Source organism: Neolamprologus multifasciatus, chromosome 1 (assembly GCF_963576455.1).
Source record: "Neolamprologus multifasciatus chromosome 1, fNeoMul1.2, whole genome shotgun sequence".
Taxonomy (NCBI): domain Eukaryota; kingdom Metazoa; phylum Chordata; class Actinopteri; order Cichliformes; family Cichlidae; genus Neolamprologus; species Neolamprologus multifasciatus.
In genome coordinates this window covers 6604073-6676161 of record NC_140439.1, presented here as the reverse complement: position 1 = coordinate 6676161, position 72089 = coordinate 6604073, and the positions used below count along the sequence as shown (strand labels likewise).

At 41.5% G+C, this 72089-nt stretch overlaps 3 protein-coding genes and 1 pseudogene across 5 annotated transcripts in view; 1 reads left to right on the top strand and 3 right to left on the bottom strand.

The window, feature by feature from the left end:
- Nucleotides 1-11093, top strand: part of LOC146525232 (anoctamin-9-like) — an 18004-nt gene extending 6911 nt beyond the window's left edge. Inside the window, 17 exon segments of the mRNA XM_085165243.1 lie at nt 789-923; nt 1065-1158; nt 1439-1499; nt 1578-1660; nt 1984-2088; nt 3000-3164; nt 4641-4677; nt 5159-5270; nt 6670-6724; nt 6791-6888; nt 6988-7184; nt 7883-8035; nt 8358-8505; nt 8585-8698; nt 8845-8938; nt 9020-9132; nt 10139-11093. Coding sequence (XP_085021369.1) covers nt 789-923; nt 1065-1158; nt 1439-1499; nt 1578-1660; nt 1984-2088; nt 3000-3164; nt 4641-4677; nt 5159-5270; nt 6670-6724; nt 6791-6888; nt 6988-7184; nt 7883-8035; nt 8358-8505; nt 8585-8698; nt 8845-8938; nt 9020-9132; nt 10139-10172 — 1798 coding nt within the window. The 3' untranslated portion in view covers nt 10173-11093.
- A 9483-nt stretch (nt 11094-20576) lies between these two features.
- On the bottom strand, nt 20577-37243 carry c1h16orf87 (chromosome 1 C16orf87 homolog). The gene is made up of 4 exons (XM_085165678.1): nt 36140-37243; nt 28821-28920; nt 25159-25338; nt 20577-21281 (listed from the first exon to the last, which is right to left on the bottom strand). Exons 1-4 carry the CDS (start codon nt 36203-36205, stop codon nt 21163-21165), a joined length of 465 nt encoding a protein of 154 aa, XP_085021804.1. The 5' UTR covers nt 36206-37243; the 3' UTR covers nt 20577-21162.
- Nucleotides 25345-28188, bottom strand: LOC146525231 (uncharacterized; annotated as a pseudogene).
- A 119-nt stretch (nt 37244-37362) lies between the features above and the next one.
- Nucleotides 37363-63028, bottom strand: vps35 (VPS35 retromer complex component). 3 transcript variants are annotated; one of them, XM_085165229.1, is made up of 18 exons: nt 62887-63028; nt 61916-62014; nt 61411-61507; nt 60577-60700; nt 59041-59223; nt 55222-55441; nt 54197-54280; nt 53718-53827; nt 53127-53223; nt 51675-51823; nt 49823-50030; nt 48127-48282; nt 46438-46560; nt 46169-46348; nt 45114-45353; nt 44691-44834; nt 38823-39009; nt 37363-37548 (listed from the first exon to the last, which is right to left on the bottom strand). In XM_085165229.1, the coding sequence occupies exons 1-17, from the start codon at nt 62887-62889 to the stop codon at nt 38830-38832; spliced, it is 2397 nt and encodes a 798-aa protein (XP_085021355.1). In that variant the 5' UTR covers nt 62890-63028; the 3' UTR covers nt 37363-37548; nt 38823-38829. The 3 variants fall into 3 exon arrangements, with proteins under 3 accessions (XP_085021355.1, XP_085021345.1, XP_085021338.1); XM_085165219.1 differs by lacking the exon at nt 37363-37548 and adding an exon at nt 37754-38342; XM_085165212.1 differs by lacking the exon at nt 37363-37548 and having other exon boundaries at nt 37754-39009.
- Between the last annotated feature and the right edge of the window lie 9061 nt (nt 63029-72089).

Here is a 72089-nt window from a genome sequence, read left to right as displayed (position 1 = left end):
AACTCCTGTGGGGAGCTTTGTTTCCGGTGTCCTATTCGCGCCTTGTTTACGGTCCAAAACAAGTTAAGCAAATGAATGAATCAAGCGGCGATTTTACATTTCTATAGATGTCTCGGGCACTTACCCAATATATCTGTAAATGATGTTCATCGACTTGTCGATATTTTCCCCCACGCCTCAGAGCAAAAGAGAAAAGGATTCAAATGTTATATTTCTCAGCGGTGCCCTGTTTATCGCGGGTGTTATGTTCTAAAAATAACCAGTGATAGGTGGAATCAAGTAGCCAATTTTATTTTTTGACGGTGCAAAATGTTTCGTGGACATACAGCACTGCACTTCAGAGTCACACTGCTGCATCGATGCAGCGATTCTGTACAGGAGAGACGGAGGAGATCGTCTGCAGGGATCAGGACACAATGTGATGTAAAAAAAAAAAGCCTGCAAACTTGCACTAAAAAATCCGTGAAACAGCGAGGTGAAAGGTGAACCGCGTTATTTTAGTTTAATTAGTAATAGAAACATTAATTAAAAATAAAAAACCCTTTGAACGTGGAGATTTGTTTCTTTTACCAGTTTTACTGCTTTGTCTCCTTTTCCACACTTGTTACTGTTGCACACCTGCTCGACCTTTTAGCAGAACGTAACAACTTCTGTTGTGACGGCTTTATAAAGCAATGACAGATTTTACGTTGGATAAGTTGGAAAGGGAAACTTACGACCTGGTTCATTATTTTAAAGGGTAAATGGTTACATAGTGTACCAACATGTTTGTTTGTTCCTCCGTGCAGGTCGTACTTCGGGGAGAAGGTGGCTCTGTACTACCTCTGGCTTGCCTGGTACACTAAACTGCTGGTGCCAGCTGCTGTTCTGGGTGTTATAGTGTTTCTCTATGGCCTCGCCTTTTTCAACACCAACCCTCTAATGTAATAACATCATGTGCTTCATTGTTTCTATACAAAACGATGAATCTGACAATCTTAGAGATAAAAATGTAAAATACATGGCTGAGCCACACCAGTGTTATAACGTCTAATATTGCATCATGTATAACTTTGTGTCCCCAGTAAGGAAGTGTGTGAGTCCAACATCACTATGTGTCCTCGCTGTGAAAAGAGGTGTGAGACATGGCAACTGTCAGACAGCTGCACCTACGCTAAGGTGACCTTCGTTCTGCTGTTAGTCTTGTTTTTGTTTGTTGTCTCAGGCGTTTGCATAAACAGCTCAAATAACTTAACATTCAAAAATACAGCTACCAGCTGTACGTCTCCTTCCTACAGTGTTTCTTCTGTTTGGCTGCTAAAACCCTTTAAAGTCTCCCCCCCCCCCCCCCCCCCCCCCCCCCCCCCAATGATGCAGAGCTAAGTGAAGAGCTAACCGTCCTGCTCTTGATGTGATTGTTATTATTTTGCTCTTCATCACACGTGTTGTGTCTGCACAGGTCACACACTTGTTTGACAATGAAGGCACTGTGGCTTTTGCCATGTTCATGGCAATCTGGGGTGAGTGTTTGATTGTCTGTGACGTGTAATTAAACTGGATCTGATTCTTTTGTACTGAATTAAAATGTGTCGTTTTAGCCACTCTGTTCTTGGAGCTGTGGAAGAGACACCGAGCGAAACATGTTTCTAAATGGAAGGTCTACGACTGGTGTGAGGAGGAGGTGAGACCTTCAGCCTAACTGACCAACATCTGCTGTGTCTGCTTACAATAACATGTTATATGGTGTCGTTTGGGGTCTGCTCTCATATAATGAGACTTAGCTTAACCATGAACGTTCATGAACACACAGTTCAAGACTTTCACGTCTGCATAAAGAACTCAGCTGATAATCATCACCAGTCTGCAGAGATCAGACATTTAATTTGTACAAAGTTATTTCTGTCATCTGCTTTAGTGCTCTTGTTAAAACCCTTATATTAACACAAATTTCTACTTTATATATGTTTAATGTGTGAATATCGGTGCGTGTGCGTATCTCATCAGGAGGAACTGATCATGGAGCTAGTGAATGATCCAAACTGCAAAGCTAAACAGTTCAGACACTCCTATCTGCGGAGTACCCTGGTCCTCATCCTGGTCACACTCATGGTAAGAGACCCGGACCATGACTCACACATCTAAACCTCTAAATAATAGGGGTGGGGAAAAATGGATACTGTGTAGCATGGTGATACTTTGTTTGCTAATAATGTATGGATACAGGGACAGCAGAAATCGATATTTTGTTACAAAAAGGTTTTTGTGCTCTGACTTCAGAGCATGTTGATCCTTTTTCTGAGCAAGAATCCTGACATTCCTTCACTGTCCAAATGTGTTTAACTTGTTTATGGCAGCAATAAACATGACAGTTTACTTATTTTAATTTAAGACATGTTTTATTTTAATTAAGTTTAAAACTTTTTTATTTAATGTAAAATTATATTTTGTTTTCATTTACTTTCAAATTCTTCAGTTGCTGAAGGGGCTGCATAGTTTTCATAAACTGCATAGTTCAGAATAGCTATAATTGTACCAGATGGTTGATTCAGTTAAGTTGGACTAGACTGTAATACAAACCGTTCAGTTTGTCAACAATAAAACTGAAATGAGAGAAAGACTGAGTGTGAGACTTTGATATTAGAGAAAATGAATATTGATAAAGTTTACCTTTATGTACAGAATCTGAATATCGCAAAAGATTTTAAAAAATTGCAATAATATCGTATCGTGGGTTGTATGGTGATTCCCACCTCTACTAAATATGTAATGTGATATGTAAAACTGAACACGTGCTGTGGATGGAGTTTGGGATGGACACATCGCTGACTAAAACCAGCTCACAACCACTTTAAAGCCCTGAAACAAGAACTGTAAGACTAAATAACTATCAGGTGCAGAATCTGGATTGATCTTGAAGAACATGAACCTGATTTATGGAAAATAAAAATCTTTTAAAATGAAACCCAATGAAAGTGTGGCCCATTGAATAAAAGTAACCTGTCGATGTGATTGTTTTGCAGTTGATGCTGATTATCGGCCTCGCTCATGCTCTGGTGGTGTTTCGAGTTGTTGCTGCCCCCCTGATGTCTGAGAGTGAATGGGAGTTTTTGAAAGACAACGCCAACCTTGTATCTGTTTTTCTTGGAGCTGTGCTGCACTACATCACCATTCAGATCATGACCCGCGTACGTATACCTTCATCACTCAGTGTTGGCAGAATGAACAGGAAGAGCACGTTCCATTTAACCAGCTTAAATACGATCCAGGGTACCAGGGAGCCTTTGATTGGTCATTGCTGCACAGTGCAACATGTTACGTTTAAAAGCCAACCTGCACATCCTGCTTAAACAGAGCCAAAAACATGCTCTGCAGTTTGAACAAGTTTCTTCTGTAAATCTTGCCGTGGGCTGCAGCCAGTGAAGCTGGGGAGCACACAGTGCTCTCACTTTGTTGTCTACTATAGCAGCTCTCTAGTCTGTGGCTCAGGAGTCCTCGTTTCCAAATGGCCTTTGGCGAGACACTGACACTGTCAGAGTGTGATATTTAGAAAGCACTTGAAAGCATAGGAAATGCATTGTATATATTTGTACGTACATTTTCACTCAGTCGGCCTCAGCCTCTGTCCGTCTGTCTCATGTCTACGCTGACAGACGGCATCTTTTGTCCTGTAATGAGTCTGGGGACCAGCTGCTGGTGAACCTCTAAAACAGAGAGGCTGTCGTTCTCTAAAGCATGCAAAGAAAACCAAAGGATGGTGTATTTGAAACTAGTTTGGCCAAACTTGCTATCAAAACTGCTCCACATTGTCTGGCAACAAACATACAGGAGATTTGCTCCTTAGTGTCTGTGCAGGTTTGGAAAGAAAGTCGCTTCTTTAAGTTTTGTTCTCTCCCTCCTTATTTTTAGGTTCACCATTACCCATGAAGTTGCATTTCAGTTGAAATCTCCCGACTATTACGTAGGCGTTTGGCCAACGAGGTCTTATGGTCTCTGCTGTCTCGACACGTCATCCTTGACTTTTGTTGTCCTGCAGTCTCAGCAGCCAGTAAACTGAGTAAAATAATTTTGTTGTGCCGGAGCGTCTCACAGCTATCGGAGCATTCAACCTGCCCACTGATCTAACAGGTCAATATACAAGATGTGATCAAAACACCTGATGTAGTTTATCCACCAATGCTTTCGTTGTCTGGACCAAAACCCTCCCCCTCTGGGTCAAGCTGATTCAGTTCAAGGGTCATCACTAGTCACGAGAGCTCTGTTTGTCACTGTATAATCATACCTACATATTACTTTTAGACTTTATTTCAGCATTTCAACCAAACCAACATAATCCTGGTTGAGCATGCCAGGATTATGGCACCTTATAAAGGTGCCAGCCTTTATAAGCTCTATGCATATTCAGTCGAGGAGATCAGATACAACAGTCCAAAAAGACTTCAGGGGGATTAAAGTAAAAACAGACTAATTTAAAACAGGTATGTTTTTTTGCCTTTAATAGAACTCAGCTGATAATGCTGTTTAGACAAAAACCTTTACATATAAAGTCTTAAACTGAAAGACACAGAGGACAGTTTGACTGGAGTCTCCTGAAAAGGTGCTGCTGGATGGATTCAACCAACGCGATGCCTCTAATTAACTTCTGTCTTTAACTTCACCTGTAGGTCAACAGTTGGGTCTCCCTGAAGCTGTGTGATATCGGTGAGAAGCAATTTATTTCACTGCAAATAATAACGATATTAATATATTCACAGTTGAGCCAGACTCTTTTGACCAATCAGAAAAGGGGGAAACAGATCATGTGATTCTGCTCCTGAAGGCCTTCTGGCATGAGAGGGAGAAGCAGAACGTGTCGGTAAATGTTTACTGACAGGAAAGGGAAAGCTTGTGGGTGCTCTTACAGAGTGCTGATCAAAGTGGGGACTGATCATTGGGCTGGCTGATGGTGGGGGGTGGGGGGTGGGGGGGTTTGGAAGAGGTGTGTTCAGCTGAAGCTCCGAAGCATAAACTGAAAGCTTTAAATGTTGTCTTGGTGCGAGCAACCACAGCACAGTCTGTGGCAGTAATAAGCAGGCCATTATGTTTGAGCTCATTCATGTGTAAACAAACTAATTCTGACATGTTTTCCTGAGAAAACGAAATATAAAACATTTTGTTTGTCTGTGCGTGTGTTTGTATTCAGAGAAGCTGAACTCACTCGCTGCTACAGAGAGGAGCTTCACCGTCAAGATGTTCACCTTCCAGTTCTTCACCCTCTTCTCCTCGCTCTTTTATGTGGCCTTTTTTCTGGGCAGGTACTCTGTCTTATTATTACTATTACTATTATTACTATTATTACTATTACTATTATTACTATTATTATTATTACTATTATTATTATTATTATTACTATTATTACTATTACTATTATTATTATTACTATTACTATTATTATTATTACTATTACTATTATTACTATTATTATTACTATTATTATTATTATTATTATTATTACTATTATTATTATTATTATTATTATTATTACTATTACTATTATTATTATTATTACTATTACTATTATTATTATATTACTATTATTATTATTATTATTACTATTACTATTATTATTATTATTATTATTACTATTATTATTATTATTATTATTATTATTATTACTATTACTATTACTATTATTATTATTATTATTACTTTTATTATTATTACTATTATTATTATTATTATTATTATTACTATTATTATTATTATTATTATTACTTTTATTATTATTACTATTATTATTATTACTATTACTATTATTATTATTACTATTATTATTACTATTATTATTATTACTATTACTATTATTATTATTATTATTATTATTACTATTATTACTATTACTATTACTATTATTATTATTATTATTATTATTATTATTATTATTTATTTTAAACATTAAGATGACAGACAAAGTAGAGCTTAAATGATTGGCTGACTAATGATCTTGGGTTTTGACAGCAAACCAAGTTAGATTTTTACTTTTTATTATGTGTTTTAGTCATTGTTATGTATAGAAATATCCAACCTGTCATTGTTCAGACTCCTCAAATGCATTTGTAAAATATATAAAATATATATAAAAAAAATATTAAATATATAAAAAATGAACATCTTGGAAACTCGGAAGGTAAAATAAAATTCTCTAATGCAAACGGTCAGCTAGAAAATCATCAGCGGATCTTTTATTGTAAGATCTTCCTCACAGAGTGACACTCGGAATATACTATAGACCAGCGGTCCCCAACCGGTACCGGTCCGTGAGTCGTTTGGTACCGGGCCGCGAGAGTTGAGGCTCAGGTGTGAAATGTATAGTTTTCAGGGTTTTTATCGGTTTTCAGCGTTATTTTGTTATCGTTTTTATCGTTTACTCGGTTTTCCTGGGTCTTTTCACGTCTGTTATGAATAAATCTTCTTTTTTTCGGTACCGGTACTAGTTTTATTTTGTTGTGTTTATCCGCGACACCTTAAAGGCCGGTCCATGAAAATATTGTCGGGCATAAACCGGTCCGTGGTTGGGGACCGCTGGTGTAGAGCACGTTACTGTACACTTACCCTACTGTCACTACTCTGATATACTGAGAGCGTTATAACCGTAGCAGACACACGTTCAGATGTTCACCAGCTGATTGCTTCTGTGATGTTGTTTCGTCACAGGATAAACGGCCATCCAGGAAACTACGTGCGTCTCGCTGGGTATCGACTGGAAGAGGTATGGAGATGATCAAACATCATGTATATGTTTAGTGCTGACACTCATCACTGCCGTGTGTTCTAGTGCCATCCCAGCGGCTGTCTGACAGACCTCTTTATCCAGATGGCTGTAATCATGCTGCTCAAACAGACTCTCAACAACATCGTTGAGTTCACCGTACCGTAAGTGTTGTCATTACAGCTCTCCTCTAAGGAAATCAGCTGCAGGACCTCGTGGAAAATGGTGTTATCAATGTGTTTCTTCATGTGTTTGGTTTCCAGCTGGTGCAAAAGACTTGTGAGTGAAAAAGCTGCAAAGAAGCTGGAGAGGAAATGCGGTTACTGCTACAGGAAGGCTTGTCGAGAGGAAAATGGATGTATTGAACCATGTGACATTTGCAAACATCGCGAGTGGCTGCGTAACTACCACCTGGCCAGCACTGATGCCTTCAGCCTGTTCAACGAATTTTTGGAAATGGGTAGGTGCTCTTAGTCTCCTGACCACATCTTCAGAAAACAACTCACTGATTACAGGGTCGGTTGTTTCTCACACAAATAGCACCGAGTGAGAAGTGCCTGACATGTTTGTGCAAAGGTTGAATGCTGCAGGACAGTCATGAGCAGTTTAAAGACAAACTGAGTCAGTGGCAGCTTTCGCTCCAGTGGACATCACTGGGCACCAGCATGTCCTTCATGATCGCCAGCGTTCTGGCACCAGGGACGTTTTTCAGATCTCTACCTTAACCTCCTGAGACCCGAACTCTTCCACGACATTTTTAATTTCTCTGTGATATTTGGGCTGATTGGGGCCCAATGAATGTAAAAACAAAGAATTACCAGATTTTTTTTTTTTAACTTATTTTTGTTTTTATGAAAAATCAGAGCCACATACGAGGATATTCGTTTAAAATTTTGATAGAACAGTAGCAGGATAACGTCCTCATAAGTGGATATCAGTGGATATCTTGTAGAGCAAAATTTAGTATTTTGGTCTAAATAACCCAAAAAGTGACGTCCACATATGTGGACGCAGGTCCTAGGAGGTTAAATCATAAAGTGTCCTGAGTTGACTGTTGAACTGGTGAAAATAACTTTTCTACGTTTCATCCTGAAACAAATACGAATGCTTTCTGAAATGACTTCAAATCTATGAAATTCTTCTCTCTGTGTTGTCCAGTGATCCAGTTTAGTTTCACCACCATATTCGTGGCAGCATTTCCCCTCGCACCCCTTCTAGCACTCATCAACAACATCTTTGAGATCCGTCTGGATGCTATCAAAATGGTCCGTCTGGAGCAACGGCTGGTACCCAAGAAGACGAATGACATCGGTGAGCTGTGTGGCATTTCGTATGGAGTTATGTGCTTGACACGGTACAGCACTACAGTGAAGTGCAGACTAACTGCACTAACCCTTAGAGACTTACAGCCAGTTTTATATTGTGTTATAAGTGCAGCTGTGCCTGAAACAAGCTCGTCTGGTTAGAATCCAATAAAGCCAGTCGGTCAGTTTCCAAATACTCATAAACTGATCTATAATTCAAAGTTTCATGTTTTTTTTATAGCAATGATATCAAAAGAGCTGGATTAAACTCACTGATGTCCATTATAAGTCATTAAATGTTATATAATGTGTGTTTAATATGTCTGCAGGTGTGTGGACCAAGCTGCTGGAGGCCATCGGTGTGCTGGCAGTGATCGCTAATGGCCTGGTTATTGGAATCACGTCGGACTTTATTCCTCGGCTTGTGTATCGTTACCACTATGGCCCGTGCGCTAAGGGAAAGCTCGACTACACAGAGTCAGTCAGACTTCACCTGGTACGTGTGAAGATGTGAGATGGTTTCTGTGGTCTCATGTGTTTCGTGCTCTTGTTGCAGCTGCATGGAGGGCTACATTAATGACACGCTGTCAACAGCGTATATGAATAGTTCAAACTTCGATGCATTCATAAATCCCTGGGAAAGGCACAACTTCAGCGTCACAGAGTGCAGGTGAGAACACAACTTTATTTATATGGCACATTTAAAACCAAAGTGCTTCACACGAGGTTAAACATAACAGATATATTATGTTTTAACATAAGCTGGGTGTAAATATACGAGTCACAGACGTGATTAACAGGACTGTTAATGTGCAGCTACAGAGACTACAGGAACGAGAACGACTACTCGCTGAAGTCTCAGTTCTGGATGGTCTTGGCTGTGCGCTTTGCCTTCATCATCCTCTTTGAGGTTTGTTCCTCACACGTGGCTCACACTGGGTTGTTTGTAACACTGAAATATCCAGCTGAATATTCTCTTGTGTTTCTCCAGCATGTTTTAGTGATGTGTAAGTTTATAGCAGCCTGGTTCATCCCAGATAATCCTACGCAAGTGAAAAATGAACGTCTGCAGGACAAACTGACTCGTCTGAAACACGAGCTACAGTAAGAGTAAAGTTATGTTTTACAACTGTCAGAATGCCTCTTAAATATTTCCACATGTTACAGGGATATCCAAACACTTGAGATGAAGCCAGTTTCCTGCTAACTATATAAAATGTTCCTTAAAAACACCTTTACTCTGGTGTAACGAGTTGAAGGGGAATGTCTGTGTACAACCTGAAAAAGGAGACAAAGTTTATTATGAAGTTTATTAAACCTGAGTAACACACGCCACAATAAGTATTTTTAAATGTACACCATTTACATACGATGTAGGTTTGAGTAGAATCACAGCTAAATGTGCAAAGTCAATTTTATTTATACACCAAATCACAACAAGAGTCACCTCCTTTATATTGTACAGTAGACCATACAGTAATGCATATGAAGAAAAACCCAACAATCACATGACCCCCTATGAGCAGCACTTTGGTGACAGTGGGAAGGAAAAACTCCCTTTTAACAGGAAGAAACCTCCAGCAGAACCAGGCTCAGGGAGGGGCGGGGCCATCTGCTGTGATTGGTTGGGGTGAGAGAAGGAAGACAGGATAAAGACATGCTGTGGAAGAGAGACAGAGGTTAATAACAGATACGATTCAATACAGAGAGGTCTGTTAACACATAGTGAGTGAGAAAGGTGACTGGAAAGGAAAAACTCAATGCATCATGGGAATCCCCCGGCAGCCTACATCTATTGCAGCATAACTAAGGGAGGATTCAGGGTCACCTGGTCCAGCCCTAACTATATGCTTTAGACTTGAAACTTTATTTTTTGCTAATCTTAAAAGTAGCGTAGTAGTAGTCAAGAGGAGAGAGCAAACATTTTGAACTGAGATGGAATCAGGAACTGGAAGTGCTGGTTTGAGTCTTCCCTGACAACAGTCAGTGTGAATCCATAGAAGTGTCTTGTACTTTAGCTGTTCTGACATCTTTCAGCATGTGAGCAGGTTACTGTGGACTTTCTTCTGATCTTATTCTATAAATCGTGTTTGTGTGCTTTGTTTTCCAGTGAAAAGAAACTGAGCAGATCAACAGATGTCTGACTTCCCCACTCTGACCTCTGACCTCAGGTCTGTGCCCACTGGCACATGTGGCCTTGGTGAAATATGAAATGGAAAGATGGATATGGCTGCTGCATTTCAGCTGCAGCATTCTTAGATTCATGTATCAGGGTGTTAACACACTACACATGAGGTCTTCTGATGTTCTGATATTAAAATATATATTTTTGCCCTTCAGAGTTATTGATACCCTGGTGTTGCAGGTCTTGGTTGGACACAGTTTAACTGTTCGTCCAGCAAGAGTTCAAAGTTTGTCTTAATTAGCCTTTGAACGTTTCAGTCAGATAACTGTCTGTTCCTGCAAACAGGGCTGTGTGTTCATGCATAGATAACAAGTGTCCCACTGCCAGCTTCTATACACACTAATCTGCATATCAGACACTGTGTGCGCTAACATCGAGATTAAATGTGTATATTTATTAAAGGATTACACAAATACTAGATACATTTTCCATTAAGCAGTCCTGAGAAAAGAACTCATTTAAATAATGTTTTACAGCCTCTAGATAAGCTCATCGCCTGTGACTGTGTGATTGGCTTGCTGAATGCGTCATGTGATCCTTAAGTGTTTTATCAGGTTAAACTGAGTAAAGAAGCTGTTGGAGACGAATCCTACAAATGTGAGTGGTTAGAAACAGGAATTCATTTTGGTTCTTAAAATATGCTTTTTACTGGCAGCGTTGCAATGTTTGAATGTTTTACTTTAAAATGTTTTAAAATGTAACTGTTCATAATTCCAGTGTCGCAGTATAACATGTGTAGTTGTTGAGCCAGAATCATCAGGGAGCTTAGCTTAAGCACCAGCACCGTGTAAGTAAGCAGTTCTCTCCTTCAGCAGCAATAAACTATGAACACATGCACACTGGCTCGTGGATGTTAATGCTTCAGGGTGCACAGAATCTGTACTCGTACACATTCATGTTTTCTTTTGGATGAGTCAGCAGCGTCTCTTCAAAGTTCCAAGTCCAGCATTTTATTATTGCTGCATTATTTGAATATACACTTGTATCTATATGGGATTATTTCAGATGATTGTTTTCTTAGTAATGTGTGTAGAAACACACAAACATTATTTTGTCTGCACGTCATTCATATCCTGAATGTTTGTTTCCAAACCTTCTGTGATGCTGTGCACAGGCAAAATGACAAAACTGGCCAAATACTTACTGACCTGAGACTTTGTTCCATCTGTGGACCAGGATGACACACAACCAGTGTCAATGGAAGTTGAAATGCAGTAGAACAAGGACATAGTTGGAAGAAGCCATCATGACATCTTGTTGATTTCACAGGTTTTCTGCAGTCACTGCATGATAGTTTACTCCAGCACATAACACTGGTACTACCTGCTTACGATAAGTGAAAAAGCAAAGATTACGTATAGGCACTCTAATCCTACAATACTCAGTCATAACATGCAAACATGTTATTGTCAGAGCTTTGAAGTGTGTTGTTTCTCCATCTTTTAAGGGACATAATGAAACAAAAGTAACGATGTTGTTTTAAATGTAACTGGATACAAATCCTTGGCATTGTATGAAAATGCTTGAAGTCAGGAAGTTCCCTAAATGCTGGTTTTCATTTGTTTTTCTGCTGTTTGTTAATCTCAGTCCTCTGTTTTCGTGAAAATTCAGTTTTATTTACACAGCGCCAAATCACAACAACAGTCGCCTTAAGGCGCTTTATATTGTAAGGTAGACGCTACAATAACACATACAGAGAAAAACCCAACAATCATATGACCCCCTATGAGCACTTTGACAGTGGGAAGGAAAAACTCCCTTTTAACAGGAAGAAACCTCCAGCAGAACCAGGCTCAGGGAGGGGCGGGGCCATCTGCTGCCCTAACTAACCCTGCCCTGACTGGTCGTTAGAGCAGGGGTCGGCAACCTGCGTCCTTATACTGCGGCTCCGGGTGGTTTGGGAAAATTATTTATCTGAAGTGTATTTTATTTGTGTTTAGTTCTTTTTTTTAACTTGTAGTTCTACATTGGAAGATTATTGTGACTTTGAAATGTAAAAATAAAATTATATTCTATTATTTTTTTCACCGCTCAAAATCAGCATCACACTCACGGAAGCCGGTGTACGAAACGCCGTGCATTTATCGAGACTTTCAACCCCAGGTAGGCCAGTTATGGATCTTCAGATCCACATTATGTCAGCAGCTCCACCGTGAACTATGTTAAAACAAACACGCTCACGCCTCACAGACGACAGCTCACAGTCCTGTAAAGATGGAAGTAACTTCGTACAGCCTGATCTGCAGACGCTGTGTGCAGAGGTTCAGGACCATAAGTCTCATTGTAAACATATCACGGCAGATCCGACGATGTTTGCATGAACACGCTTTTCAGCATCTCTTTATTGACCACTTTTCACACACGGTTGCTGTTCGCACACAGCTGCTGTAGCTTTGCAGCTCACAGCCCGACAACACAACAGCATAGATAGCACAGACGTTAAGGTGGCGAGGTGTGATTGCAGGTTCCGCTCAGGTGCGTCCTCCTCCCCTGCAGCGGCGCTGCAGACCACGCCCCCCCACACACATTAACCAGGTAAAACACATATTTAGGCAGAATTTTGCAAATATCTATTTTTTAGCAGCATAGTGCTTTTTTCCAGTTACTTGTTAAAAGTCAGGTCAAGGCTCCAAAAGCACAAAGGAGATATCAGGGTGGCTCACAACAGTTTTTGTTTGCTGGATCATTTTAGTTCAGCTTTCCTTTTGATATATTTCTTTAAGAGTTCAAAATGTGTAAATTACATGAATAAAATGTAATTTTCTCTGTAACTTCATGGAGTTCATAAACAGCACATTTTAGTTGTTCTGTGGATTCTTTTAAAAAGCAGTTAAAAACTTTTCTGTTCAAACAAGCCTTTTGTTGATCTACGTATTTTATATTCTTTACATTATTTACATTTGATCTTTTACATTGTGTATAATTGATTGTATTGTTTATTTTAATATTTGTGTACAGCGCTTTGTGACTGCCTGTCTGTGAAAAGCGCTTAATAAATAAACTTTACTTACTTTAGTTGTTCACACAAAGCATAAAGGTAAAAACAATAACAGTGTTATCTTCATGTTGTCAAACAGCTAACAGATCATCTGCAGAGGAATGGTTTATTTGAAGAGTTTCAGTCAGGTTTCAGAGTTCATCACAGCACAGAAACAGCTTTAGTGAAGGTTACAAATGATCTTCTTATGGCCTCTGACAGTGGACTCATCTCTGTGCTTGTCCTTCTTGACCTTAGTGCAGCGTTCGATACTGTCGACCATAATATTCTATTAGAGCGATTAGAACATGCTGTAGGTATTACAGGTATTGCACTGCAGTGGTTTGTATCATATCTATCTAATAGACTCCAGTTTGTGCATGTAAATGGAGAGTCCTCTTCACACACTGAGGTTAATTATGGAGTTCCACAGGGTTCAGTGCTAGGACCAATTCTGTTTACATTATTCAATTCAATTTCAATTCAATTTTATTTATATAGCGCCAAATCACAACAAATGTCGCCTCAAGGCGCTTCATAGATACAGAGAAAAGCCCAACAATCATATGACCCCCTATGAGCAAGCACTTTGGCGACAGTGGGAAGGAAAAAACTCCCTTTTAACAGGAAGAAACCTCCGGCAGAACCAGGCTCAGGGAGGGGCGGCCATCTGCTGCGACCGGTTGGGGTGAGAGAAGGAAGACAGGATAAAGACATGCTGTGGAAGAGAGACAGAGATTAATAACAGATACGATTCAATACAGAGAGGTCTGTTAACACATAGTGAGTGAGAAAGGTGACTGGAAAGGAAAAACTCAATGCATCATGGGAATCCCCCGGCAGCCTACATCTATTGCAGCATAACTAAGGGAGGTTTCAGGGTCACCTGGTCCAGCCCTAACTATATGCTTTAGCAAAAAGGAAGGTTTTAAGCCTAATCTTAAAAGTAGAGATAGTGTCTGTCTCCTGAATCCAAACTGGAAGCTGGTTCCACAGAAGAGGGGCCTGAAAACTGAAGGCTCTCCCTCCCATTCTACTTTTAAATACTCTAGGAACAACAAGTAGGCCTGCAGAGCGAGAGCGAAGTGCTCTAATAGGGTGATATGGTACTACAAGGTCATTAAGATAAGATGGGGCCTGATTATTTAAGACCTTGTATGTGAGGAGCAGGATTTTGAATTCAATTCTGGATTTAACAGGAAGCCAATGAAGGGAAGCCAAAACAGGAGAAATATGCTCTCTCTTTCTAGTCCCTGTCAGTACTCTTGCTGCAGCATTTTGGATTAACTGAAGGCTTTTCAGGGAGTTTTTTGGACATCCTGATAATAATGAATTGCAGTAGTCTAGCCTGGAAGTAATAAATGCATGAACTAGTTTTTCAGCGTCACTCTGAGACAGGATATTTCTAATTTTAGAGATGTTGCGCAAATGGAAGAACGCAGTCTTACATATTTGTTTAATATGTGCGTTGAAGGACATATCCTGGTCAAAAATGACTCCAAGGTTCCTCACAGTGTTACTGGAGGCCAAGGTAATGCCATCCAGAGTAAGAATCTGGTTAGATACCATATTTCTAAGCTTTTCAGCGCCGAGTACAATGACCTCAGTTTTATCTGAGTTAAGAAGCAGAAAGTTAGTGGCCATCCAAGTCTTTATGTCTTTAAGACATTCCTGCAGTTTAACTAATTGGTGTGTGTTATCTGGCTTCATGGACAGATAGAGCTGGGTGTCATCTGCATAGCAGTGAAAATGTATGCTATGTCTTCTAATGATGCTGCCTAGGGGAAGCATGTATAATGTAAACAGAATTGGTCCTAGCACTGAACCCTGTGGAACTCCATAATTAACCTCAGTGTGTGAAGACGACTCTCCATTTACATGCACAAATTGGAGTCTATTAGATAGATATGATACAAACCACTGCAGTGCAATACCTGTAATACCTACAGCATGTTCTAATCGCTCTAATAGAATATTATGGTCAACAGTATCGAATGCTGCACTAAGGTCAAGAAGGACAAGCACAGAGATGAGTCCACTGTCAGAGGCCATAAGAAGATCATTTGTAACCTTCACTAAAGCTGTTTCTGTGCTGTGATGAACTCTGAAACCTGACTGAAACTCTTCAAATAAACCATTCCTCTGCAGATGATCTGTTAGCTGTTTGACAGCTACTCTTTCAAGGATTTTTGATATGAAAGGAAGGTTGGAGATTGGCCTATAATTAGCTAAGACTGCTGGGTCTAGAGATGGCTTTTTGAGTAAAGGTTTAACTGCAGCCACCTTGAAGGCCTGTGGTACATAGCCGATTATTAGAGATAGGTTGATCATATATAAGATCGAAGAATTAATCAATGGCAGGACTTCTTTGAGCAGTTTTGTAGGAATGGGGTCTAAAAGACACGTTGATGGTTTGGAGGAAGTAATTATTGAAGTTAACTCAGAAAGATCGATTGGAGAAAAAGAGTCTAACTTAACATCAATGGAACTAAGAGTAGCTGTAGATAATATTACATCTGTGGGATGATTATTGGTAATTTTTTCTCTAATGATAAAAATTTTATTTGTGAAGAAGTTCATGAAGTCATCACTAGTTAACGTTAAAGGGATGGTTGGCTCAACAGAGCTCTGACTTTTTGTCAGCCTGGCTACAGTGCTGAAGAGAAACCTGGGGTTGTTCTTATTTTCTTCAATCAGTGATGAGTAGTAAGCTGTTCTGGCTTTGCGGAGGGCTTTCTTATAAAGCAACAAACTATTTCTCCAGGCTAAATGATGATCCTCTAAATTTGTGACACGCCATTTCCTCTCCAGATTACGAGTCATCTGCTTTAGGCTACGTGTTTGAGAATTATACCACGGGGTCAGGTACTTCTGATTAGAGACCTTAGTTTTCACTGGAGCTACAGTATCCAGAGTCGTACGTAGTGAGGAGGTGAAATTATTAACAAGATAATCGACCTCTGTTGGGGTAGCGTTCAGATAGCTGCTCTGCTCTGTGTTGGTACAGGGCATTGACGATGATAACAGTGGCTGGATTATATTCTTAAACTTAGTTACAGCGCTTTCAGAAAGACATCTACTTTGATAAAGTCCACTCTCCACTGCTGCGTAATCAATTATTGTAAATGTAAATGTTATCAAGAAATGATCAGACAGGAGAGGGTTTTCAGGAAACACTGTTAAATGTTCAGTTTCTATGCCATATGTTAAAACAAGATCTAGAGTGTGATTAAAGTGGTGGGTGGGTTCTTTTACATTTTGAGAGAAACCAATTGAGTCTAACAACAGATTAAATGCCATGTTGAGGCTGTCATTTTTAGCATCAACATGGATGTTAAAATCACCCACAATAATTATTTTATCTGAGCTCAGAACTAAATTAATTCAATTCAATTCAATTCAATTCAATTCAATTCAATTCAATTTTATTTATATAGCGCCAAATCACAACAAATGTCGCCTCAAGGCGCTTCATAGATACAGAGAAAAGCCCAACAATCATATGACCCCCTATGAGCAAGCACTTTGGCGACAGTGGGAAGGAAAAACTCCCTTTTAACAGGAAGAAACCTCCGGTAGAACCAGGCTCAGGGAGGGGCGGCCATCTGCTGCGACCGGTTGGGGTGAGAGAAGGAAGACAGGATAAAAGACATGCTGTGGAAGAGAGACAGAGATTAATAACAGATACGATTCAATACAGAGAGGTCTGTTAACACATAGTGAGTGAGAAAGGTGACTGGAAAGGAAAAACTCAATGCATCATGGGAATCCCCCGGCAGCCTACATCTATTGCAGCATAACTAAGGGAGGATTCAGGGTCACCTGGTCCAGCCCTAACTATATGCTTTAGCAAAAAGGAAAGTTTTAAGCCTAATCTTAAAAGTAGAGATAGTGTCTGTCTCCCGAATCCAAACTGGAAGCTGGTTCCACAGAAGAGGGGCCTGAAAACTGAAGGCTCTCCCTCCCATTCTACTTTTAAATACTCTAGGAACAACAAGTAGGCCTGCAGAGCGAGAGCGAAGTGCTCTAATAGGGTGATATGGTACTACAAGGTCATTAAGATAAGATGGGGCCTGATTATTTAAGACCTTGTATGTGAGGAGCAGGATTTTGAATTCAATTCTGGATTTAACAGGAAGCCAATGAAGGGAAGCCAAAACAGGAGAAATATGCTCTCTCTTTCTAGTCCCTGTCAGTACTCTTGCTGCAGCATTTTGGATTAACTGAAGGCTTTTCAGTGAGTTTTTTGGACATCCTGATAATAATGAATTGCAGTAGTCCAGCCTGGAAGTAATAAATGCATGAACTAGTTTTTCAGCGTCACTCTGAGACAGGATATTTCTAATTTTAGAGATGTTGCGCAAATGGAAGAACGCAGTCTTACATATTTGTTTAATATGTGCGTTGAAGGACATATCCTGGTCAAAAATGACTCCAAGGTTCCTCACAGTGTTACTGGAGGCCAAGGTAATGCCATCCAGAGTAAGAATCTGGTTAGATACCATATTTCTAAGCTTTTCAGCGCCGAGTACAATGACCTCAGTTTTATCCGAGTTAAGAAGCAGAAAGTTAGTGGCCATCCAAGTCTTTATGTCTTTAAGACATTCCTGCAGTTTAACTAATTGGTGTGTGTTATCTGGCTTCATGGACAGATAGAGCTGGGTGTCATCTGCATAGCAGTGAAAATGTATGCTATGTCTTCTAATGATGCTGCCTAGGGGAAGCATGTATAATGTAAACAGAATTGGTCCTAGCACTGAACCCTGTGGAACTCCATAATTAACCTCAGTGTGTGAACTAAATTAGATATAAAGTCTGAGAAATCAGACAGAAACTCTGTGTAAGGCCCAGGTGGACGATAGATGATAACAAGTAAGACTGGTTTCTGAGTTTCACAGCTAGGGTGGACAATGTTAAGCATCAGGCTTTCAAATGAATTAAAAGTCTGTCTTGGTCTTTCATTAATTAATAGACTGGTGTTAAAAATTGCTGCCACACCGCCCCCTCGACCTGTGCTTCGAGATTTCTGGTAGTTAGAATGACTCGGGGGTGTTGATTCATTTAAACTAACATAATCATCCTGCTGCAACCAGGTTTCTGTAAGGCAGAGTAAATCAATTTGTTGATCAATTATTAAGTCATGTACTAACAGAGACTTGGAGGAGAGAGACCTAATATTTAATAATCCACATTTCACTGTTTTACTCTTTGGTTCAGATGTGGATACTGTATTGTTCTTTCTTTGTAAATGTTTAAGTTGTTTGTTGCTGGTTTTTAGTTTGTTTTTTGTCTTTTTGGAAGCAGACACAGACACATTATACATGCTTCCCCTAGGCAGCATCATTAGAAGACATAGCATACATTTTCACTGCTATGCAGATGACACCCAGCTCTATCTGTCCATGAAGCCAGATAACACACACCAATTAGTTAAACTGCAGGAATGTCTTAAAGACATAAAGACTTGGATGGCCACTAACTTTCTGCTTCTTAACTCAGATAAAACTGAGGTCATTGTACTCGGCGCTGAAAAGCTTAGAAATATGGTATCTAACCAGATTCTTACTCTGGATGGCATTACCTTGGCCTCCAGTAACACTGTGAGGAACCTTGGAGTCATTTTTGACCAGGATATGTCCTTCAACGCACATATTAAACAAATATGTAAGACTGCGTTCTTCCATTTGCGCAACATCTCTAAAATTAGAAATATCCTGTCTCAGAGTGACGCTGAAAAACTAGTTCATGCATTTATTACTTCCAGGCTGGACTACTGCAATTCATTATTATCAGGATGTCCAAAAAACTCACTGAAAAGCCTTCAGTTAATCCAAAATGCTGCAGCAAGAGTACTGACAGGGACTAGAAAGAGAGAGCATATTTCTCCTGTTTTGGCTTCCCTTCATTGGCTTCCTGTTAAATCCAGAATTAAATTCAAAATCCTGCTCCTCACATACAAGGTCTTAAATAATCAGGCCCCATCTTATCTTAATGACCTTGTAGTACCATATCACCCTATTAGAGCACTTCGCTCCCGCTCTGCAGGCCTACTTGTTGTTCCTAGAGTATTTAAAAGTAGAATGGGAGGGAGAGCCTTCAGTTTTCAGGCCCCTCTTCTGTGGAACCAGCTTCCAGTTTGGATTCGGGAGACAGACACTATCTCTACTTTTAAGATTAGGCTTCAAACTTTCCTTTTTGCTAAAGCATATAGTTAGGGCTGGACCAGGTGACCCTGAATCCTCCCTTAGTTATGCTGCAATAGATGTAGGCTGCCGGGGGATTCCCATGATGCATTGAGTTTTTCCTTTCCAGTCACCTTTCTCACTCACTATGTGTTAACAGACCTCTCTGTATTGAATCGTATCTGTTATTAATCTCTGTCTCTCTTCCACAGCATGTCTTTATCCTGTCTTCCTTCTCTCACCAACCAATCACAGCAGATGGCCCCGCCCCTCCCTGAGCCTGGTTCTGCCGGAGGTTTCTTCCTGTTAAAAGGGAGTTTTTCCTTCCCACTGTCGCCAAAGTGCTTGCTCATAGGGGGTCATATGATTGTTGGGCTTTTCTCTGTATCTATGAAGCGCCTTGAGGCGACATTTGTTGTGATTTGGCGCTATATAAATAAAATTGAATTGAATTGAATTCATGTTAGATTTCAAAAAGTATTTGCGGCTCCCAGAGTTTTCTTTTGCGTGGAAACCGGGTCCAAGTGGCTCTTTGGGTGTTAAAGGTTGCAGACCCCTGGGTCAGGGTGAGAAAAGGAGGACAGGATAAAGACAGCTGTGGAAGAGAGCCAGAGGTTAATAAAAGCATCGTTAACTGGGTTATGGTCACCTGATGAACTCTGACTGGCTGAACAAACCCTACGGACGCTGTTGTGATTCATAGCTCTGCACGGTGCTGTCCACTTGATTTTGGTGTTTGAATCAATCTCCTCAATTTGTTACAAAATCTTGTTTCTATTTTCTTATTTAATCCTTGAATAAAAGCTGACAGTTTCATTTCTACTCTCCTACTGTACACACAACACTCCTAAAATGAAACATTTGGACCTTAAGAGCTCTCCCTCAGCCAATTCAGTTCAATTGAACTGCTTTGCTTCAGTATTTCCTCAAAGTAACTCATGTATACAGCAACTGTTTGTAATCCATGTTAAGAAATGCCTTTGGACACTTATTAGGCCACTTAGGTTTAGGTATTATCTAAAGTCACTTGACCTAGAGCCAAAATAAGGTTTAAAGAACATTTTGGAAGTTCTCCTTCTACAACCATCTTTGCTGTTCTACCAAATACAGATATAAGCAACTGCGCTGCATATGAAATGGGATCAGCAGTTATAACCAAAAGTTAGAAAAGATAAACATTTGAGTCCCGACTACACGTCAAATGTTTGTGTTGACTGTCTTTAATACATTTTTATAAAGTAATCAGATTCATGCTTCACTGTGGACAAAGCCATTGCACCAATAGCAATCAGAAACAACAGAAGGTCAAAGTTGGACAAATTTAAAAAGCAACATTAGTGCTCCGCCTCAGAAACATCCACCCTCCTCCAGCAGAGCTGAACACTGAGCTGCAGTTTTTAGTCCATCCACATCGTAGGCATTGTGAAACTCATGTGAAGCACGGCTGCAGAAGGTTCCTAACATTATATAAAATATGGTGAGCACTGTGCAAAGCACTAATTACTGACAGTTTTAAATCTCGTATGCAAATGTCTTTCATGGTCATTCCAGTAAAGATCATAACAGTCCGTTTACTTTGAATACGATAACATATAAGCTCGTCCTCTCTGTGATTTCATGGAAAAGTCTTCTGATCCATGGTTGATAACTGATATTCCAACACTAATCCTTCTCGCCACGACGAGATAAGACTCGTTTCATGAATCGTGTCTCGTAATCCAAGTGAAATACAGCCAGCTCCAGAGAGGTCTCGTGTCTTTGGTCGTCTTCTGAGTTATTCTGGGTTTGATTCACAGGATCAGTCTCTGCGCCAGGATCTTGCGGTTGATCTCAGCCAATGCCACAGAAAACACAAAGGCCTTCTCATCAGAGAGACTCGCGTATATATCCACCTCCTTCTCCTGTTTCTCTGTGAACACACACACACACACACACACACACACACACACACACACACACACACACACACACACACACACACACACACACACACACACACACACACACACACGGCAATAAGTACTTAACTCTCTGTAAAACTTAAAAGTCCTACCCTTTCGTGGTCCTCGTGACCAAAAATGGTCCCGCCCCAAAAAGTGCTCTAAAAATGTTATATATCAATATTTTTTTCCACTTTAAATGAGTCAGTCTTTTAAAACTACTTCTGCTTAAAATATCCACATCAAGTTTTAATTATATTTTCATTGTTTTAACCCTTTAAATCCCAGTTTGGGTACATGAGCGCCCTGTTTTTTAACAGAAAAAAAAAATATTTTCCATAAAATACATTTAAAGTAATATTTGATTGTTATTATAATTAGGCCTTTAGATGGTCCAAAGATTGGCACCAACATTCATTTTAATCCATTATTATTTTTTGTGCAGGAGCACATTTTAAAAAATCCATCCTTTCGTGGTCCTCGGGACCAAAAATGGTCCCGCCCCAAAAAGTGCTCTAAAAGGTTATATATCAATATTTTTTTCCACTTTAACAACACTGGCTGTAGTTTCAGGTATCTGCAGTCTCAGACTCACAGTACCATAACAGTATCTGTACTGTAAGGCCATATTCAGTAAACACCTATTACTTCAGAAATTGTTAGTAAATAAATACATGTGCACATAATAAAAGCTCCACATACAGATTCAAAAGCATTTTGCTCTAAAGATAATAAAGTTTTTCATTAATCACATTAGTTATAGTAATATGACTTTACCACAGTAAGAGCTCTCCTGTCACCAGTTTACATGCATGTGGAACATTAACACAGTGAGGTTGTTGTAATGGGAGACGTTAAACAGAGAGTGAGACTCCTATCAGGGATGTAAATCTTTAGGTGACGGCCGAGCAGAACATGAGGTCAGAGGAGGCGCTTGTTCCTACACAGGAAGCTGAGCTCAGCAACACGGCCACTGGAGCCGTGGTCGGCGTTCCTCCACCTGGTCTGGTTGAAAACTCCAAGTGTGTGAAGATGGTTGTGTGATAGAAAGAGATGCTGACAGGGATAAGAGTTTTTTATTTGTAGTTTATTTTTTGTTTTGGATGGACCACTGGGAGGGAAACCTCAGGAATACGACGCCTGACCTCAGGACTGTTGTGGGAAGGACTCTGTCCTTAGCTTATGGTGGTTAACACTGTTGGACCAGAAAGATGCTGTTAAAAGGGAGTTTTTCCTTCCCACTGTCGCCAAAGTGCTGCTCATAGGGGGTCATATGATTGTTGGGTTTTTCTCTGTATCTATGAAGCGCCTTGAGGCGACTTTTGTTGTGATTTGGCGCTTTATAAATAAAATTGAATTGAATTGAAGAAAAGGCTGGACGGTGAACACGCTTGTCCACAACGCTGAGCCCAGCAGTGCGACCAGTGAGGCCGTAGGAGGCATCCCCTCGGGTGGTCCAGGCAAATCCAGGTTTTGATTGTATGATTTATTTTCTTTCAGAAATATGGGAAAGAATACATGCAGCATGAAGTGTGTCGACACTGAGGAATGCAGTGAAGTGTGTAACAGAGAGTGATGGAGGGAAAGTGTTATTGAGCAGTGATGACAGTGATATTAATGTCGTAGTGTGTTTGTACAGGTGGAGCTGGATCAACGTCCTCCACAAGCACAGCGGCCGGAGCAAAATGATAGATGAACATAACTGGAACAACACCAGCCGTGTGTTGGAATATTTCACAGCTTCACCTTCATGTAGATCTCACACTGAAGAACAAGAACGAGCTTCGAGGACAATCAATCTCTCCCTGAAGACAAAATGCAGTTCGAGAGCAACGGCGTCGACTTCAAGAGTCAACAAGCTGAACAGACAGACTGCCCTAAACCCTGAAGGGTTCAGCAGCATGTGGCAGTACGTACGGATGCCATCATGCAAGCATGCGCTCCTCATCACGAGCTGAGAGGCTCACCAGCGACATCACTGTGTGTGAAGACCGAGTTTCACATTTGCCATACTGGGAGTTGAAATGGCAAAGACAGAGTGAAAGAGTGAACGACAAAAGGCAAAGCTGAAGAAGAACAGCTCACTGGCCTCTGACACGCCACAACCATGAACTGCTGCAGATGCAGGAGAGACAGCAGCTGTGAGAAGTGGAGAGAAGAGAGCAGGGATCAGCGAGTGGATGCAGAGGACAGCTGATTAAAGTCAGGCAGTTTTACCTGAAAACATTCTGTGTTTCTGGGTTAAGGAGGTCGTCGGTGTGACGTTTCTAATCATTTTATAAATGATATGCATTTACATGACTCTCTGAACATCACAAACGCTGTTAGAGTCCTGAGCATGAGTGACTGGAGTATTTATAGCATGCAGGTTTTACAGCAGGTTTGTAGGGTAGGCAGGCTGATTTTCCAGCATGTCAGTTCCTGATGCGTAAGTGCATTAAGTCCTCATTGTCTGAGGAAACATAGAAATAACAGCAGTTGTGGTTTCTTTTGACGTGTGTACAGAACTTCAAACATTGTGTGACACAGTAAAGATGGGATTTGGGTTCATCACATTTCATTGAGGGATTTTGGCCTCAAACATGCTGGAAGCACCTAAAGAACGAGGTTGTTCTTCCAGAGTTAATGTGGTTGTTTTAGTTTCCCCAATCACTGATGTGGGGTCAGTAAAGATGTTTTACCCCTTTGAAATGGGCTGATGGGCCACAACAGTGAAGAGTGCAGTACACTGCATAGAGTGGCAGGATCTACAGTGGCCTGCAAAAGTATTCATTACAGCCACAAACATGAATCAATGTTATTGGACTTCCAGGTGAAAGACCAACACAAAGTGGTGAACACGTGAGAAGTGGAACGACAATCAGACATGACTCCAAACATTTGTTAGAAATAAATAATGTGATGTTTGTCTGTGTCTGTATGTAAGATGTACGGCCACAACTCAGAGATGGGGCTTCACTGGGATGCTCTCTCCACAGTGCAATGTGTTCATTAAACACACTTCAAGCTCACTGGGTGTGTTGCAGGTTATTGTTGAATTTTCCACAACACAACGGCAATTTATTTCATTGTGCTTTTGCAGATTTGCATAGTCGACCCAGAATCAGTGCAAGATGTGCAAACAAGTCCATACTAATCCACAGTAACGAGTCTTGATCCACCCCTCCTTATTTCACTTTCTGATCACGATATTTCTTTGTCTGCTGCTTAACATGGACATAAATCATTTGAATATAATAAGTGGTGTGCAGTGCTGTGTACCAGACAACGTAACAAAGAACCAGTTTGAAATTGTATCTTTACTTATAGGAAGCCTGGAGAGCTTCCACTTCCTGAAGATTACTTAAAGAAATGACAGAAACTGCCTCAGAGTGTTCAGGATGTGCTGAGGAATAAAGGTGCTCACACCAAATGTTCAGTTGTAAATACCATCGTAAGCATGTATTTCCATGTATGTTTATTTCAGGAAAGTGTTGCACCATTTCTCAAGCCAATTATAAAAAGATGAGGGTTTTTAATGTGTGTATAAGTTTGTGGCGATGCTGGTTTTCCTGTCACGGGCAGACTGAGCTCTAGAAGGCAATATCAAAGCGCCAGGTAGTCTAGATCTAACCTGACTTTTCCATCGCCGTTTCCCCCATTTTCATTGGATGCATTTGTAATTTGATATTATTCCATAGTTTGTATAGCCACTTTATTTAGTGAGTTCCTGCTCATTTCTTTTGTCCTCCTGTCTATTTGCACTGTGACAACACGACAAAGCCAAACTAAAAAAGGTTCCTAAAACGAGCAAACAAAAAAAGCATCAGTGCCACAAAACGTATCTGTGAACATGACTTATTTTACCTTTCTCCTCTTCCTGTTTCTTCAGCCCCACTGTCTTTGGTCTGCCTCGTCCTCTTCGTATGGGATCTGATTGGCTGTTAGCCCGGGGTCTCCTCCTGTTCTCCATGTCATTGGTTAGAGGGCACTCGATTCTCTCTCTGCGGATGCGCTCAGTCCTCCTCCGCCTAAAGTCCAGCTTGTCTAAAGCAAGGATTACAAACACCACATGCTGTTTAGCCATCTGCTCAGTGGGGTGTTGTTCAGACTTGTTACCAAAACCAGCTTTGTTTTTTTGTTGTTTCCTCTCTTTAGTTTTTTGAGCAAGGTCTCCAATTTTTAACATTTCATTCATGTTTTCACAATCACACGGTTTCTGTGTGGGCAGTACAAGGGGCTAAATATTTTGTATTTCTGGGCTTCCAAGGTCTTTCCCACAAACCAGGAGGCCAATCAGATAGTAGACAGAAAGTTAAAAATGTCTGCTATGTCTTCTAATGATGCTGCCTAGGGGAAGCATGTATAATGTAAACAGAATTGGTCCTAGCACTGAACCCTGTGGAACTCCATAATTAACCTCAGTGTGTGAAGAGGACTCTCCATTTACATGCACAAACTGGAGTCTATTAGATAGATATGATACAAACCACTGCAGCACAGTACCTGTAATACCTACAGCATGTTCTAATCGCTCTAATAGGATATTATGGTCAACAGTATCGAATGCTGCACTAAGGTGTAGCAGGACAAGCACAGAGATGAGTCCACTGTCAGAGGCCATAAGAAGATCATTTGTAACCTTCACTAAAGCTGTTTCTGTGCTGTGATGAGCTCTGAAACCTGACTGAAACTCTTCAAATAAACCATTCCTCTGCAGATGATCTGTTAGCTGTTTGACAACTACTCTTTCAAGGATTTTTGATATAAAGGAAGGTTGGAGATTGGCCTATAATTAGCTAAGACTGCTGGGTCTAGAGATGCTTTTTGAGTAAAGGTTTAACTGCAGCCACCTTGAAGGCCTGTGGTACATAGCTGATTATTAGAGATAGTTGATCATATCTGAACCAGTAATTGGTAGGACTTCTTGTAAAAATGGGGTTGATGATTTAGAGGAAGTAATTACTGAAGTTATTCTCCAATTGATCTTTTTGAGTTAAGAGCATATATATATATATATATATATATATATCTTCCTTTATCCAAGATGGCGCTGCGTATGGATGCCCTGGTGCTTCAGTGCGTTACTTCTGTTTTGTTTTTGTGCATAACTTGTGTGTCTGGCCACTCCTCTGGATATTCTTACACCAGAGAAGAGCTTCTTAACTACAGGACTACAACACCTGTGGATTTACTTCCAATATTTGTCGCATCTGCGGCAGATTTACTGCAGACTCTGATCAGGAAAGAGAGATGCCGAAGGAGAGGAAAGCGAGCCGACGCACTCGTGCGTCTGAGGAGACGCGGACTGCGAACTGCTCTTCCTGGGATCTTCCTTTCCAACGTACGCTCACTCAGGAATACGATGGACGAGCTGGCCCTGATGAGAAGCATGAACAGAGACTTTGCCTCCTCCTGTGTCTTATGTTTTACGGAGTCGTGGCTCTGTGAGGACATCCCGGACTGCTCAAGCTGGAGGGTTTTCATCTGCTGTGTGGACCGGCAGGCCTCTCTCTCTGGTAAGACCACAGGTGGAGGTGTCTGCTTCTACATTAGTAGTGGCTGGTGCACAGATGTAACAGTTGCTCAGCACTGCTCTTCCTCTCTGGAATACCTTTTTATTCACTGCAAACCGTTTTATTCTCCGCTGGAGTTTGCTTCATTCATCATGGCCGCTGTTTACATCCCGTCAGATGTGGATGTGCAGGCAGCTCAGTGTGCCCTCGCGGAGCAGATACTGCATGTCATGTGCCTGCCTGCTTCAAGTCCTCCACCATAATCCCTGTCCCCAAGAAACCTAGGATCACTGGACTAAATGACTACAGACCTGTGGCTCTGACATCTGTGGTCATGAAGTCATTTGAGCGCCTGGTTCTCCTACCTCAAGACCCTCACGGCCCCCCTCCTGGACCCCCTGCAGTTTGCATACAGAGCCAACAGGTCTGTAGACGATGCTATCAACATGGCTCTACACTTCATCCTGCAGCATCTGGACTCCCCAGGAACCTACGCCAGGATCCTGTTTGTGGACTCCAGCTCTGCCTTCAACACCATCCTTCCAGACCATCTCCAAGGCAAGCTTTCCCAGATCAATGTGCCTGATCCCATCTGCTGGTGGATCACTGACTTCCTCACGGACAGGAAGCAGCACGTGAGGCTGGGAAAGAACGTCTCGGACTCCCGGACCATCAGCACCGGCTCCCCTCAGGGCTGTGTTCTTTCTCCTCTGCTCTTCTCCCTGTACACCAACTGCTGCTCCTCCACCCACCAGTCTGTCAAGTTAATCAAGTTTGCAGATGACTCCACCGTCATTGGACTCATCTCGGACGGTGATGAGTCTGCCTACAGGAGGGAGGTTGAACGTCTGGTGTCCTGGTGCAGCCACAACAACCTGGTGCTGAACGCCCAGAAGACAGTGGAGATTATTGTGGACGTCAGGAAGCACACAGCCCCACTCCCCCCCATCATCCTGACTCACACCCTCATCACCTCTGTGGACTCCTTCCTTCCTGGGTACCACCATCACCCAGGACCTGAAGTGGGAGCCCACCATCACCTCAGTCATTAAGAAAGCCCAGCAGAGGATGTACTTCCTGAGGCAGCTGAAGAAATTCAACCTGCCAACACGGACGATGATGCAATTCTACACTGCAATCATCGAGTCCATCCTCACCTCCTCCATCACCGTGTGGTACGCTGGAGCCACTATCAGGGACAAACAGAGACTGCAGCGTGTTGTGCGCTCTGCTGAGAAGGTGATTGGCTGCAGACTCCCGTCTCTGCAGGACCTGTACACCTCCAGGACACTGGGGCGTGCAGCTGGGATCTCAGCTGACCTTCTCACCCTGGACACAGTCTGTTTGACCTGCTCCCCTCAGGCAGGAGGCTTCGGTCCATTCGCACCAGCACCTCTCGCCATGAGAACAGTTTCTTCCCTCTGCTGTTGGACTCATGAACAATAACCGTATGACTGTTCCCACCACTAACACATGACCCTACGCTGTGTTCACTGCATCATGCCATGTTTGCACTGATCACCACCTGCACTCATGTATATATATCTATCTACTTAGCACTTTTAGTTCTTATTTTTATTTTTATGTCTATTTAAGCGTTATATGACTGTATGTTTGCACTAAGTACCGCAGCAATTTCTTAATGTTGTAAACCTGCTCAACATTTGTCAATAAAACCCTTTCTGATTCTGATAAATATATATATATATATATAAATATACAAATGCAGTTTGGGTCAGACTGGTCTTTAAATCAAAGACCAGCAAAAATCCAGCACCATGCAAATCATGCCACTTTATTTTTTCACATTTTTCTTTAACCTGCAGCACTACTTGTTCTTTAGCTTCTTTGTGCAATCCAAAAACATGCATGTTGGAATAACTGGTGGTTCCAAATTGGCTGTAGGTTTTTATCTTTGGTTTACACACAAAACTTTTGGAAACAGGCGGTAATAACACTGGAAATTAAACAAAAGTGTTCTAACAGCAGAGGCACTTCCACTCACCAACTTACCTGCTATGGCTGGGGAAGAGCGCTCATTTAACTTTGCATTAAGGAGTTTCCTGCTAATAAACACATAACCACATGGGCAGGACTTGCACGCCACTGGAATCTAGAAAGAGTGAGAAATAAGAAACAGTATATTACTGTTAAAACATTTCCACAAGGTGGATTCCTGTTTGAGCTGCAAAAAGCCTGCAGCACAATCTGACACACTCTTAAAATTCTCCATGTCTGACACACAAGGATCAACGCTAACACAGGGCAGATTTATTCCAAATAAATGACATGATAAACTTCAATGGAGTGAATTAAGATATCCACTAAATCAGGCCATTTTTAGCACTAAATGGATCATAACCATTGCGCACTATGACTCATTACTTGCAGAAGACTTTAGCCAAAGGTTTGATTGTATTTCCTATATCTGCAAGCCCACTAGGGTCCACTTAAGTTTCACTGATGTCAGTGTTTTTCACTGGACAGTGTAGATCTCACTCAGCATGTTAAAGGTTCATGACAGTACAGTTAGAAACAGACTGAACAAGTATGACTTGTTTGGAAGGGTTACCAAAAGATAAGACTCTTCTCTCTCAAAGGATTACGGCATGACAGCTTAGGCGCATGAATAGATGTGAATGATGCAAGTTGTATGTTTGAGTGCTCAGTGGATAAAGGCTATATTTTATTGTGTAAGAACCAGTACAGTATAAACATTTTATACAGCAGCAGCTAGAGTGATTTATCAATATTTTTAGCCATGAACTGGTTTGTGCTCTACAAACAAGTGTAGAAGTCCCCCTGACCAATGTGTCCGAACAAAGGAAGCACTGATCTTTAAGGAATTTAAACAAGTCTTTAAAATGAATACTAATAATAATAATAATAACAATAATAATAATAATCAAATGACAAACTACTACTACAACAATAATAAAAATAAATTATTATATTACTATAATATAAATGGATGGATTATTGTTATTGTTGCCTTTTAACCAACAAACTGTTCACAATTACAATTTAAAGAAAAAAAAAAACTGCAGGCAATTTGTCAAAATTTGAATTATTTCCAGGCTGAGTTTCTTTGTTTATTAAATATCATTTAGATGAACAGCACGGTGCCGCACAGATTCCTATTGCTTCACAGTGAGAAGCAACAGTAACATCGAGAAGGACTTCTCCATCTGATCGGGGCCTTTCTGTGTGGCGTTTGCATGTCCATGTTTGTGTGGGTTCTCTCAGCTTCCCCCCACAGTCCAAAGACATGCAGTTAGTGGGGTTAAGTCAGCGGTTCCCAAACTTTTTTGCTAGGCCCCCCTTTGTTTTACAAGAAAAATGTTCATGCTCCATATTAATATGAGTAGAAAAAGTACAGTTTGAATGAGTATGTGGAAACATTGTTTTGCATTTTCTTAGTTTGGACTACAGTGACCAAATTTTGATATAATAGACTTTAAGGCTGGGTGATATTTTTCTAAAATCCATATCGCGATATAATTTGAAGCACGTGCGGTAACGATATATATCACGATATATTCTTTTCTTCTGTATAACGTATTTTCCACACTATTAGGCACACTTAAAATCCTTTAATTTTCTCAAAAATCGAGAGAGTGCCTTATGTATGAATTCTGGCTGTGCTTACTGACCTCGAACCGATTTGGGCAGAAATCTGTTAAAAAATGTTTTAGTACAACTTTGGTAAGCTGCACTGCTTGATGGATCAGAGCATTACGGCTACTGCAGTGAGGAGCACTTCCCCTAGGCAGCATCATTAGAAGACATAGCATACATTTTCACTGCTATGCAGATGACACCCAGCTCTATCTGTCCATGAAGCCAGATAACACACACCAATTAGTTAAACTGCAGGAATGTCTTAAAGACATAAAGACTTGGATGGCCACTAACTTTCTGCTTCTTAACTCAGATAAAACTGAGGTTATTGTACTCGGCGCTGAAAAGCTTAGAAATATGGTATCTAACCAGATTCTTACTCTGGATGGCATTACCTTGGCCTCCAGTAACACTGTGAGGAACCTTGGAGTCATTTTGATATGTTCTTCAACGCACATATTAAACAAATATGTAAGACTGCGTTCTTCCATTTGCGCAACATCTCTAAAATTAGAAATATCCTGTCTCAGAGTGACGCTGACAAACTAGTTCATGCATTTATTACTTCCAGGCTAGACGACTGCAATTCATTATTATCAGGATGTCCAAAAAACTCCCTGAAAAGCCTTCAGTTAATCCAAAATGCTGCAGCAAGAGTACTGACAGGGACTAGAAAGAGAGAGCATATTTCTCCTGTTTTGGCTTCCCTTCATTGGCTTCCTGTTAAATCCAGAATTGAATTCAAAATCCTGCTCCTCACATACAAGGTCTTAAATAATCAGGCCCCATCTTATCTTAATGACCTTGTAGTACCATATTACCCTATTAGAGCACTTCGCTCCCGCTCTGCAGGCCTACTTGTTGTTCCTAGAGTATTTAAAAGTAGAATGGGAGGCAGAGCCTTCAGTTTTCAGGCCCCTCTTCTGTGGAACCAGCTTCCAGTTTGGATTCAGGAGACAGACACTATCTCTACTTTTAAGATTAGGCTTCAAACTTTCCTTTTTGCTAAAGCATATAGTTAGGGCTGGACCAGGTGACCCTGAGTCCTCCCTTAGTTATGCTGCAATAGATGTAGGCTGCCGGGGGATTCCCATGATGCATTGAGTTTTTCCTTTCCAGTCACCTTTCTCACTCACTATGTGTTAACAGACCTCTCTGCATTGAATCATATCTGTTATTAATCTCTGTCTCTCTTCCACAGCATGTCTTTATCCTGTCTTCCTTCTCTCACCCCAACCAATCACAGCAGATGGCCCCGCCCCTCCCTGAGCCTGGTTCTGCCGGAGGTTTCTTCCTGTTAAAAGGGAGTTTTTCCTTCCCACTGTCGCCAAAGTGCTTGCTCATAGGGGGTCATATGATTGTTGGGCTTTTCTCTGTATCTATGAAGCGCCTTGAGGCGACTTTTGTTGTGATTTGGTGCTATATAAATAAAATTGAATTGAATTGAACTGAATTGAATTGAATTGAATTGAATTGAATTGAGGAGCTTCACGGAATAATCTGGGTCCAAAACTCCATCAGCTTCAGGTCCCAAAGTCAAACGAACACTGAGAGTTAAAAACTGTCTAAATTATTTCATCTTTAATAAAATGATCAGCGTTGCTGCTTTACCAGGTGTAACAATTAAGTTTTACATCCAGGCATCCATGAAAACAGAATTTATTAAATTTAACGGAGTGAGAAGTTAACAGGAAGTTAGCTCGCTAGTTTCCACCTAAACATTTCATAGCATGTTCTGACTGAGAGATTTCTGAAACTAATTAAAATGTACAGCTCTGCTACCACTTCCAACATAAATGAAGACAGAAACTAAACAGCAGTGGTGTTTGCAGGGTTACTGAAGTTGGACTACCTGGTTTATAATGTTGTGCTACGTGATTGCTAGCGACACAGCTATGTTAGCATAGCATTAGCACAGTGAAGCTGGAGGATGAACGCCAACTTTTTTTCCACTCGATAAAAGTTAACGTGAGGGATTCTGGTGGTCAGGGACAAATGCAATCATAGCAGGATGCTGTACACGGGCCAAACTTCAGTCAGGAGAACAACTGAGATCATTCATCCACAATACGAGGTTAGTTATTAATATACTGCAACAACATGGGAACAGAGCAGCTGCAGAGAATTCAACATTAATGAATCAATGTTACGGAAGTGGAGGAAGCGCAGTTTTTGGCTTTCCCCATATTTCAAAAGTGCTTCATCTCTTTGCTTTGACTGTCGCCATAATTTGCAGATGATAATGGTTGTAGCCGCCGTGATGCTTTCGACCAAAACAGATGCAGCTTGATGACATCATCAACATGCGCTATCACGATAGAGCGATATAGTCAAAATCTCTATTGTTGGCCAAATTTATATCGTTTCTATCGTATATCGTTTATATCGCCCACCCCTAATAGACTTACATCTCTGACTACCCAAATTATTTAAAAAGGTGAAACAGCCTTCAGTGTTTATTTGAAAGGAAGTAGTCGTGTGCCGCAAACAACCCCATCCCGATTGAAAGGTGCAACAGGTCAAATAGCTGATTTTTCAATTTCACTTCTTAGCTTTCGCTTTTAGTCTCAGTAAACACAGTATTCTGAAATAACCTTTTATTCAGTATCACCTAAAACCTGTGACTGAGTCCATGAACTGAGCAGTGTTTACAGAGGAAAAGTCAAAAAGTAATTTCCCATACAATCTCATGGGACCGAAAGTCCTTTTGCAACCATCTGATGGCGTTAGAGGAGAAGGCAGGTTTCAGACTCGCATGTTTTGACACTGTCTGCAGAGAACGCTGTTGTTAAATTGAGGCCGACAGACTAACTTTGTGTTATCTACCATAGCAACAGCCCTATGACATGCAACTACAACATGTGAATGCGTTATAATTCTAACCTCCCAGTAAGATGATGCTCACACCAACATATTTACCAAAATGTTGTTGAAGGTGATGTTTTTCCTTCTTCTAGCAGACACCAAAAGCCTGTGAGCTCAGCCCCTTTTGCTGCTTCCATCCCAGTCACATGGGCCGTTGCGTCTTTTACAATACAGCAGCTCACCAACATGAGTTTTTAATGTCGACAACTTTGCTTTTGGTTTGGGCCATCTCTTCATATTCCATCATCAGCTCGCATTTGCATGAACGACAGTCCCTTAATGCACTGTGCTGGTGAAGCTCTATTTGCACATTAAATGTACAGTCTGGCAAGAGTTTTCATGAGAAAGTTGTAGTTTCTTTCAGCACAACTGGAGAGCCAACATCTCTACACCAACAGTAGAGATGTTGGCTCTCTTTGGATCTGCCTTCAAATTCTACTAGTCAAAGTTTTTGGACATACCTTTTAATTTAATGGTTTTTCTCCAGTTTCATGACTATTTACATTTTACAATCTCACTGAAGGCATGAAAACTATGAATGAACACATATGGAATTATGTAGTAAACAAATGTGTGTGAAATGACACAAAACATGTTTTACATTTTAGATTTTTAATAGCCTCCCTTTGCTTTGATTATTGCTTTGTACACTATTGGCCTTCTCTCAATGAGCTTCACAATGTAGTCACCTGGAATGATTTCCACATTACAGGTGTGTCTTGTCAGTGTTCATGTAATGGCAAAAAACCAATCAGCTAAGTAAAGAGAAAAAACAGTCAATCATTACTTTATGAACTGAAGGTCAGTCAGTCTGGAAAATTGATAAAACTTTGAATGTGTCAACGAGTGCAGTCGCAAAAACCATCAAGTGCTATGATGAAACTGGCTCACATGAGGACCGCCCCAGGAAGGGAAGAACATAAGTCACCTCTGCTGCTGAGTAGGGCTGCCACGATGAGTCGACTATCAAAATCGTCGACGACTGATTTAATAGTCGACGTGTCGTTTGAAGCTTTGTAAGATCACAAAAGACGCAGGAATAAGTAGTAGGATTTAAGAGTGTAATAACGGACTGAAACAGAAGATGGCAGCACTGCATGTACAAGGATGCCAGCTGCCATTAAACCCCGAAGAAGAAGAAGCTGTGTCCCAGAATTCATAGCGCAGCCCAGTTCAGTTTCCAACAATGGCGGCAGCTAGTTAGTTTTAATATTACTCTTATTATTCTTTCTGGGTCACAAAATAAACGTTTAACATATTTTCAGGCGAGAATGTAGCTGTGTAAACCTCAAATATCTGCTCAGTTTATCAAGACACCACATATTTTCAAAAGCGCTCCGACGTTTTCGGAGACGTCTGTTACCCACTAGCTCGATAGTTAGCCGGGGGCTAGGCTAACTAGAGCCGTGAGAACACCGGACTCCCGGCACATCGTTTTCAAACCCACCGCGTCTTTCGCTACTCAGGTTAAACATGATATATAAGTCACTTAGATAACTTAAAAATGTTATTGTTTGGCTAAATAATCGTTTGTGGCAGCCCTACTGCTGAGGATAAATTCATCTGAGTCACCAGTATCAGAAATCACAACAGCACCTCAGATTGGAGCCCAGATAAATGCTACACAGAATTCCAGTAGCAGACACATCTCTATATAAACTGTTCAGCAGAGGCTGTGCAAATCAGGCCTTTGTGGTCAAATAGCTGCTAAGAAACCACTACTAAGGAAAAGCAACAAGCAAAATAGATTTGTTTGAGCCAATAAACATTAGACCAGTGGAAATCTGTGCTTTGGTCTGATCAGTCCAAATTTGAGATCTTTGATTCCACCCGCCATGTCTTTGTGGGAAGCAGAAAAGGTGAATGGATGGTATCTACAGGTATGGTTCCTATGAACCATCGAGGAGGAGTTTCAGACACTGAAGCTGACTATAATGCACTTTTTCCCAGCACAAAACGGACAGATTTCTTTCAGTGAACAAGAAAGAAAAACTAACGACTCATCTACAGTTTTTCAAACTACAAATAGCAACAGCATTTGGTATAAAGCTAAAATTTTGCAAAACCATGCACATGTTGTTTACAACTGCTTTTAGGAATATTTAATTAAACAGTGATAAAATGCTGGCATTTGTACTACACCCACTTCATATTTTATAGCCTAAGTGTAACATCTACATCTTCCCAGCAGCAGTTTCACTGCTGAGCAGAACTATTTTCAGCGGATTTATTCACAGGGTCAGAAGAGTAAGCCAGACGCACAACTAATGAAAAGAAAGAAACAGTAACACATGCTTGTGTGTGGTGGTAGTGTGAGGACAGGGTCGACTGTAACTAACCATTACTGATGCAGACTTGTTGCAGTCTGTTGGCTTTAATTTGAAGAGTCCATTGTGATCCAGCACCATTAACGTAGTTCCAGGAAGAGATGCTCACAAAGCCAAAGGGCTGATTTTTTCATTTTTATCTTTAACCAATCGAAATACTCAGTGAAGATCACACGTAGCTGAGGTACGGTAATGAAAATGCGCTACTATAGCCCAACTCATTTACTGAACTTTTGAACCAGTCCCTTACATTACTAACGCAAACATGTGATCACATGTCCGTCTGTTTTATACACACAAAGTCACAAAGCCATAACCGTGAAGACGGACATAGATACCGACAGAAAATCAGCATCTACCAGCTGAGCCCTTTGAGAAACATCGTGATCACCGGGGCTCGCGCTGAACCCCGTTTCCGTCTCTAGAGCTGGAAACTACCGTAGGCTGCCATGATCGGTATCAATAAAACGAAACGCAATCAGTAACACACCCCTAAAAATTAAAGATGTATTTTCTTACCTGTTGGTCGCATTCAGGACAAGATTTAGTAGCCATTTTGACCTTCTTTGTTTTATTTGCCGACATCGTCCCTTCTTCCAGCGACACGCAAACAGCTTTACGGTAACTTAAATATCTGTCAGTACATGAATGCCGCCGGTCGTTATCCAGCAAACGCGGACACAGACGTGCCACAAAACCACTTCGATATCTACCTAACTAGATGACGACTCCCCATTAACGAATAGGTACACGCTTCTGTATAGGCTTCTAATAATGTAAAACCTGCGAGCATGCGCACAGCTCGCCCTTCTGTTGTAGCGGTGCGTTCACGTTCCTTGGGGAAAAGGATAGTTGGAACATAAGCCTGAAGTTAGGTTTGGGAGCAGAATGGAAAAGTCAAGCTGAAACACCGTCGGTGTCAGGGGCTATATTCACAGTCTGGTATGTGAATGAATAAAGCTAGTTTATCAAATTCATAACCGTTATTTATATACGACAGTTATTACGACAGAAAGGAGGATGAACCGTGGCACACTTCCTCAGATACACTTCAGTAGAATTTAGTCCCCGGAACTGTCGGGAATTTGACTTTAAGACACTCCGATTGATAACAGTACACCAGCTTAGCTTCATGGGTACGAAAACTGCCTAGTAATAGTAATCATAATCATAATGGAGTACTAAAACATGTCACAGTGTAGAGTAAGTCATGCACAGAATACATGACTACTCTGTTTTTCAGGAAGTTGCTTTTCTTTCATTTTAACATGCAGCACTGGGTTTTTACCTTGATATGGTACAAACCAGAGCAGCTGGCCAGGGAGTCAGTGAGGTCATTTAGGAAAGTTTCTCTGCAGCCACTCTTCTAATGAAGTTACCTCCACTTTATAAAGCCCGGGGTGGGGGGAGCTTGCTACTGACAGACAGAGAAAACTTGTAGCTCGTCATACACAAAAGCAAATAATAAAACCGAAAAGACCCTTTTTCAGTGTTATACATAAAATTACATATTATTATAACCCAGTGATGGTTAGGGAAGAGCATCATTTCTTTATAATGTGAAAGAAAACAAACTGGTGAAATTGCACTTCTTTATATTAACATATGGATAATATTATGGATAAGGATTAGATGTTACTTAAGATGAGTGCAAAAAGTGAACGAGTAACAGTCTCTTAATAGAAGAGCATGTTGACAAAATGCTGCTGATGTTGGAATCAAAAGACAAAACGAAGACCCCCTTGTTTAAACACACAAGGACTCCTTTAATATCTTTCAGCATAGTGGTGTTAATCAGGTCTATTGGGCCTTGGGGGAAAGGTGTAGTGACTGAAGCCAGGCGAGTGGCTGACCAGCAAACTCCAGGAACAACATCAGAGATCTCTGTCCAGAAGAGCACAGTCCTCCTCAGGTTCCCAGGGGCCAAGCTTGAAGGATAAAGAAAGCTCGCATGGTGAGGGGGGGTTAAATATAGACTTATATGTCTGTCTTAATGCAACTGTTACTGATATTATTCCATTTCAAACGTTGAATCAAAGTTTGAGCCACAACCAAATCATCCTTCAGCAGCAAACAACAGCACAGCAGAGTCACACTCATGAAACACTGTGTGTAAAATAAGTAAAGTTCACATACTGTTAATGTCAATTTTATTTCAGTGACAATGATCATTTCTACTTTATCTTTTTATTTATCTGATTTACAAGTGCATTTAAACACATATTTAAAAGCAAAAAAGTAACAGTTCAATGCCGACTCCAACAAATCAACATTAATAAGCAAGAAAGAGAAATCAATAAATGTGGAAAACGACACAAAGCTTCTGCACCATTGTACACTGACGAGTCGGCCAACATACAATCCTGAGGAACTGCTGCACCTCCTTAACACGTTCGTCCAAAAGGACATGGTTTGTTATCAAAACATATCACGGGGAAGAACAAAAAACAGTAATTAGTGAGATCCATAGAGAGTGAACTAAACACTGGCCCTTTGATGCCAAGCACACTAAAGCATGCAAACACACCACAGTTTTGACCAGGTCAATGCAGTGGTGAGAAGTCCTGCCTTCAAACGAGACACTATAAGGAGCCTAAAGAGAGAATGACGAGCACGATGTGGCAAAACGAAGAACGCTGAAGTGTGACGGCCAAAGATCGCACGGTCATCTGGTCTTCAGTTTGGTTTGGCACAATCTGTTTAGAGTTGCCACAAAGCCAACCTAAAGAACAGCAGAGTTATTGATTATTCATGTTCAGGAAACCAGGCCGTATGCAAACCGCTGCAAGAGAACTACAACTCTGAGATTTTCTGTAGTTTTTATACACTCGGCTATTACATTCACTCCTCAATATGACAGATATCAACAGCTGAAGGCATGATGACACAGTTAGCACGTCCTCCATCAACATTAACATAGTGCAGGATACAGACAAACTGGTTAATTGTGGCCTTATAAAGGAATGGTAAATAAAAGAGTTGCCACGACTGCACACTAACGTTACGTGCAGCATTGCTTTACACATGCAAGGAGGAATGATGAAGAGACGTCAACTAAATGAAGGACTGAAAGTTCTTTCAGCTCGTGATGTTTATTTCTATCCCTGGCCTTTAACACAACTTCTTTATTCGTGTGATAGTGTGCGGTTGTCTACTCTTAATATAGTGGAACATCTAAAAGGGACTTTATATTCCAACCTACATCAGCTTTAAAGGACCAGGCCCTCGTAGGCAGGGCCCTCAGATTCAGGGGACTCCCTCTGCAGACGAAGATGCTCCAGTGTGTTGTGGAAGTGTTTGTTGATCTGCTCCGTCTCTTCACTAGCTTCCAGGTTGGGAAGGTCTTCCCTGATCTTTTGGATCAGCTGGTTTAACACCTGGACTGTCACCTGGATGGGAGGAAGAGGAGGAACATCACAAGGGTTCCTGTTTACATTCTAATATTATTGGGTGGACAACACTCACTCATACCAAAGTATTCATGTGCACGCTCCGTGTTGGAATAGATAAGAGCAACTGTTCAAATCAAAACAACAATCTGCGTTTTACACAAAGGCAACTGTAAAAAAGTGACACATTTTGATGGCTAAGCCTCACTCCAGCTCCGACATGGGTGCCAGGGTTGGTCCCGGAAACAATCCCGCCAAACTCTCTAATAAAAACACGGGCCTGGTCTGAGGAGGGAAGAGACTTTACAGAGGGAGGAGGGCTCAAGGAGTCCTGACAACCAATCAACAGCCACAATATATATGCCATTTTTTAAGTGTCCATCCACCTTGTTCCGCTTATCTGGGGTCGGGTCGCGGGGGCAGCAGCCTAAGCAGAGAAGCCCAGACCTCCCTCTCCCCAACCACCTCCTCCAGCTTGTCCAGGGGAACACCAAGGCGTTCCCAGGCCAGCTGAGAGATATAATCTCTCAGCTGGCCTGGGTCTGCCCCGGGGCCTCCTCCTGGTGGGACATGCCAGGAACACCTCACCCAGGAAGCATCCAGGAAGCATCCTTGTCAGATGCCCGAGTTACCTTAACTGGCTCTTTACATTTCTTTTGATTTTTTTTGTGACCACTGAAATGAAAGTTGGGGCTTGCTTCACATTTAAGTAAATAACTTTAAAAATAACTGCCCAGATTCACGATGCTGTTAGGAATGTGGCAGAAGTTCATTTTCACATATACAAACCTGTGCGAACCAGCTTGAGTCTAAAAAGCACACCTCTGGTATCTACACACAAGAAGCTCTTCCTCAGCAGACCAGCCAAAGCGCTTCAAGGTCACCTCACAAAGCAGCTTTTTGAGTGTAGCACAAGGATTCACTCATCAAGACAACATTTTTATAGAAATGCCAGGTTGTTCTTCAGCACAGTGAAACATGACCATAAAGGGAAAGGGGAAAAAACGAAGGAGAGAAGTGCTCGATCACCCACAGTGCCACAAATAAGGTGGCGCGCGACAGGTGATGTAGGGCTGTGCGATATGACCAAAGTCTCATATCCTGATATAAGACATCTATCGTCCCGATAACGATATAAATCACAACAATGTAACATTTTCTGTCAATTCTGTGAATCTCGGGCAGCTCGACTTGTGTGAAGTGTTTCCAGCTGGGCGTCGTGTAGCTGAGTCGAGTGTTTTAACGATGCATGAAACGATACATTTTTAGACACAAGTTGTAACGGCGCCGTTTCTTTGTGAGTATTTATTACACGGCGTGCTGCGGGGAAAAGCCTGTTCTAACGTTTGAGTCTAAGGTTTATTTGTTAGCACCTGGCGTCTTTTTTACTTTTCATCCGTAAATAATCTGCTCTTTCACGTGATTCAGTTTATTTTGAAAAGTCTCAACAGGATCTCGAGCTTTATTGTGAAAGGTTTATGTGGAAAATAAACCAGCGGACACGCAATGGTTTTACCGTCGTTGTTGCTAATGACAACGCATAAAAACAGGCGCTTGTCCGTCTGTAGTGTGGTTATATTAAATATAAGAGAAAGAGAGAACTTTAAGAAATTAATAATAACTAAAGTGACATCAAAACGATGAACAAATATTGCCGTAAACAGTTTATTTTGCGACACCACGAAACAAACGATAGCGTAAAATGAAACTTTAGACGTTTTTATATCGTTATATCGAACAGCCCGAGGTGATGTGACATCAAACTCCATGACAGGGGGGGTGTGTTGCCAGCATAAAAACAACTGTAGTCGGATCTAATATTAAGTGACACAGTGCCACCTAGTGGCAACAGATAATCAGCAGTAGATGATAATCATTATCCCATGCAAATAAAATTTCAGTTGGTGGACCCGTGCATGATATGCATTAGGGTGACTTGTAGTAAGTAGGTCATTTCCATCACCAACTAGTCGGCAAAGGTAGTATATTCAGTGGGTAAATAACAACACCAATCAACATCCCAGACCGGATAACAGCTCACCCACACCACGCCCAAGCCGTAGTTCAACTTGACAACGGCATGCTGGGACATGCAACAGGGGGCACAAGCCCTCCTGCTGCTGTTCACAGCTTTGTAAGAGAATAGAGAATTAGGTCTGTAAGCTTCTGGATAATTACACTGTTTTAGTAATTTTGAATATTAAAATCTACTGTTGTTGTGCACAGCGAACATTATCAAACCGTATCATTGTTCAAACATTTATAGACCTAACCAACGTTCCCTCTAATGTTTCATGTGTCTGAACACACAAACTCCCTGAGCTCACTTGGACCACTGTGAACAACAGCAGACGTGTGCACTGTGGTCACACCAGCATCCAGTCCATCCAAGTTACATGTTTATTAAAGTAATCAGATTACAGCATTTATGTTAGACTACTTTTAATTAACTGCTTTAGCCCACTTACAATGAAAATTTAAAAAAATCTTGTTCATGACCTGTAGCATGTTCACACTATTGGAAGTAAAAATAACTTGAACTCCAATTTTGAAAACACAACTTCCTTTTATTTATATATTTATAAAGCTCTGACTTGTATTATGAGTCTGTACCTCTCTGTCTGCAAATTACAGGATATGATGACCAATGTTGGGCAATTAATTATATAGTTACTTCTTCAAAAAAGTAACTGAGTTAAGTTTTTTGCAGCAGTTTACCTAAAATGCAGCCAAGGCGGGTTTTTTTTTAAAATAAACATTTCAAACTATTAATAATCATCCCACAGATGTAATATTATCTACAGCTACTCTTAGTACCATTGATGTTAAGTTAGACTCTTTTTCTCCAATTGATCTTTCTGAGTTAACTTCAATAATTACTTCCTCCAAACCATCAACGTGTCTTTTAGACCCCATTCCTACAAAACTGCTCAAAGAAGTCCTGCCATTGATTAATTCTTCGATCTTAAATATGATCAACCTATCTCTAATAATCAGCTATGTACCACAAGCCTTCAAGGTGGCTGCAGTTAAACCTTTACTCAAAAAGCATCTCTAGACCCAGCAGTCTTAGCTAATTATAGGCCAATCTCCAACCTTCCTTTATATCAAACATCCTTGAAAGAGTAGTTGTCAAACAGCTAACAGATCATCTGCAGAGGAATGGTTTATTTGAAGAGTTTCAGTCAGGTTTCAGAGTTCATCACAGCACAGAAACAGCTTTAGTGAAGGTTACAAATGATCTTCTTATGGCCTCTGACAGTGGACTCATCTCTGTGCTTGTCCTGCTAGACCTCAGTGCAGCATTCGATACTGTTGACCATAATATCCTATTAGAGCGATTAGAACATGCTGTAGGTATTACAGGTACTGTGCTGCAGTGGTTTGTATCATATCTATCTAATAGACTCCAATTTGTGCATGTAAATGGAGAGTCCTCTTCACACACTGAGGTTAATTATAGAGTTCCACAGGGTTCAGTGCTAGGACCAATTCTGTTTACATTATACATGCTTCCCCTAGGCAGCATCATTAGAAGACATAGCATACATTTTCACTGCTATGCAGATGACACCCAGCTCTATCTGTCCATGAAGCCAGATAACACACACCAATGAGTTAAACTGCAGGAATGTCTTAAAGACATAAAGACTTGGATGGCCACTAACTTTCTGCTTCTTAACTCAGATAAAACTGAGGTCATTGTACTCGGCGCTGAAAAGCTTAGAAATATGGTATCTAACCAGATTCTTACTCTGGATGGCATTACCTTGGCCTCCAGTAACACTGTGAGGAACCTTGGAGTCATTTTTGACCAGGATATGTCCTTCAACGCACATATTAAACAAATATGTAAGACTGCGTTCTTCCATTTGTGCAACATCTCTAAAATTAGAAATATCCTGTCTCAGAGTGACGCTGAAAAACTAGTTCATGCATTTATTACTTCCAGGCTGGACTACTGCAATTCATTATTATCAGGATGTCCAAAAAACTCACTGAAAAGCCTTCAGTTAATCCAAAATGCTGCAGCAAGAGTACTGACAGGGACTAGAAAGAGAGAGCATTTTTCTCCTGTTTTGGCTTCCCTTCATTGGCTTCCTGTTAAATCCAGAATTGAATTCAAAATCCTGCTCCTCACATACAAGGTCTTAAATAATCAGGCCCCATCTTATCTTAATGACCTTGTAGTACCATATCACCCTATTAGAGCACTTCGCTCCCGCTCTGCAGGCCTACTTGTTGTTCCTCGAGTATTTAAAAGTAGAATGGGAGGCAGAGCCTTCAGTTTTCAGGCCCCTCTTCTGTGGAACCAGCTTCCAGTTTGGATTCGGGAGACAGACACTATCTCTACTTTTAAGATTAGGCTTAAAACTTTCCTTTTTGCTAAAGCATATAGTTAGGGCTGGACCAGGTGACCCTGAATCCTCCCTTAGTTATGCTGCAATAGACGTAGGCTGCCGGGGGATTCCCATGATGCATTGAGTTTTTCCTTTCCAGTCACCTTTCTCACTCACTATGTGTTAACAGACCTCTCTGTATTGAATCATATCTGTTATTAATCTCTGTCTCTCTTCCACAGCATGTCTTTTATCCTGTCTTCCTTCTCTCACCCCAACCGGTCGCAGCAGATGGCCCCGCCCCTCCCTGAGCCTGGTTCTGCTGGAGGTTTCTTCCTGTTAAAAGGGAGTTTTTCCTTCCCACTGTCGCCAAAGTGCTGCTCATAGGGGGTCATATGATTGTTGGGTTTTTCTCTGTATCTATGAAGCGCCTTGAGGCGACTTTTGTTGTGATTTGGCGCTATATAAATAAAATTGAATTGAACTATTGACTATACTACACACCAACTACACACCAACTACACAAGATTTGTGCTAAATGTTGCAAATCTCTCAAAACACGCCGTCACTCCTAAAACTTCCCCCTTCCTAAACAATTAAATGCCATGTTGCCATATCATTTTTTGATTGGTCCACATGGTACATTTTCCAACCAATAGGAAAGGCTGGGGGGTTTTGGTGTTGTCTTTGCTAACAGGCTTTAGAGCGTTTTCCTTATAAAACGCCATTTTTACAGTTTCTTCCCGCAGTAAATATAAACAACGACAGTATTCAGGAAGAAAAACAAACATTTTTATCATAACTCTGGTTTTACGTGGCCGATCAACACAATTTAAAAACTGGTATAAAGTCCACACTTTTCCCGTCAGTTGTTCGTCTGTCCTGCTCACATCTCCAATGGTTGTACACGTTGTCATTAACGTGGCTTCACTCCACATCAGCCGCTTTGCTAAAACACATAAGGACGCTGTCACAGCCTGTCAACCACGTTGATTAGCTGCGTATATACGAGTGTGAATCGCATCATTGGCTGGACTCTGGGATAAGGTGGCATCGTTCTGATCCCATACAGCAGCAGCCAGTCACTGACTAAACTGTTAAAGTATTAATTTTAATTTCAATTCAGGTTAGATTTGTTCTTGTGCACAACGCAGATTTTCTGTGTGCAGAGACGCGCCAGCAGTGCACAATTGCGCAGCTCAGAGGGAACATTGGACCTAACTGTTAATCAACACTTTAACTTGAGTGGCTGGTTTGAGGCAAATGAAGAAATTATTCTCTCTGGCTAAATTACCAGTTACCGGTTAGCACAAACAATGTTTTTTTAAAGTAGTGTCTTACCGCATCGTTTTCCCGCTCATAGAAGCAGACGTATCTGTTGAGGATTTCAATGAAAAGTTGAACTTGCAGTGATGGATCCATGCACTGGTTGGCAATCTTCAAGGCTTTCTTTAGACACTCCATCACCCGCTTACCATCACGGATCTAAACGTGTAACATGAGCAGGGAGCATTTACAGATGCACAACAGCATGAACAGGATTATATATATTATACATCCATTTGATTCCATAACTAATGTTTGGGTTTAATACAGTGACTGTTTAGCCTTCTTCCTCCTCTAAAGTCCTACACGACACACTGATGATTCCTTTTAAATGTCAGTGTTTAGACTGTCACTCCTCTGCATGCACATGATTTACTATAACCATCTTCAACAACGTTATGTTAGTGTATGGGGAAAAAGAGCCTAACTCCAACACACCTCTTCACCATTTTTGTCAGTGCTGCGACCTGACCAGAAGAGATGGGCACAGATGCTGACAGCTCTGCACTGGTCGGGCTTCTTCAGCAGCTTGGACGCAGCCAGCGCACACTGAGTCCTCAGGGGCTCGTGGTTTTCCTCGCTGAAGCATCGCATCCGCTCAAAAGTGCCAATGATCAAGGTGATGGCTGCCAGCTGAGCTTTGGAGTCACTGATCTCATCCTCATAGAGAGAGAATGCCTAATGTGGACGATGCATGGAGAAGCAAGAGAGGAAAAGGTTGAGGGGATGGAACAACAGAGACAGAGAAAGAGGACTATAGTGGTCTAATCGTTTTAAAATACAACAAAATAAAGTTATGTTTTTGGTTATACACTCAAAGGTTTTAGAGAACCCCAATTTTTCCAATTATTTATTGAAGTTCAAGTCGTTCAAGTTCAGTGAATAGTTTCAAATGGTACAAGGGTGAGTGATGAACTGCCAGAGGTTAAAAAACAGGACAGAACAGCAGTGCCATGCAAGAGCCTCTGGTATATGACTAGTTGGTCAGGGGTTCATCCTGCAGCAAGATAATGACCCAAAACATAAGTCACAGTACGCTTGAAAAACGGACTTGGACATTTAAAAAGAAACAGAGTGGCCAGCAGAGTCTCCAGACTTAAACCGCATTGAGCTGGTTTGGGATGAACTGGACAGAAGAGTGAAAGCAAAGCAACTACCAGTGCCTCATTTATGGGAACTTCTGCCACAGATATGGGAAGAACTTCTGAAGAATATCTGATTTCTATTGTAGAAAGATGCCACACGGGTGTTTTCAGACGCCAAAGGTGGCTACGTTGGGTCAAAGGGTCAGAATACATTTTGGTCTCTAAATAGATTCAATGATTTCTTTTTTTCAGTCCAACTGCTTTGATTTCAGAGTGCAGTGAGACATTAAACTGCATGATTTTCAATAAAAACTGGAAAAACTCAGGTCTTCTAAAACTTTTGACCGGTAGTGTGTACACATGCATATAAACTATTTAAAGGCGTGACAGTATTATTAAACTTTCTACCTGTGACATGAACTCATACGCTACAGTCTCGTGGTTTTCAAAGCCAATCTCCCCTGCAGCCAGCGCCCCCTGCAGGAAGAGTCGAAGAGGCAGCTCGGCAAGCTCCGCCTTAATGAGCGCACTGATTGTCTGGTGGGCAAAAGAAAAAATCTTCTGGCACTTCTTTTCCCATTTGTCATCCTAAGAGGAAAAGAAATTGGTGTAATTTCATAACAGGACATAAAATAAATGCATTATGTGCTTCGTGATGAAAAATAACATTTGCTCACGGTTGAGGAGTTCTCCTTGTATCGAAAGGCGAGCTGGTAGGCAGCAAACACAAGGGGAGGCAATGTGTAACGAATCCTTTGGTTTCCACCAGCTCCAAAGTGTTTGCGTGCTGTATTAAGAATCTGCACCAAACAAGAACAAAGTTCAGTGAAAACCGCTGGTCTCAGCAAAAACATTCACAGAAGTACAAACTGCTGAAAGTTTCCCAAGAACTAGAGAAGGTGGGGACGAAGGAAACACTGCAGCATTATTTTCAGAAGCTTTAGCAGAAACTTCAAGGACACCACTTGCAGGACTCTGCAGTATTTCTAATGCATAATGTGCACAAAGACTCTTCGGGTTCGTCTCAAATGCTTGAAAAGAAGACAACTGGACTTCTACAACTTCACAGATACATTTCCACGAGGCTTCGTTAATCCTAAAAAGGTGGAGTGAAGAAGAAGAAGAATCCTTTATTGTCATTATGTCTTCACACACATAACAACATCACATATACACACAATCAAGAATAGAAACAACAGGTACGATATTATGTGGAGATCCAGGAAGATGACGTCCACACTGCCTGCACCTCCACCAACGCACAACGACCTCCTCGGTCGTGCTGGTGTTCAGGACGAGGTTGTTGTCGGGTGTTGGATCTCCTCTCTACAGCGAGTCTCATCATTGTTCCAATATTAGACCCAAACAATATCAAACAAAACGTAAAGAATACAAAATAAATACAGCTTCACGACTGTTAGTGAAGTGAACGGCAAATGCAGTGAATAACGTCGGGCTGAGCACACAGCTCTGTGGCAACCAGTGCATCCAGCTCCTCATCCTCACCACTGGAGTACGGGCGATGAAGCCGATGAGGCACCCGGTTCATTTAAACCTTGGATTGGTTCCTGAGGGTTATTGATCCACTATTAATCATGCGAGTCATCACATGATCCAAAAAACATTCTGAGGTTACCACTGGGTGTTAAGGGTGAAACCGGTGTAGGACACTGTCCCACCATCAGTGGCGGGGAAGGATGTCAGACTGCACAGTAAGTGGCTGATGCTTTGTGTCATAGGCTCCGCCTCTCTTCAATGAAGATGTTCACAGTGGACATAGATGATCTAATTTTAGCAAACATCTGTCTTCTTGGTCCAAAATGTGAACATTGGTATCCTGAGTGACCCTTAGATGTAGAAATACACGCGAGTGTGCAGCTGATTTCATTTAGGTCCAGTTGGGATAACCACTAATCTAAGATGGTTTTTTGTTTTTAAAAACACACTTTACTCTTCCTCTTCTTTCCTTTCTGCTTTAGAAGATACATTTCTGCCTGACGCTGCAGGATCCTGATGACTCCACGCTCGTCTTCCAGAGCAGGGCTCGCAAAATCGCTAGCCCGACGTCCTGGAGCTAGCAATATCTCCGGTCGGGCGACCAAAATCTATCTCAGCCCCGCCCGTCAGGTTATCATATAGCCCGACGGGCGGGCTGGGCTGAGACCCTAACCGTCCCTCTCAGCCCAGAGCTTTACGTTCCCCTTCCTCCATGATGAGGTTAGCTACGGTGGGTGACACAGAGCCCACGGCACGTTGTTGGCCTTGCCTGTACAAATGTCCAGTTGCCTTGTTTTCAAGCACTCACGACCACCACAACCTTGATGACTGAGAACGTAGAAAGACACCATGTTAACGCAAACACCTACAAGATACTGCTGATCAGGATCTTCAGAATGGAGCAGATGGATGAAACGACCCACAAGGCTCTGCTCCTCAGCAAAGTCCTCTGGGTCTGGATCATCCGTTGGTTGGTCTGGCTGGTCCTGTATCAGTGTGGACACCAAGTTCAAGATGGCGTCCACCTAGAGGAACAAAGGGTACAACATTAAACCGAGACTATTTACAAACTGTGTAACCAGGTTAGACATCTGCACAAAAACCTTAAAGAATACTTTAACATGAAACTACTGAAACTAAAATGAACAAACAGCTATTTTTATACAGATTTCTCACTAATCTAAGCAAATATGACAAGTTGTATCACAAAGTACAGAACAAAATGTTGGATTTTCAAGATGATACTGCAGCCACACATAACCAGTGTGCATGCAGAGACTGTGGTAAAACAGCCGACACAAGTTTTCTGTTAACATCACTTTCTCATCTGTCGCTGACGGCTTCTCTACGCGACTGTAGTTTGGGGGTTTTGTCAACTTTTACAAGCCTATTTGTAACTATTGAAACTATATAAATGTGTCTGCAAACAGTTGATTCTGTTCATCTGGACGCAGCGTTTTGTAGGAGAAACGTTTCATCATCATCAGGTGACGTCTTCAGTCTCAGCTGACTGCAGGTTTCAATCTTATCAACAGGACATTTGCTTAATGACTGAAACCAGCCCACTGAAGGAACAATGGGCTGGGAGGTCAGTTCCTTAATCATAATTATGCAAATTCTCATGACCATTGATCAACAACCACTGATCAATAACCATGAGTACCATTCACAGAGAGTTGGGGAATGGCTGCAATCACAGCATGTAAGATGGAGACAGATGGACCCTTAGGCCCCTCCTCCATTCAGAGATGGTCTTTCCCTTTTCACGTTAATGGCCTCCTTGACTCCGCCCTCAAACCAGCGTTCCTCCCTGTCCAGGATGTTACATCCTCATCATTGAGAGAGTGTCCACTGGCCTGTAGGTGTAAATAGACTGCAGAGTCCTGGCCTGACGAGGTGGCTCTTCTGTGTTGTGCCATCCACTTCTCCAGAGGTTGTTTGGTTTCCCCGATGTATAAATCCTGGCAATCCTCCTGCACTTAACATCGTACACTATGTTACTCTGTTTGTGTTGGGGACCCGATCCTTGGGGTGGACCAGTTTTTGGCGCAGCGTGTTTTGGGGTTTAAAAACCACAAAGACCCGGTGTGTTCTTTCACCATCTTACATGCTGTGATTGCAGCCATTCCCCAACTCTCTGTGAATGGTACTCATGGCCATTGATCAGTGGTTGTTGATCAATGGTCATGAGAATTTGCATAATTAAGATGAAGGAACTGACCTCCCAGCCCATTGTTCCTTCAGTGGGCTGGTTTCAGTCATTATGCAAATGTCCTGTTTATAAGATTGAAACCTGCAGTCAGCTGAGACTGAAGACGTCACCTGATGATGACGAAACGTTTCTCCTACAAAACGCTTCGTCCAGATGAACAGAATCAACTTTTAGAGATTTACTTTCCTGGATGATTGAGATGCATCAAGACGATATATAAATGTGTAAAACAAATTAATTACAAAAATGTATCTATGAAAACGACACATCCTTATGTAAAGTGTTGCTGGGGGGTTGTTTTGTCTGATGCTCTGTCAGCTTAAACACAAATCTACAGCTGTTAGATTAACAACCTGCTCTTGTGCCACAATGGTGGTGTTGTAGTCCAACGTGTTGCTCAGCACATAGCAACTCATGTTCTTGCGGGACTCATAGTCGAAGTATTCAAAGAGTGGTGGGAAGTGTTTGAGCTGCAGGACCATCAGCACATTGTTGTAGGTATCCACCGGGATCTTCAACAGCCTGGTGAGTTCCTTTGACACCGCACTGCTGGTTGCTATGCTAGAGGAGGGAGAAGAAAGGAGACTGAAAATGTTTTCCCTGCAGTATTAAAAAAAGCCGACTCAGGTTTACAGGGACAAAAACCCTCACACCTTCAGGGGGATCAGTGGGCTCTTGTCAAAGATCAAGTTTGTGGAAATTATTAAAGTTGAGAAACTGAGTGAGGACGCACATAAAAGTGAGCATATTGATGCTTACAGATGTTTCTGCTGACATGCTGTGTTTGTTCTTCTCCAAACATCTGAACTTTGCTCTCATCTGTCTAAAGGACTTTGACAGTGTGACTTCATTCTGCAAAGTTGCAACTGAACAAACTCTTTTTAGAGAGAAGACATTTTGTTTGGAAAATGGCAACATTTCCAAATCAGTCATACTTGTAGCCTCTGTTTTGCACTTTGACCTTTAACATGTCGATCAGAGAGGCTCTTGGGTAGATTTTGTGGGACAATACACTCTTGGACGGGGGCTGTCTTGAATGTTTTCCATTTGTGAATAATCTTTCTCACTGCACAGTGAAGGAGTTCAGATTGATTGACTGCTGATGTTGTTCCTGCTTTGCAACACCAGTGTTGCAGTTGTTTCTCAAGAAAGTAATGCATTACTCATTACTTGTTATTCTTCTTTAAAGTAATCCAGTACTTTGCCTAATTAATTACAGTAACTGTTACAGTGCTTTTGACTCTAGGCTGCAGTCCCACATGTCGACACAAATCTATACTAATGAGGACACACATTTGATCTTTCTCTTAGATTTCAGCTTTTTAAAACAAAGCAAAGTTGAAAACAGACCAAATGGCCAAACTAATTGGTGATTCTGCATTAGAAACACCAACAGGTAGAAATACAGCCTGACTGCTACCTGCTGAAGGGTCTGCTGCTCTGCGGTCGGCACAACATTAAACAAATCACGTCGACTTCTTTGCTAGCTTAGTGTTAGCTTAGTGTTAGCTTAGTGTTAGCTTAGTGTTAGCTTAGTGTTAGCTTAGTGTTAGCTTAGTGTTAGCATGCCACATTACTGAAATATGTAATGTGATCATTGTAACATGGTACTTCAGAGTGTGTTAACACACAGCTGACTCACTGCTGACACACCTACAAACAACCAGAGGCTCACATTTAACTGATGATCAACCAAGCACCATTTTTAATTCAGTTTATTTAAAAATGACAAATCACAACAAAAGTTGCCTCAGGGTGCTTTATATTATTATTATTATTATTATTATTATTATTATTATATATATTATTTATATTGTAAGGTAAAAATCTTAAAATAATATAGTGCATGTGATAATCAGGACCTGGCTGCTACTTAATTCCCATGGAAGCAGGAAGCCTGGACTGTACTGCTTCACTGCTTTACCATCTTGTTAAATAAATAATGACGCTGTATAATATGACGGTGTATAATATGACGGTGTATAATATGACGGTGTATTTGCTAAATGTTAAGATGAGTTTTATGTCCTGATACGTAAAACCTTTCATCTGCACAACTCATGAAAGCAACCAAGTTTCTAGTTTCCTCAATAATACTAATAACACATCTCAATATGCAAAACCATTGATGTTATAAGAATGAATGCATTCTGCAGCTTTTATTGCACAGCTCACTCAGGAGTTCATCAGGGTCCAGAGACTTACTGTTCCAAGTTGAGCTTGTTGAAGATCTCCACAGTACTCTCCAGGACTTTGTCTACATAATCTACACGTTCAGGGTAGCATTTCATGGCCAGATTGATGAGAGAGACCTGCAGCGATACGATATCCTCTGATGGCATGTCCTGGCGAGACTGAAAGAGTAGACGACAGAAGGGAGCAGTAATCCCATTGTTAGTTACACTTACTCTATTACTCTACCTAGTTTGAGAGGATCCGCCTTTGACCAATCTGTTGTCCTGTAACAAATAAATTATGATTGCTAGTTTCCTAAGATCCTAATATGATAAACCATCTCTGTTAGACTTTAAACGTGGCTCCATAATAACATTATGTGGTTTTAATGTGCTCTGTTCAGCTACAACTTAAAGAAGACTCTTCTTAATAACACGCGTATGGTTAAGGATAGCTCTCTCCCACAAACCTTTTCAATAAAGTAACTCTGTCATCTGCTTTGGTCAAACTAGGGCAAACACAATCTTTTGGCTATATTGTGATACACTCTATATATCATGACAGGTCTTGCGCCCCAGCTCCCCGGTGCTGCGGGTGAGTTTCAGCTTAAGTCAGGTTTTTTCTGTAACTATCAGCATGTGTGGTTTCCACCGAACCTCCAAATCTCAGCTAAAAGCTCATATAAACCATTTCTACGACCAGCAAACAGCGAAAACAACAAACGATTAAAACATCTGTTACATAATTTTGCAAAATGTGCCCAAACACAAACATGGAAGCCACGAACTCACGTGACTTCACATAACCAAGCCGATGGCACCTTGTCTAAGAGCAGAGATCTTACAGAGTCCCAAACTGCAAGTGTTGAACACCACACATATACTGCATGTTAGACAGTCACGTGCAATCAGACATGTGCTGTTTCTCCCCGTTTCTCTGGCTGCTGTCGTTCGTATCACAGCTGCTGGTTTATTTAAACTTTTCTTTGGTGTGTGGGGAGATGTTCACATGCGCAGTTTAAAACATTTGTAATTTTGCAGGGGAGGACTTTTCAGCTGGTGGAATACATTCGTGGTACTGCTACCTTCTGCAGCAATAGTTTTATGTCATTTTGCAAATTACTGCATTTTGTTCGTCATCCTCCTTGGAAATCCAAATGACAGCGAGTCTGCAGCTCCCACTATCACCATATTTTCCCTATCTGATAGTGTATAAATGCTCTCGCTCAGCGCAATGTGCCAAAAATGTGCCGCAGAAAATTTTCCGATTTGGGGGGGAAATAAATGATGCATTCTCTGCGTGTGGGAGAAAACCAAACACTTACAGTGAATTACGTGCAGACAGCTTCATATTTCCACGGAAACCTATACTCGATGGTTACGATAAAGGCATTTTAATCATCATACGTGGAAAAACTTGCGATACATCAAGTATATATTGCCGACCCCTGTGTCAAACCTTCTTGTATTTAAGCAAACGTACCTGAATTACAGTGGCCACCTGCTGAGAGAAGATGTCAAACAGTTTGATTTCAGCAGGGATCCCTGGGCCATCTTCTCGATGAGCAAACAGAGCAAGTCTGAAACACAAATCAGAAAAATCTCCATGAACAGACTGAAGTCCTTGAGCTCAGCTGTGCTTCAGGGTTTTAAAACATTTGTAATGTTCACTGCTGAAAAGCATTATTATGAGCAAATCATCATTACTCTAAACAGGAAGAACAAAATGCTGGAAGCCTCATGTTGCAGTTAAAGGTTAAGCTCGGGGACCAGAGTAAATAAACGTGCTTATGCAGCAGCACAGTGGTGAAGGTTAGCACTGGCTACGTTTCCTGTTAGCTCCCTGTGCGAATTTCCTCCGACAACCTAACAGCACATAAGTGTTGGGCTGAACGAGGACTCTAAATCGACTATGATTAAGATACAAATATTTAAATACAAATCTAATGTTTTTAAAATGAATAAAGTAATATATGGCTAACTGTAACTGGCACTGTCAGTGAGTATAAATGAGTGGTCAACAAGTCTCAAAAAGCAGTAAATTCCAGCTCTGCTACAGCACATAAAAGCATACCTGTCAATGAGGGCGATGATGATGTTCTTGACATTCACGTGTTGATGTAGCTCAGCACAGGAACGCAGGAAAGGATTCAGTGTTTGAAGGTGGAACTCGTCTGGGAAAACCTTCGGAGACGAGATTATTCCAGTTAATTCCTGAATCACTGTGACTGCACGTCATATATCTGAAACGACCAGGACGCTCCAAGACTGAAATAAAGGCCATTTGGATTTTTCAAATAATGTTGGGTTATTGGGGGACTTTAGTGCTTTTAACACAAGAACACGGCGGGTGGAACAAACCTGCTTACATTTGACCAATCCCCCATCGTTTCCTTTAACATGGTGCAGTGTTTGTTTTACTAACAGTGCAGGGTTTCTGGTCATCCCCACTATTCCCTAAACCCAGAGTTATAAACTAAGGTACAAACAGGAAGTAAAGTCTGGTCTATGGATTAGTTGTAAATGAGACTTGAGAATTTTCACATAAGGTACCTGAATGATGCACTCCATAAGATATTCCTGAGCCAGTGAATCCCTGCAGTTCACAACCTGCTCCAGGACTCCAGGAAGAACGATCTGTGGAGAGAAAAAGGCCCACAGGAAAAATGGTTTGACTGAACAAATACCAACTTATCATAAATACAGCAACAGTATGTACGCTATAAATACATGTCAAACGTAGCAAACACGACGCTGAAACATTACAATTCATTGTCAAAAGAATCATCAATGCTCAAGGATACGACATTGTTCTGCACTTGTTTCTGGAGTATCATTACTTCCAAAGTGCTATCCTGCTTTGTGAAAACTCAGAAAGTGAGGAGTGGAGTGAAACATACACGTTACATCCAAAAGCATCCTGGAATGGATAAAATGATAATACAGGATAACCACTTTGACACTAAACACAGAGCAGTACTGGACAAACTGGACACAATTACAAACTTCCAGCATAATCAGATGTGCATAATAACACTGAATCTTTGCTTTTGGGCCACACGTGTGTTAGCCTCCTCTACCACTAGGGGTGGGGGAAAAAATGGATACTGTGTAGCATGGTGATGTTTTGTTTGCTAATAATGTATCGATACAGGGACAGCAGAAATCGATATTTTGTTATAGGATGATAGGATGATCACTCACCGGAGCACATAACTCAGCCCTAATGTGTGAGTCAAACCATGACCACATAATAAAGCCATAACATAGTTTACTTTGGTGAAAATAAAGAATGTGCGCCTTTATGTGGTCATATATTATATCACATCTCTGGAGACTTCCAGTACATGCAGAAAAGACACAGGAAGTCAGGTAATGTCAACATAACGTTACTCGAGTTGATAACAACCCTATCACTATAACACAAGTAAACACAGATAATCAAACATCACGCCCACATTTCTGAAAGTCATGATCAGTGTTGAACACACCGAGCAGCTCTCCTCTTTCTGAGACGACAGTAACAAATCGATTTCTGAGACCGGCCCGCTGTGCAGATCTAGTCTCAGCAAACACACCTGTTTGTATTTCTCCACATTGACACCCTCCAGCTGGCTGAGCCGAACCAGATTGGTGCCCACCAGAATCCTAAGTTCTTGTCGCTCCTTCTCTCTCTTCTCTCGGTCTCGGCTGTGACCCTGATGCTGCATTCGAACCCACAACTTGTTCATCTCCGCAAAGTTCAGAAGCACAAAGTCGATGGAGTCATTGATGTCACCGGTCATCTCCTCTGTTCCCCTGTGGAGTCAAAGCTGCAGGTTAACAGGAGGGATGCAGAAGATTACAGGAGTTCTCCTTCCCCTCTGCTGATTTCTACATTTCCAGTATCAACTATTAAAACACCAACATAACACCATGAACAGTGACACGTTTTTAATCCAAACAGTGGACTTAATTTATTATATGAAAAGCCCTGCTTAATATCCCTGAATAGAAAAGTCCAGTGCAGAGATCACATCTACATCACATCATATAAATGTTAATAAATTCTATTAAGTCTCTTTGTGCTGGTTTTCATCTTTGTACTCAACCCAAACATTAAGATAAGGATCATGTGTGTTCTTTGGGGATTTGTGTTGGCATGTGGGGCTGCAGCCTTCGTCCCACACGCCTCGTAATGACTGGTCATGACTAGAGATGCACGATACCACTTTTTTATGTCCGATACTGAGATCATAAATTTGGATATCGGCCGATACCGATATGAATCCGATATAGTGTTCTTTAATCAATAAAACTGTTTTTCTAATATCTTGCTGCACTTTGTATAAGTTTATACTCAAGTTTAAATAAATAACAACACTAAAGCTATTCTGTTAAACCTGTATGTAAAAAATACAACAAAATGTTTCATAGTTCAGCAAAACTGATCAATCTAATAAACTTAAACCTGCTCCATCCTCCCTGTTCTGGTGTTTTAAAGAGAACTTAGCAGAAATATTAAACAACCTGACTAATAGGGCTGCAAACTCCAGCAAAAAAAAAGGAACCCCCCACCTCATGATGCTTAATCGACATAATCAACTTTAATTTGATGCAGGGTGAAAAAAATGCACAGAAATAAATTATTTTTCAAGAATAATTAAATAGATTCAACATCTTTCTTCAACAGAACTGCAGACTGCACAGATGGTACCTTCCCAAAGGAAAAAGTACTACAGCTTACTAGGGTATATTAGACTTAACAGTTACTATATACAGTAATGGACTTCTATATATTTTACATCAGATTAAAACTTTGGGTGTAAGATTCAGATAATTATTTATTAAAAGCTCGACATTTTAAATGAGAATAAGAAAGAAAAGTATGTCTTTGTGCCCCCTTTTCCCTGTTCATGCCCTATCGGCCCCCCTGGCTACACTTTGCTAGCTCCGCCCCTGCACAGTTACGTCAGCTGTAGAAAAAGATCCTGGTGTAGAAATAATATTAAATAAATTCTAACAACAGCTGATCAAGCTTAAACGTGCTGCTGTTGTTCAGCCGCTGGTTTCCTCTTTCTGGTGCAAAGTGAGACAAAAACAAAGAAGAGAGACGATCAGCTGATCATTGATCAGTTTATGATTGAAGCAGCAGGAGAGAGAGAGGCAGTCGCTCCATATATCTGTTGTTAAGCTTAACGCTGGAACGCTTTACAAACATTCAGAGATGAACTTACACACTTGCTTTACTTCTCTCTGGGAAAACTTCCTCGGAGATGAAATGCTGGTTTGGTAGCGACGCTACAAATACACACAGCAGCTCTATCACGTGACCACACTGCTGCGACGTGCTACGGTTATGAGCCGAGTTACGCCGTGTAGCAAGTTTTCTGAGGTGCTTTTGTGATATTTAATGGATCGGATTACATTTTTTATTTCTCTCCAATATCCGATCCAGTAATTTAGGTCAGTATCAGACTGATACCGATACGTAATATCGGATCGGTCCATCTCTAGTCTTTACGAGGTAATTCTACAGAGTAACCTGGAAGCAGCATAACGAACGTCTTTCTCCTCTGAGAAATTAAGTAATGTAATGCATTACTTTTAAGAAAGGTGTTCTGTGTAATAATGTTTTTTACTTTAATGACCTGATCACAACAAGAGGGGAAACACCAACATCCACAAACATCTGGCCACTCAGCATGTAAATCATTTGCATGAATGTCTTTCATACGCTGCTTAGGATGGTGGTGACTCTCAAAGTGATATCGATAATAGAATCAGAATCACCAAATTCTTATCAATTCCCATCCCTACTCACAATAATGACCACAGTGTCAGCATGTATATGTGTCTCTATGTACCCTATGGGGCGATCTGAATGAAGGACCATCATCACACATACAGCGATAATTAACATGTTTTAAAAAGCCATTATTATAAAGTAGCTTTGATCTTCAGAGTCATCTTCCTCCTGTGAATCTGACGTTACCTTCTCTGTTTGTTTCACTCCTCATGATCATTACGTCACTTATACAGAACCCCAACTACTAGAAATTTCTTCACTAAATATGGAATAAAGATTCTGAAAAAGCGTTGCAGGCCTGGTTAAAATAACTTCACAGATCTATCAGGACTTCTAATAAGAAGTGCCTTATAACATCACCAATGTATTAAACAGCTGGGGCCAGAGCACCCAACAAAACACTAGCATTAAAAAAAATACAGCAGACATACGAAGATGTGGCCCCGTCCTGATTTCCTACGTTTGAGTTTAAATGTTTCAAATCATCAAATGTTAACATTAGAGAAAGATAACACAAGTAAACACAAACTACAGTTTCTAGGTGTTTATAATTAGGGGAAAAATCCAAACCTACAAGGCTCTGTGTGGAGGTTGCAAACCTCCAAAATCCAGACTGGCTCAAGAACAGTGCGCAGAGAGCTTCATGTGATGGGTTTCTATGCCCAAGCCTTACATCACTATGCAAAGCGTCAGATGCAGGGGGGATTAAGGTGTGGGGGGGTAAATTCAGGAGCTGGGCCTGGCCCCTTAGTCCTAGTGAATGGTTCTTACTTAGTTCTTACTCCTTCAGTATACAAACACATTTTGGACAATTTTATACTCCAACTTGTGGGGCGATCGTGGCTCAAGAGTTGGGAGTTCGTCTTGTAATCGGAAGGTTGCCGGTTCGAGCCCCGGCTTGGACAGTCTCGGTCGTTGTGTTCTTGGGCCACTGGTGGTGGTCAGAGGGCCCGGTGGCGCCAGTGTCCGGCAGCCTCGCCTCTGTCAGTGCGGCCCAGGGTGGCTGTGGCTACAATGTAGCTGCATCACCAGTGTGTGGATGGGTGGATGACTGAATGTGTACAGTGCTTTGGGGTCCTTAGGGACGAGTAAAGCGCTGTACAAATACAGACCATTTACCATTTACTTTGTGGGAACAGTTGGCCCCTTCCTGTTCCAACATGACTGCACACCAGTGCAAAAAGCAATGGTGCATAAAGACACGGAGCAGCAAATATGGTGCATAAGAATTTGACTGCCCTGCACAGAGTCCTGACCTCAACGTGACAGGTTGTCTTTGGGATGAGTTCGAGCAGAGACTGTGGCCTTATTCATGTCTGACCTCACAAATGCCATTCTGTAAGAAAGTCCATAAAACACTCCTAAACTTTGTGGAAAGCCTTCCAAGAATAGTCAAAGCTTTTATATACAGCTGCAAACTCTATGGATTAAGAATGGGATGTCATTGAAGTTCATATGAATGTAAAGGCAGACAAGCAAACAGTATAGTGGAGCAAAGATATTGCAGGTTGCAAACACTCCTTCGTAATTGAAATGTTGGAAAGGAAAAAAAACTCAACTACTGTGACAGTTGTGAGTGCACACAGGGGGAAAAGCTCAGCTTACTTACTCTGACTGCTCTCCATCATCTGGTAGTATGTTGCGAGTACACTGCAACAAGTAATTTCTGAGGAAGAGGCCCCTGAGTGGGTGCTGGACACCACGGCACATCTCCACGAGGTCCTTCAGAATATCTTTGCGAGACTGCGGGAAGGACCGAACATATACCACACCCACTGTGATTAGCAGATAACTGGGGAGACGGGAGGAAACAGAAGACTTCATTAGACAGACATCTCCACAACTTCAGAGTATAACGTCAGTATAAACAGACAACAGTCTCACAAGCTCACAAATGTGGATTCATCACATTTCACCTGCACCAATGCGACTACTCACAAGTGTAAAAGTAACTTTTGCACATTTACTGGCGACCAGAACTGCTAACCCTCACTCTCCTAGTAGAGACACTTGTGTTATCAATTTGCAATTTCTATGTCGCCTTGTTCAACAACTCTTACGGCTGAGGCGTACAAATCCACACATCACAACAAGAATCCATATTAACATTACATCAACAGATCAAAAATATTTAATTCTGAAACATTGCCTCTGCATCCAAATGTCTAAATATTTGGACACAGATACACAAGGACCAGCCCACATTTGCTTGTGTTTGGTCTGAGCTACATCCACAAATGCAGGTAGAAAACTGGGACAGGGGCCTAGAGCTGAAATAATATCCCCATAATAAAATAGCCCCAGGAGGAAAATATCAGTTCAAACAAAAAGCAGATAACATGGAGACGTTGGCCTTACCGATACAAATCTGCAACCTTTTCAGACCAAACACGTGTCGGTTAGTTTATGAGCTGAAATGCTTTGTTTGTAGCTGAATTGTTAATGTGGCCTCTCTACTAGAGGTGGGAATCACCACACATCCCACGATACGATATTATTGCAATTTTTTAAAATCTTTTGTGATATTCAGATTCTGTACATAAAGGTAAACTTTATCAATATTCATTTTCTCTAATATCAAAGTCTCACACTCAGTCTTTCTCTCATTTCAGTTTGATTGTTGACAAACTGAACGGTTTGTATTACAGTCTAGTCCAACTTAACTGAATCAACCATCTGGTACAATTATAGCTATTCTGAACTATGCAGTTTATGAAAACTATGCAGCCCCTTCAGCAACTGAAGAATTTGAAAGTAAATTAAAACAAAATATAATTTTACATTAAATAAAAAAGTTTTAACCTTAATTAAAATAAAACATGTCTTAAATTAAAATAAGTAAACTGTCATGTTTATTGCTGCCAAAAACAAGTGAAACACATTTGGACAGTGAAGGAATGTCAGGATTCTTGCTCAGAAAAAGGATCAACATGCTCTGAAGTCAGAGCACAAAAACCTTTTTGTAACAAAATATCGATTTCTGCTGTCCCTGTATCGATACATTATTAGCAAACAAAATATCACCATGCTACACAGTATCCATTTTTCCCCACCCCTACTCTCTACTGGGTAAAAGGAAGACAGCGCTGAACAGACGCCACTAATGCTCCACATTTGATAGAAGTTCAGGTTGGTTGATACTCACAGTCTGGGGATGATGTTGCCTGCATACTGGACCAGCTCGTACAGATCTGCCACCTTACGTCCCTTAGCAAACTCGTCAGTCAGATAAACCTCTAAGTAGTGGAGTTCATCAGAGATTGCCATATCTGCAGACAGTGTTAGGGACCAATGCACACACGCCACAAATCATATACATTCAACAATACAGTTCCTTGCAGCATGTTTATAATGTAGTGGCTTCACTTTCAATCTGCACACAGTGTGTTCAGGTGCAACACTGTCAGGCCACCTAAGCATTAAGTGTTCTTTCAATTTCACATTACGGCTCTATGAGCCTACAGTTTACACCAAGTCCTACTGCAAAGAATCCTCAAAGGAAGCATCAGTAGAACTAAAATTAAACGAGTGCAGTAGTTCTGCCTTTTTTCCAACAGTTGTTCAGCTAAGACTATTTTGGATTTCCAATGGTTAGAGTGTTTGACTTTAGAAGGCAGCCAGCTCTGGAGCTCTCATTGATTAAACAAGATATTGTTGTAATGTTGCATACTGTCCACGCTGTTTCAACTTCTGGCCCAGTGTCTGAAGTCTTCTCCCCAAATCAATGTGACCATGCAGTAAAATACTAGGCAGCTTATTCTCCGTGTCCTTTTCAAGTGAATATCTCCGCCTGCTCGCTGCTTCATCTGCCTTCAAATATGATTAACATATTTGAAGGCAGATGAATGACAATATGACAACCCCACCTCAGACATAAAGTTATAAACTGTGACATGTAACGACTGGCTAGTAGCATCTGTTATACAGTCAGCATGTTTAGATGAGACATACATGTCTGATCAGCACATGTAAAGAATACAGAGCTCGTAGTAGCTCTTTGGAGAAAGCATGGAGGTCCTTAGTTCACCCAACATGTTGGAGGCATGCTTCAGGGCGTCCATCAACTTGTTTTTGTCCTGCAGGCCACAAATATATTACACATCACATCCAAAACACATTCGTGATTCAAGAAACACTTCATGTATAACACACTGGACAGCCTGAATGGACCCTGAATTCATCTTTGAGACATCATTATGAAAAGGAAAAGGGGATTAACTGATGGAAAATGCCCCTCATTTACTTACATCAATAAAATTTGGTTCATTCTTTTCCCCCATAGTGTAAGAAATATGATTACTGCACAGTCTCTTTAAATATCATAACAGAGTTTTGAGGTTATATTAGCCATCTCTACTGATCTTTGTAGTATTCCTTTTAATCAGAAAGGCAATAAAAGTCCAGGCGTATCCTTAGGAAGAACCAGTGGTTTAAAAAGCACATCACAATCAAGATGACAGTCCTATAAACTGAAATGCTCCTACCAGGCATCGCTTCATCTGGAACGACTGGACCTTGACAGCTTGCACAGCTTCATCCAGAAGCTTCTCCTGCTCGTCCTGGGGTGACTGCTGTGTTGCTGGCTGCAACAGAGGATGGAAATACAAGTTATAGCACTCCTTGATTAATCGAGCAGGATTTTCTTCATGCAACAGCATAAAAAGCAAGAACTCAAGTTTGACTTGTCTGATGATGTATAACGCCAGAAGAGAGAAAGGAAAAACGGAGCAGTCTGAGTTCAGCAGACTCCCGAGTTGTTGTTTCCATGTCTAAATCCAAAACACGAGTCAGATTTGTTTGCGTGTTTGAAGTCACGGCCGACTAGCTGGATGGCTGTATCTGCTAATCAGGTTTAATGGCAGGCTCGTCCTCGCCTCGCAGAGACAGTGACCGTCCGTGAATTGAAGAAAAAAGTTTTACAGAAACGACTGAACGTCCATCAGACCAAAGAAGCGGCTACAGGTGTTTGAGCTCGCCTGCACAATCTCACACGACACTTCCGTGTGTGTGCACCACACAGGCGTCCTGCTCCGTTACTCTAAGTCGGAGTCAACCACAACATTTAGACGCTTACATTAAAATATGACACAGCAAAGCGAAAGACGACGCTAACAAAAACCTAACTGTCCAGTCTTTAATTTGCGTCAGAAATATTGATGTTTACCGCAGCCTTTGTTTGCCTATATCACACTGCATACAGGAGCACGATGAGTGTTTCAAAGACAAACACAAATGTTGCATCTAGTTGCTCGATAGCTTCACTCAGTCGGCTGCTAGTTAGCTTAGCTAGCTGCTGTCAAACGCTGAGCTAGGCCAAAGGACCATTCACGTAGGTGACGTAGATCAAATCACGTTACACAGTCAAAATGAGTTTTTCCAGCGGTCAAAACTTCACACGGGCTAATTTCGGAACGCACAACGTTGCACTAAAGTCGGTATTCGGTAAAGTGCTTACCATGGTTATGGGACGTGTTTCAGCTCAGTCGCGAAGGCTGGCCTGTCATGTGACCCACAGGAACGGGGCTGACGGTCTGCTCTCAGTTAGCGTCACGTCAGATCGCAGGCGTGGCCGTTTCTCCACCACTCTCACTACGGCTCACTTCCCCACGAAAGGGCTCGGGCTACATTAAGAAAAATATATTATTGATCATTTCGAGAAAAGAGGCTGAAATGTGGAGATTACAGTTGTTGTTTCAAGAAAAATACACGCCTCCTATGCCCTCTATGCCTCGTGTAAACGAGTTAGTTAAACAAATTGATCAGTCTTCTGATATAACACACATCCTCTTTCGTTGTTATTGCAACACTATGAAAACACCTCAGTATACATAAAGCTGTATTATGGAGAGTTGGGACAGTTGCTAGTGGCAACACTGAAGACCAAGTTGAGACTCTTCTGCGACTCTTCAGGGAGACCACATCACAAGTTCAACATACAGTTTTTGAAAGACAGCAAGCAAAAGAGTTCAACTGTGAAGTCAGGAACAGATTTGAGGTGCTGGGGGATCTGGTCGAAGAGACAACAGAGAAGCCCTGGACAGAAATACAGAAGACCTGGAAGGCCGTTTACACCAAAGTCCTGGGGAAGAAGAAGAGGGAGCAGAAAGATGGGATGACAAAAGAGACATGGGAGAAGATAGAGAAGAGAAATCTGAATCAGAATACTTTATTAATCCTGAAGGAAATTAGGGTTACAGCAGGCAGCACGCTAATGGCGCATGCGCACTTACAAAGGAACCTTCTGACCAACTTTACACAAACATCACATTGGGGAGACGTGTCAGAGAGGTGGGCTGATAGGAAAAAAACAACGAAAATACATAACATGAGGTGAGAGGAGGAGAAAAAAACTCAGACTGAGCTCCTAGTGGTAGAACAGTTTGATAACAGAAAAAACTCCTCAGCACAAAAAGCACATGACTATCAATACACCATAGAAACACAAGACAAGCAACAGGGGCGGGTAAAGGGTGAGAGGGAGCCGGTGTAGACAGCGCATCCGGTCCTGCAGCATGTCTGCGCTGGTCCAGTCGACCGCCATCTTCCCCGGGAGGGCACAAGCATCGAAGGCGTTTGGAAAGGGAGGGGGGATCAGTGTGTGCATATCAGTGTGTGTGTGTGTGTGTGTGTGTGTGTGTCCATAGTTCAGCTGAGACAGTGTCCTCCGCCCCACCAGGCTAAGTAAACAGTCTTCCAGCCAACCCAGGTGGCCTTGCATGAATGGGAAGAACAGACTCAACACAGTCGTTATCAGGGAGTTGTTGTTCAGCTCCAGCCTTGAGACCACAGCTGGCGCCGAAGGGGTATCCGCATGAAGTGATGATGGTTTTTACTTTAGTGCGAACAACTCATATGAATTTCAAAGCTGTTCTGACAGTCCAACACTGGTCTCTCAATCTCCTGTTGGAGAGCCGTGAGCTTCTCCATGATGTTATCCAAACTTACGCTCCGTGATGTTGTCATTCTTTTTGCTCAAAGAGCAGGTTCTGAGAACTCACGACTGCAGTGCACTTCCCAAGGTGTGATCGAATTTGCACTCAAAGGTGTTATTCGAGCGAGCCCCTCCAGATGTGATCCAGTTTTTCACTCAGAGGTCTTGTTCTGAGTATTCACAGCAGCCGTGCGTTCTCCAAGATCTTCTCCGTGCTGGATTAAATGAGCTCATTTTGAGAAACTCACGCGTCTCCCATCGTTTCAATCCCAGCGGGCAGCTTTGTGGGGGTTTGAACAGCCGGTTCCGCTTTCTTAATTCTTCGATAAGCCAGGGCCAAGCCAGCTCCGATCAGCAAGAACCCTGATACCATGGTTCTGAATAGGTAGATATCTTCAGCACTCAGGCTCACCCAAGCCCAGACTTCTCGTTGAGAAAGGGGTGTCAATTGCATTAGAACGGAAAGGAGAAAGAAAGGAGGTGAAGCAAAAAATTAACAGATGTCGAGTGAACCGAGAAGTGAAGAAGAGCGCCAGACGGGACAAAAGACAATTTGTGCACAGTATGACAAAAGAGGCAGAAACAGCAGCCGAGCAGAACAACATGAGGTGAGTGTATGAGATCTCCCAGACCTTGTCAGGAAAAAGTTTCAACTCAAGTAAGCCAGTCAAGGACAAGAATGGGAAAACAATCACAAGTGACAAGAAACAAAGAAGAAGATGGGTTCAATGTTTAATGGTAACTTTATTGTCCCCAATGGGAAATTTGCAGTATGTCCATACATCTCTGTATAAAAACAAACAAACACAACACATACCTGGATTTTGCAGAGGACGTTAGCCTTCTGTCCCATAAGCAGCAACATGCACAGTCCAAGCTTACCTGGCCTGAAGATCAACATCAGAAAAACATGAGGCAGCTGAACAACTGACAAAAACATTCACTGCAGCTACAGCGAGAAGACTTAGTGGAAACCGACTGCTTCGTCTACCCTAGGAAGAGTAGTCAACAGCAATGGTGGCGCAGATGAAGACATTAGGAGCCGTATCAACAAAGCAAGGCATTCAACATCCTGCGACCCATCTGGAACTCCAAAGCCTTATCTCAGCGCAGCAAGATCCGCATCTTCAACACCAATTTGAAAGCAGTGCTCCTGTATGGGTCCGAGATGTGGCAGGGAGTGTTGGTCAAAATAAAATAAAACACTCAGCAGTCCTGTTGCTCTATTTTCACCTGTATAGCAGGAGTGGGGCAGGCGGAGGTTTGCCCAGGTGCAGGTGTGCCGCCACGGTCACACCTGCACCTGCACATAAGGTCAGTACTTCCACGCTTTAAACGCTGCACGCTCACACTCTCTCCCGCACTCGTTATATTATCCATTGTTGATCTGCACACAGCTGTTACCACGAAAGTTGCACTCACTTACGTCATTGTCATGAGACACTCTCGCAAAAGAATCATGGTTTTAGTAACGCAGTAACGCAGCATGCTTACGGGAAAGTAACAGAAATCTAATTACCTTTTTTGCAATAGTAATCCCTTACTTTACTCGTTACTTGAAAAAAGTAATCGGATTACGCGTTACTGCCCATCTCTGGTGGCAGGTGACCAACACCATTACCAACAAGATAGCTTCATCAACAAGTGCTTGCGACACATCCTCAACATCAGATGGCCTGAGAAGATCTCGAACACAGACCTGTGGAAGAGAACCAGACAGAACCCGGTCGGTCAAGACATCAAGAAGAGAAAATGGGGCTGGATAGGCCACACACTTCAAAAACCATTCGACAATGTCACAAGGCAAGCACTGGACTGGAACCCACAAGGAAAACGGAAAGTGGGGAGACCCAAACAGACGTGGAGAAGATCTCTCGAGAGTGAAGTGAAGGCCGCCAGAATGGCGTGGACCCAGCTGAAGAAAACGGCTCAGAACAGAATCCGTTGGCATGGTGTTGTTGCAGCTCTATGTCCACCAGGAGTCTACAGGCTTGATAATGATGATGATACATAAAACTGTATTATTGGAACCTTATAGATGGCAAATGGACTGATTCTTGAATAGCCCCTTTCTACTCTCCCGGAGTACTCAGAGCGCTGTATACAACACCACATTCCCTTTCTTCTATGCTTTTCAGTGCTTAGTTAACAATAACACGCTAATGGATGCATTGGAGAGCAACCTGGGGTTAGTATCTTGCCCAAGGATTAATTGGCATGCAGACTGGAAGAGACAGAACCCACAGCTGGACTGGCCGTCAGGCATACCGGCCATTTGCCCGGTGCCCAATGGCAATTTTCCATTTTTATGTTTTTTTGTTTTTTTCTGTTGTAATGGTATAAACCAGGGGTGTCGAACTCCAGGCCTCGAGGGCCGGTGTCCTGCAGGTTTTAGATCTCACCCTGGGTCAACACACCTGAATGAAATGATTAGTTCATTGCCAGGCATCTGGAGAACTTCAAGACATGTTGAGGAGGTCATTTAGCCATTTAAATCAGCTGTGTTGGATCAAGGACACATCTAAAACCTGCAGGATACCGGCCCTCGAGGCCTGGAGTTCGACACCTGTGGTATAAACAATGAAAGTTGGTGGATTGGCCAGTTGGTCATGATCAACTCTGGGCTGGACCAATTACAGCCGAGGAGGTTGAACTTCAATATTGAGGTGAAAAGAAACACGATTTGTCCTGAACTTCAGCTAGAATGAAAAACAATCACAAAGCTGGATTTATTCTGTTTTTACACTGCGCAGCTGCCTCTTCTTCTCTCATTCTCTCTCTCTCCCTCTCCTGCTGCTACTTCAATCATGAAACTGATCAATGATCAGCTTTCATGATTGAAACGGCTTTTCTGTCGTAAGTCCCGTCTCTCGTGTTTGTTTAGTGCCCTCTTTGCGCTGGAAAGAGGAAACCAGCGATAGTCGCAGGTAGTGCACTTTCTTATTCTCATTTAAAAATGTCTGATGATGTAAGTGATGGTGTAGGTTTAAGTTTATTAGATTGATACATATTTACCAACAAGACAGTGCACATCACTGTCACAACAGTGTTCGTTTTCATTCACAGGCTTTACGGTTTTTCCTATAATACCTGGTGGGCCGGTCTGTAGTCAAAATGCCCAGGCCAATTTTTTTGTCCCAGTCCAGCCCTGATGGAACCACTAACCTTCATTTCATTTCATTTCATTTCTTTATTTATTTCACACATGGTTCAACAGTGTTTCTTTTCCTACATACAGAACCTCCTTCCCATTAATATGACACTGCACCTGTGGGTGAAAAGGAGCAGGAAGAAGAATAAATTCTTGTTAGCACCTGCCCTCTATCTGCAATCCAAATATTCTTACAAGAGGGCGCCATTTCCCCCCAAAAAACCCTCTAACATGTATCTTTGTGTAACAATGCAAAACTAAACAACAAATCAATATAATCAGCAATATACAGCATTAAATGGCAATAAAAAAAAATTTCTTCCACATTTAGCCCTAATTACTTTCATGTTCTTCATACTGATTTATCCTTTTAAGTGTGTAACACATTTTAAAACGGTGCATGTTTGTACAACTCTTGAGATTATCTTCAAGAGAATTCCATATTCTTATACCTTTAACTGTCGGACACATTTGCCTTTGTGTGGTCCTAGCAAACTTATGCTTAAAGTCAAACTTACTTCTACTGTCCCCACTTCCTGAACACAATACAAACAAACTTTGTAACTTAAGAGGTAATGTGTTATTTTTTGCCTTGAACATGATTAATAATGTCTGTAATTTCACTAAGTCTTCAAATTTCAACAATTTCGATTTTATAAACAAATTATTTGTTTGTTCTCTATATTTAACATTTTGAACCATTCGTACCACTTTCTTCTGTAGCAAGTATGGAGGATGTATATAAGTCGCATACAGTGGGGCAAAAAAGTATTCAGTCAGCCACCGATTGTGCAAGTTCCTCCACTTAAAATGATGACAGAGGTCAGTAATTTGCACCAGAGGTACACTTCAACTGTGAGAGACAGAATGTGAAAAAAAAATCCATGAATTCACATGGTAGGATTTGTAAAGAATTTATTCGTAAATCAGGGTGGAAAATAAGTATTTGGTCAATAACAAAAATACAACTCAATACTTTGTAACATAACCTTTGTTGGCAATAACAGAGGTCAAACGTTTACTATAGGTCTTTACCAGGTTTGCACACACAGTAGCTGGTATTTTGGCCCATTCCTCCATGCAGATCTTCTCAAGAGCAGTGATGTTTTGGGGCTGTCGCCGAGCAACACGGACTTTCAACTCCCACCACAGATTTTCTATGGGGTTGAGGTCTGGAGACTGGCTAGGCCACTCCAGGACTTTCAAATGCTTCTTACGGAGCCACTCCTTTGTTGCCCGGGCGGTGTGTTTTGGATCATTGTCATGTTGGAAGACCCAGCCTCGTTTCATCTTCAAAGTTCTCACTGATGGAAGGAGGTTTTGGCTCAAAATCTCACGATACTTGGCCCCATTCATTCTGTCCTTAACACGGATCAGTCGTCCTGTCCCCTTGGCAGAAAAACAGCCCCATAGCATGATGTTTCCACCCCCATGCTTCACAGTAGGTATGGTGTTCTTGGGATGCAACTCAGTATTCTTCTTCCTCCAAACACGACGAGTTGAGTTTATACCAAAAAGTTCTACTTTGGTTTCATCTGACCACATGACATTCTCCCAATCCTCTGCTGTATCATCCATGTGCTCTCTGGCAAACTTCAGACGGGCCTGGACATGCACTGGCTTCAGCAGCGGAACACGTCTGGCACTGCGGGATTTGATTCCCTGCCGTTGTAGTGTGTTACTGATGGTGACCTTTGTTACTTTGGTCCCAGCTCTCTGCAGGTCATTCACCAGGTCCCCCCGTGTGGTTCTGGGATCTTTGCTCACCGTTCTCATGATCATTTTGACCCCACGGGATGAGATCTTGCGTGGAGCCCCAGATCGAGGGAGATTATCAGTGGTCTTGTATGTCTTCCATTTTCTGATGATTGCTCCCACAGTTGATTTTTTCACACCAAGCTGCTTGCCTATTGTAGATTCACTCTTCCCAGTCTGGTGCAGGTCTACAATTCTTTTCCTGGTGTCCTTCGAAAGCTCTTTGGTCTTGGCCATGGCGGAGTTTGGAGTCTGACTGGTTGAGGCTGTGGACAGGTGTCTTTTATACAGATGATGAGGTCAAACAGGTGCCATTCATACAGGTAACGAGTGGGGGACAGAAAAGCTTCTTACAGAAGACGTTACAGGTCTGTGAGAGCCAGGGATTTTCCTTGTTTGAGGTGACCAAATACTTATTTTCCACCCTGATTTACGAATAAATTCTTTACAAATCCTACCATGTGAATTCATGGATTTTTTTTTCACATTCTGTCTCTCACAGTTGAAGTGTACCTCTGGTGCAAATTACTGACCTCTGTCATCATTTTAAGTGGGGGAACTTGCACAATCGGTGGCTGACTAAATACTTTTTTGCCCCACTGTATGTATTCCCCCACACCTCAGCACAATAACTGAGATAGGGGAAAATTAGTGAGAAATATAAAATACGAATTGCACAGCCTTCCGAGCAGTAAATTACCTGCTTTACCTCCTGAGCTACAGTCACCCACTTATAATACTTAAAATGATTATTCTGCAGAAAAATGTTCCCCACCATTATTAAAATATTTGTTGGGGGGCTGTATTGGACAGAGCAGTGAAGAGTGAAAGGAAGATGGAGGGAGAGAGAGAGAGAGTAAGACATGTGACAGAGGGCTGCGTGTCAGACCTGAACGGGCCCTCCCCCGATCAGTATTAATTAAAATTACTGTTGCATGTGTTTAAGACTGAGCTCATTTACAGTGTTTAATGTCCATCATCATATTTCATAAATCACATTTGCGTTGACTGACCATATACATCTGGAAATAAAAGTTGTTCATGACCTCAGAAACACAGGTCTACATCTTGAGTTTTCAAAAATTATATTAAAATAATCAATTATATCAAATTGATCAAATAATCAATCTTCTATACATCACACATGTTGGCCAAAGTGGTAGGCAAGAGGAAACTCATTTGTTAGGATGCTAAATCACTGGAGCTCATTTATTTGCTAATGCTAGCTGTGTTTCCATAGGAAGTGCAAATTGTAACTGATCTCAGAGCAGTAACAAAAAACGACCAGCTCCTGTTTGCACTGGTTTCCCCTTAGTTTCCTGTCAAAGACAGCGTGCATGTGCAAGAACCCTAATTTACCAGAAAAAAGTTGCTGGCCAGCTCCAGTCATTGTTACATGATGGACACGCCCTCAGAGACATAACACCATTGCAATGACATTGAAATAGCTTTCAAAAGAAAAATAACACACATATATCAGATGTTGCTCCCAAAGAAAAACAAAAAAAACAAAAAGCTTTTGGCGGCAATAGCCGACTGCGGCAACAAGATGGCAGTAATGTAGCGGCTGGATGCAGAAGAGAAGCTTTATGGCAGTGATGAGAGAGATTGCTTTACTTTGGTAAGTTTTAATGTAATTTAGGATAAGATAACTCTTTATTGCCATTGCACAGTCATATCTACTACAATAGTACAACGAAAGTGTATACTGTTCCATGTTGGCACGATGCACAACTAAACACAACTGAGCACAACACAGTAACAACACAACACAGTAACTTAAAGTGCAAGAAAGGTAAGAAAGGTATGAGCAAAAAAGGAATGACTTAATAAATAAATAACATAATGAGTGATTATTAGGGCCCGAGCACTGAGAGTGCGAAGGCCCTATTGTATCTGCTCTGTTTATTAGGGCCCGAGCACTGAGAGTGCGAAGGCCCTATTGTATCTGCTCTGTTTATTATTAGGGCCCGAGCACTGACAGTGCGAAGGCCCTATTGTATCTGCTCCGTTTCTTCTTCTTCTTCTTCTTCTTCTTATTATTATTATTATTATTATTCAGGCAAAACAAGGGCCTTTTTGAGGGCCTAAACATGCTCAAAAACTCATGAAATTTTGCACACATGCCAGGTCTGGTGAAAAATTTTGTATTTTAATGGTTTTACATATGAGCACTGGGAAATGGCTCTAGAGCGCCACCTATGCCTTGTTAAATGCAGCCCTACGACCACATCGTTTGAGCTACATGTATGAAATCTGGCACACATGTGTACCATGCCAAGACGAACAAAAAAGTCTGTGGGCCCATTGACGCAAACCCAACAGGAAGTCCGCCATTTGGAGGTGAATGTGACATTTTAGCTCTAATTTTGCCATTTCCATGCCTCGAACTTTTGCGAACTCCCCCTTGGGATTTGGATGTATAAGTTTCATCTTTGGTCAGTTTCAACTACACACCTGGGCCATGTTAAATTGCGGAGCTTTTGAGTTTTCGTGATACGGTGAGGCCGTGACGCCACGGCGAATTTTGATTACTCGCCATGAAAATCTTATTCCCTCTCATTCTGTCATACATTGTCCGATGTGGACCAAAGAGCACACATATGATAAGGCTCCACCCCTGAACATTTTTCAACTGCCATATTTGACATCAAGGACAGCGCCACCTAGTGGGAACAGGAAATGTCATGTTTTACACTTTGGTGTACAGTATTGTGATGGGTGACATCTGCAGCCTCAAATTTCTCCAGTAAAGCCTTAAGGAGTTAATCTTGGGTTACAGTGAAAACTGTGAGTTTTCGCAAAAGGGTGTGACCCCGAA

Bases quoted from the DNA above. Each gene is read 5' to 3' on its own strand.
- c1h16orf87 (XM_085165678.1), bottom strand. From the start codon at position 36,205: ATGTCGGCAAATAAAACAAAGAAGGTCAAAATGGCTACTAAATCTTGT. The intron at 25,339-28,820 runs GTAAGTTGGTGA...TCCTTGCTTTAG, and splicing joins CTCTTCCCCAGCCATAGCAG to ACAAGCTGGACTTTAGGCGG. The intron at 21,282-25,158 runs GTAAAATAAGTC...GTGTGTTCACAG, and splicing joins GAAACAGGAAGAGGAGAAAG to AGAAACAGGAGAAGGAGGTG.
- vps35 (XM_085165229.1), bottom strand. The intron at 55,442-59,040 runs GTAAGTAAGCTG...TTGACTCCACAG, and splicing joins GATGATGGAGAGCAGTCAGA to GGGAACAGAGGAGATGACCG. The intron at 48,283-49,822 runs GTTGTTAATCTA...TTGTTCCTCTAG, and splicing joins CCATTGTGGCACAAGAGCAG to GTGGACGCCATCTTGAACTT.